General features: G+C 45.9%; 2 protein-coding genes across 2 annotated transcripts; both read right to left on the reverse strand.

Annotated features, from left to right (window-relative positions):
* Positions 1-1542: 1542 nt before the first annotated feature.
* Positions 1543-13625, reverse strand: LOC115083408 (prostate stem cell antigen-like). Its single transcript, XM_029587213.1, has 3 exons — positions 13503-13625; positions 5684-5803; positions 1543-1748 (listed from the first exon to the last, which is right to left on the reverse strand). The coding sequence occupies exons 1-3, from the start codon at positions 13552-13554 to the stop codon at positions 1543-1545; spliced, it is 378 nt and encodes a 125-aa protein (XP_029443073.1). The 5' UTR covers positions 13555-13625.
* An 813-nt stretch (positions 13626-14438) lies between these two features.
* LOC115085769 (lymphocyte antigen 6E-like) lies at positions 14439-22781 on the reverse strand. The gene is made up of 3 exons (XM_029592153.1): positions 22273-22781; positions 21226-21342; positions 14439-16798 (listed from the first exon to the last, which is right to left on the reverse strand). The coding sequence occupies exons 1-3, from the start codon at positions 22322-22324 to the stop codon at positions 16545-16547; spliced, it is 423 nt and encodes a 140-aa protein (XP_029448013.1). The 5' UTR covers positions 22325-22781; the 3' UTR covers positions 14439-16544.
* Positions 22782-71941: the final 49160 nt, after the last annotated feature.

Consider the following 71941-nt stretch of genomic DNA (forward strand, 5'->3'; position numbering starts at 1 on the left):
CTCATTTTGTCTTTTCTGTTATTTTTCCTCCATGCGTACATCTCTTTCCATCCACCACCAGCTGTCTTTCCGCAGCTCTCACCTCCTCCCAGCCTCTCCCTCTCCTGCCACTTCCATCCCTATCCTCATCCCTTCATGTCTCTTCCCTCTACTATGATTCTTTAGTAACTTCTCACAACCTTGCTCTTGATTTACCTCCCCTATCGGACCCCTCCCCTCTCCTTTCCTAGTCCTCTCCCTCTTAAAACTCCCTCTGCCTATCCATACCCCCAACCCCAACCCCTCTTCTTGTCACACCCATAGCCCCTTCTCCCTTCTCTCAGCTTCCTTCCCTTCTCATAGCCCATGTCCTCTCTCCCAGCTCCTCTCCTAGCCTCTCACCTTCACGTACGTGCCTACTCCTCTCCTATGGCTTCCATTATCATCCCCTCTCTCCAGCCTTTCTTCCCCTCACATTTTCCATCTCTCCAGCCAGAATTCCTTCTTTCCTTGCCTTTCTTAGACCCTCACAACACTATTCTCTCTCTCTCCCTGCCCCCTTTACAAACAATCTTCCCATTTACTGGCCGGCTTTCCTTCCACTCCTCCACTCCCCATCTCCCAGCAGGTGTCTTAGACCTTCTCGGAGGAGGTCCTCTACCCTCTCTCAGTCCATCTTATCAGTAACCCTCCCCATCCACCTGGGGGGACCCCCAGCCAGTTGGGTTTTCAGGATACCCACAGTGAATATGCATGAGTGAAAATTTGCATGTTATGCAGGCAGCGCATGCAAATGTTCTCTCATGCATATTCATTGTGGGTATCCTGAAAACCCGACTGGCTGGGGGGGTCCCCAGGACGAGATTGGGAAGCCCTGGGATAGAGTAAAGATAGGAAGCCGGTCTATCTTACCCTGTTGCGGCTCTCTGGTCCCCATGCAGCCCATTGGTCAGACCTTCCAAGGCCAGCCAATAGGCTGTAGGGGAGGCAGGAACAGTAGCAGTGGGGACAGAAAGATTTCTTGTAGGCCCTGCAGCACTGAGCTCTCAGCTCCTGATCCACAGGAGAGTTGGCACCTATGGTATAACTTAGATGTGTAACAGCCCGTAAGTTCATGTACGCTGCTATAAAATTGATGCACACTACATTAGTAGGAGCAATGTGCTTTATTTATGAAATATGTAGTTCCAAAGCTATCATAGAAGAAATGCTAATATTTCCTGAACCTTGAGCTTATCTCTATCAGTTAACGTTTCCCTTTATTTTGCTGTACACAAAGTTGATAAATACTACTGTATATCCTGAGATCATAACGAACGGATCAGGAGACAATTTGGATTCGGCTATTTGAGTATCTGAAATTATACCTCCAAGACAGAGATAAAAAGCTAATGTCAGGCCGGAAGAGAGGTTCAGAGCTCATGCTTGTGGCAGTGAAGGAGATTAAAGAGACTCCTCGTGGATAAATTCAGCGGGGACTTGATTTAGCATGGTTTATCTTCCAGGCAGAGATCGAGAGGAAGCTTGGGGTCAATCCATCCCTCCTCTTCCTCGCAGGCATTGTTAGAGTCCGGCCCGCAGCAGGGAGACGATGAAACCCGCCGAGACGGCCAGGGCCAGGGAGCTGATCCGCGCACTCGTTGCCCCGCTGACATTACACAGGTCCTCGTAGCAACAGGAAGCAACAGTTCTTACTCCATTATAAGAGGTAACCCCTGTGGCACACAATGAGGAACAGCGTTTCCAGATAGTGGTTTCAGTGGTGAACACTAAAGCAACAAAAAAAAAAAAAAGGGAAGAATGACAAGAAATACATTATGGGGGATATCAGTTTTCAGACAGCCTGCCTAGCTGTAAAGTCCGTGGGTAATTTGTATCCGGGAACCTTGGGCCTAATTTCCAAAGGGAACTCACACGTGCACCTTCCTTTTGAAAATTGCTCGTGCTGCAAAGGGCTTTGCGGCTGCACTATCCACGGGCGGATTATTCGTGGGTTGTAGCAGTCCTTAGAATTGAAATGCCAATCTCCACCCGCTGTTTTTCCCCGTCCCTCCCCAGGCACGTCCCCCAGGAACACCTCCCCTCCAGCTGGTTAGAGGTGTGTGCGCTATGGACCGATGCCCATGCTTTTAGCCAGCTGGCGGCATGAAGCCGTTTCTTGCTGCCACGCCATTTCACCCAGGAAAATATCCACAGTCTACTGCCCAGGGGAAGGGCTCTGAACATTGTCCTCTGGGAGGGGTAATTCTCAAAACAGCCCGGAGGGTGGAGTGTATACCGTGTGCAAGGCAATTTATGTGCCTACTTTTTCAAAATAAAAAATATGTAACTAAGTCCCAGCCCTGCCTCCCAGAATGTCTCTCTCTTCTGCAGAGCCGAGTTAGGCACTTTTACCTGAGCTGAGCCTGGGTCTGTTTTTGTAAACAATACATATGTTTATAAGAGCAGAGCTTTCCAAACTTTTCATGTTGGTGACACACTTTTTAGACAAACATAATTTCGGGACACAGTAATTCAGTCTCCTAGCAAACCAGAGGTTAAAGGTTAAACGAACAAAATGTATTTCGACAATTTATGTATGTTTCCTTAAATATATACATAAATAAAATGTTTCACGACACAACCTATCTTGTGAAAACCTCTCATTTATATTAAAAATATATAATATTCCAAGATTAATGTTATTGTTCTAATTTATGAATAACAATAATAAAACAAAGTTATTGTGTTATTCAATTTAACTCTTTAATGAGATATATGAGCTTGATGGGATGAACACAGCTTTTGAATATTTGGTGTTAATAAAAAAGTCCAAAGGGCCTTCTGCGTAATATTAAAAAGCTAACCAGTTTCACACTGTAAAATTATTTGATAGCCTCATTCAACTAATTATATATGGCTATGAGAGTGAAGTCTGGAATTTATAGGAAGGAACAGAATGTCAATATAAATCCTGCACCTCCAGTTCTGTAACTCTGTGCATCCACTGAAATTCCCCCAAACAATGGAGCTTGGATGTTTCCCTTACAGCTCATCATACTAAAAGATATTTTCAGATTCTGGTGTCACCTCACAGTAACAGCAGCACAAACACCTTCCACTGCCAGGCACATTATGAACTAACACAAAGCCTCACAAAAAGGACACTCAAAATCTATACTGCAATCCCATTGTAACACAACAGTAATAACACCAAGGACTCAAACAACAATAACCCAACCTGTGAAAAAGCAAGGGTAAATATTATATTGGGTCCTAGAATACCAATACACCACCTACTGAGGAAACAAAACAAACCCGATTGCTATAGATCCCTATGCTAGCAGAATCTCTCATCATGGTCACACACACAGAGCAGAGACAGACCCTCACCAAATACAGAATACAAAATAAAGGAGCACAAATTAGAAAAAACTGAAATGGAAACCCCAAGAAGCCAGATTCTGTGTATTAACAATGGAAAAACAGAACCACCATTCCTCATAAAACAAATAAAATCAAGAAACATAAAGCATCAGTTATAATAGTAAAACAGTAGTAAAAAAATAGTAAAAGAATATTTTAAAACTACTGATAAATAGAATTTCTATTAATTAAAATCATATACATTTTTTACAAACACCAATAAAATACCATATTTCAAACACCAAACACCAATAAAATATTTCACAATAGCACATATATCAAATAACACCCAATAATTAAAACTAATAAGGATTTAAAAAAGCCCCTGCTGTCCCCTTCTGTGGGAGCTCTTGATTTCCAGTCACCCTGATATTGTCCAGGATTAGGAGGTTATCCTCTCTCTCTCACACAGACTCGCATGTCCATTCTCTCTCACACATACACTGTCACATACATACACATTCATGCTCTTATACCCACCATAACCTCTCACTCTCACAGACACTGACACACTCTCAGGCTCTAAGACACTCTCTCCCCCCTCCACACACACCCCCCACACAAACTCTTACTCCCCTGGATTTTCTCATACACACTCATGCTCTCACTCTCACTGGCTCCTTCACATACACACAAACACACACACCCAGGCAAGCTCCCAGTCATTCTCACATACACAGACACGCAGACCCCAGGCAGGCTCCCATTCATTTTGACACCACTCCCCGCCCCTTCCTCCCCCCCAATGTCCAAATGCTCAGCTCTGCTGCTCCGAGCCTGCAGCATCCCCAAAACCTCCCCTCCATCTGAGATGAAAACATAATCGTTGCAACCGGTCCCAGGCTCCCACCCTCCTGCTGCTCCCAGTTCCCACTGAAATTTACAAAGAATTATAAGGTCCAGGGCCCCCGATCTCCCCCCCCCCCCCCAAACCCCTACCCTTCCGGTATCCAAATGTTCTTTATTCTTCGCCCGGATGGCGGTGGCGGCCTTCCGTGACCCGGGCCCGGTGCTTCGGGGGTTGCTAAGCAACCTATGCTGGAAGAGCAGACTTCTAGCGAGGCCTTTCGAGAGCCAAGCAGGAAGTGTGCCCCTTCCGACATAGACGCACCAGGCCCGGGTCGTGGCAAGCTGCTACCGCCATCCGGGTGAAGAATAAAGTACAATTTAGGTACAGGGAGGGTGGCAGGGTATGGATTTGTGTGGGAGAAAGGTCAGGGGGGCCTGGAGCTTGTAATTCTTTGTAGATTTCGACAGGGACCGCCTGCGGTAAGTATATTTTCACATCAGATGGAGGGGAGATTTTGAGGGTGCTGCAGGCTCGGCCCAGCAGGCCCAAGCATTTGGACATCGCGTGGGAGGGAGGAGCGGGAGAGAGGAGGGCATTCGTGTTACGGCCAGTAGGCTCATAAGCAATTTTTTCCCTTTCCCATACTCACCCCTTAACTGGCTATATTCTTATGACACCTAACACATCCCAATCTTATTCAGCTACATCTAAGTTGGATAAAAACTTATCTGGCTAAATTTTAGCCGAAAACAAAGGGGAATATTCAAAGCTAGCCATTTAGACAGATATCACACCAACTATCCATCTAAATTGCTTTGAATATTGACCTCTTTGTCTCCCTACCCTAACTTTGCCCCTGTAGTCACCCACTTTTTTAAGAACCTAAATTTAGGGTCTCAGCCCTTGTACATTAAAAAATTGGCCAATATAGGAGCCTAACTTCAAAAGTTAGGATGTCACAAAATGATCATTTCTGCTAAAGGCACAGGGCAGCACTGTAGGTAGGAGCATCATTTCACATGTTTGTGAGAGGATTACATCTCGTTGATTCATCAACTGGCGAGCAATCTCTCCGACCTATGCGCCAAATTCATTAAGGCTTTTTCTCCCGTGTTGTGTCTATGGGAAAAACCCTTAAGTGAATCAGGTACTATACCTGGAAGATTTACGGCCATTATTAACAGCACCTCGCCTTTGTTGGTTATCCTTTGGGGGTGCATTCTACCCATGGCCCAGATGGGTTTACTTCAGCAGGCCAGGAGGTGTGCTGAGAACCAGGAAAGCCAGGCCTCAAATCCCACTGCTACTGCCAGTGCTCCTTGTGACCTTGAGCAAGCCTCTTCACCCTCCACTGCCTCAGGTAGATTGCAATCCCTCCAGGGACAGGGGAAACTTAACCTCCCGGTACCCGAAAAGTAACTCTCCCTGAGTCTGGATTTTGCAAGGCGAGTGTAATCAAATCCAAATATGCTGTACCCCTGTCATGAAGGGATGCACAGTGAAACTTACCCTTTGTGGTTGTAGACACGAGGGTCCAACAGGCCCTCTGAGAGGGCAGGCAAGGAGTCTCCACCAAACACTGGCCGTTGTTATGCTGCTTCTCACACGTGTAACACTTCAGCGAGTGAGCTGCAAGAAAACAGGGCACCTTAGTAGCAATATTCACTTGTCTTTTAGAAGAGCATCTGAGAGATCAGGGCGACGTGCCTCGTTCCATGGTCATCCGCACTGACTACGGCGAAGCCATAGGGGAGGAGTTTTAAGATTCCTTACTGAATTTCTCTTGATCATAATAACTTGCATGAAACAAGGACATGCAACACACAAGATTCAGTCTGAAAAACTCTGTAGCCGCTTCAGTTACAGTCTCTGTTTTGAAAGCACCCATTTTCTGCTCTGTTAAGGGGTGGCTCGATTCACCCGATTCAGGAAGGTCAGTAAATATAGGAATATTTGCCAGTCACAGAGCAGAGGCGTGCGGAAGGCCAAACAGTGGCAAACTGGGAGAAGGTGAGCATTTCGAGGTATATTTATCGAGGAGGAGGCTCCCACGGTCGTGGATGTTGGCCTCGGCGCGTTACCGTCCATGGGAATGTGTGGGTCTGCGGTCACCGTGGCTGAGCTGACTGTCAGGGACGAGGGGAAGTCGACCTTCACAACATGGTAAAGTTTGAGATGGCTGCTACCAAGGGGGTGTCCTGTATTCTGGGGATGCATCCGGGATATCCTTTTAGCCTATTTTCTATTACCCTATTCTCATACTTTTGAGAAACTTGAATGTCTCTGGCATATCCCCTCTCTTTCTTCTCTGGGGTACGCATATTTAGCTCCTTAAATCTCATTCCATAGACACACATCCAGGCCAGGTGAGAAACTTAACAGTAGCTGAAACTTCCAGAGGGATAGCAGCCATGTTGGTCTAGAATAGCAAAAAACAAGATCAGGGGCTTCATTCATCCGCAGCGGCTGGCAAACGAGAGAATAGACTTTTAATGATTTCATTAACGCAAGGAGGGTAGTTCTCAAAGGGATTTCTGTGGGTAAAGTAGTGCTTTACCTACAGATATTAGAAAACTGCACGACTGATACGCGCACAAAACTGCTCACGTGCACACTGCATGCGCGCACGTTCATGTGCATAGGAGGGAGAGTGTTCCAGGGGGCGGAGTCTGTTGGGACCTGTGCACCGGGAGGATAACTTTCCAGCAAACGCACACGGCACATCTATGTGCGCCTGTGGCCGCAAGCAGATCTACGCTAGCATTTTATAACCCGCGCGTATGACATAGGCATGTTTTATAAAAATCGCGATTCTCTGCCTTGCAACATACACATGTATGCGGATTTACGCGTGAATACGTGCAATGCATGGAAAGATCGCATAGGGCATTGAATTAGAGAGAATTCAAATCTGTCTCATGTAAATCTAGGAACATGGAATTAACAGTAAGTTATAATTTGCACAACCCTCCAGTGAGTCCTGCCTGGTTTGTAAATGTGCCTGCCCCAAAGAGCTATGGCAACACACACACACACACACGGGAGAACATGTCTGGGCCAAGAAGGTTAGCCTTCACCCCTTGGGAACAGAAGAGCTGGGGAACAGGCAGAGGAGCTAGTCACATCTAATAAATTATTTTATGGCCCTTTAGGATATGTGACATCCACCAAGAAAGGGTTAGAACAGGTAATCTTCCTGTTTGGATCGAATCTTCATGATTTTGTTCCCCTCCACGTGAAAAACAACTGGAAAAAGGAATAAAGCAACCACTTCTACTGTTAGAAGAATGGAAGTAATTTTGCAACAGCAGGCATAAGTTATCGGGCAAATGCCAGAGAACACCGGTGGATCGCCCTCACGTTCTGTCACTTGAGAGGTCATTTTCAGACGCTTGTGACACGAGTGTCGAGCGGTCGGTGCCTTCTAGAGATTCAGAGAAATCCCCAGCCCATTGGATCGGTCAGGGATGAACCAAACCCCTGCCCGATTCGCTCGGTGGTGACGCACCTCCCTGCCCCCCCACTCACCGGCGGCGAGAGTCGCGTATAACAGAACATCATCTCCTGCGGCGGGGCCGGTCTCGCAGCTCCTCCCATGAGATCGACCCCAGAGGCAGCAGGAGAGGATGTTTGCATAAATGCAATTCCTGCTGCCCCCAGCCCCACCACGTGGCCGGATAGAGAGCGAGGACCTGGTGGCTGCCAGCGGATCTTATCCCGCTGGCGGCTAAAGGATAAGAGAGGTTGGGAAGGCCGCCGCAGAGCCCATCCCACAATAGCCTAAAAGAGAGGGAGAAGAAGTGGCCACCGGCGATCTTCATCTCCGCTGGTGGCCGAAGAGAGAGGGATGACCCAGCGGCTGCCAGCAGGCCCCCATCCCGCTGGCGGCTGAATAAAAGCCCAAGTCCTGTATGTGTGTGTGTGTGTGTGTATGAGAGGCTGTGTGTGTGTGTGTGTGTGTGTGTGTATGAGAGGCTGTGTGTGTGTGTGTGTGTATGAGAGGCTGTGTGTGTGTGTGTATGAGAGGCTGTGTGTGTGTGTGTGTGTGTGTGTGTATGAGAGGCTGTGTGTGTGTGTGTGTGTATGAGAGGCTGTATGTGTGTGTGTGTGTGTGTGGGGGGGGGGGGAGACAGCTGGTGTGTCTGTGAGAGAGTGAGAGCCGATGTGTATGTTTGTTTGTGTGTGTGGAGAAGAGCCTACTTGTGAGTGGGTGGGTGTGAGTGGGTGAGAGACAGAATACATTTGGGCAGCCCTCCTCCCTCAATCTACAACAATCTCAATGGCTAGAAATCGAAACATCTCAGATATGGAGAGCTGGAGATTTTTTAATCGTTATTAGTTTCATTATTGGATGTTGTCTGATGTGTCTGCTGTTTTGAAATACTATATTGGTATTTGGAAAATTTTATAAACATTTTTATGAGTTTTTAATTATTGAATGTTCTATATATCATTTGTTTTGAAATATTTATTTTTATTAATATTGTTTTATTTTTATGATTGATATTTATTTATTTATTTATTTTGTTGTTTGTTAGTCTCTTATTCTGTATTTGGTCTGTGTTCTGTATGTGTGATGGAGGCGAGGGATTCTGCTAGTGTATAGTTTCTGTGTAGAGGTCTACAGCAGTCTATCTTATTCTGTTTTCAATAGGAGGTACATTGGTCTTCTAGGGCCTGTTGCAGTACTGCTCTTTCCTGGGTAAGGTTGTAGTTGTTTGAGTCATGGGAATTAATGTTGTTTTCATATGGCAGACTTGTCTCTTGAGATAAAGTGTATTCTTGGTAGGCTGTGATTAGTTTTTATTTGATCTATGTACTATATAAAAATATTGTATATGAGCTATTGAGATAATATAGGACCTGTCTTTAAATGTGAATGTCCTTGATCTGACATCTGAAGAAGGGGCCTATGTAGTTTAAAAAGGTTTTGTACAATATTGGTAGGCATATATATATATATATATATATATATGTTTTTGGGGGTTTTTTTAATTTTAGAGGTATTTTAGGCAGCTTGGCTTGTTTTGTTTTATAAACAGGAGGTTTATTGGTGTTTTAGAGCCTGGTGTAATATTTGCAGTGTTGCCTTTTCATAGGTAGGGTTGTTAGTGCTGCTCTTGGTGTGGGAGGTTTACTACATTGAAATTGTTTATTCATGGTTTTCCGAGGACCAAGCCCACGCCCATTTCATGCCACAACAGTCCTAATGCCATACGGGATCCACGCCTCTATTGCGACTTGAGGAGAGGGCGCAGGTGCGCCGGAGACTGAGGGCAGGAGAGAAGAGAGGACTGAGGCCCGAGGGAGCGAGATTGAGTCCCTCGTTATAAATGTCACCGGGTCACACTTTTCCCGTTCAAACATTTGTCACTCACAATTTTCTGTGAACCACGTCATTTTGTGTGTATTTGACTAAATTCCATTTTTGGCAAGATCTGTGAACAAACTCAACTGAGGGGGCAATCTTCCAGGGGTTTTCCCCTGATTAAATTGGTGCTTACCTGCAGAGAAAGCCCTTTTCAAAATGGCTCCTCCCCCGGAACGAGGGGAAGGGGTTCTGCTGAGGTTCTGCTGCCACACTACGCACAGGGAGTTTATTTTTACCACCCCCCCCCCCCCGCATGTGCTTACCGGCAGGGAGCTGGCACTTGCAAACTCTGCGGGTAGTTAGGTGCCTGCACGGCATTTTCAAAGGGAGAGATTTCTTTTTGAAAATGAACTTGGAAAGCCTTTCAGAATGTGACCCTTTTCTCCCGAGGGCCATCTCTCTCAGAGGGTGCACAAAAGAATTTATTGTCTCTTGGGGGCTTCCTTTCCTTACCATTGACCCCGGGGGGGGAGGGGGGAGGGGGGAGGAGCCTCTGCTATGGCCCAGGTGTGAGGGAAGTGACCTCTCCTCGGGTTGGTGCTTGTGATAGGTATTGGAGACTGAACACAGGATGGGGGGGGGGGTGTTCAAATGAAAAGTTTACTGATTCTGTTAAACGGCAAATCGATTTCCAAGCGCGATAATTGTCTGTGCAAGGATTATCCTTTCGCTCTCCCTGTGTAAGAGATGATTTCCTGGCTCCGAGGGTGGGCCCTGACTCCCTTGAACTGGGGATTGGGGAGGCTCCCCTTCTCCTGGCCGGCACCAAATGGTACCGGTTCCCTGGGAGTTTTCCCCAGTCCTAGCTGGGTCCCGCAGTCCTCACAGGATGCCCCGACCTGCACCTGTCTCCTGCCTGAAGATCCTGGGAAGGGTCTTCCAAAATGCTCCCTTGATTTGTAGTTGGGGGATTTCTCCTTCTTTGTTCTCGCAGAGTATTGTCAGGAAGGGGTGACCTGTCCACTGAACCCGGGGTAACCTTCCTCAGAGCCCAGGCTGAAATATTTCAGACTCAGTCCAAACTCTCTGGAACTGCTTTATTTCCTTTCACGGAGCTCCTAACCTGGCAGGATGTGCATGGGTTTTATTCTCCTAAAAGAATTTGGGAAAGGCTGTAGGCCTCCCCAGTGCGAAAACGACTCTCCACTCTAGGGCTCCTCTCCCATAGAAACTTTCCTCGACGCCACCTGCAAAATTCCCTTTGACCCTCTTACAGCCAGGTCCACCTCTTCAGCTACCTCATAGGGGAGGAGCTGCCAATTCCTAGTCCTATCTATGGGGAATTAGGGACATCTAGTGGCCTACCCATGAGGGTGTCACAAGTACAAAGTACCCCTGGGGCATACAAGTCATGCGGAGGAAACTGGACATGTCCACAAGGTGGAGCAACAGATATTAGTCTATTTGTAGAAATCTGTAGCAGAATTTGTACTGAATCCTAAGCAACTACTGGCAAGATAACCATTTGTACCAGGGGATATAGATTTGCATTTGTTTGTAAATGAAATCAGCAAAGAATTGTAATTGCCATGTTAGTCCACTTGGAAATTTTGAATTAAGGGTCAACAAGCAAACATTTTTATTGGATTGACTTAATACATCTGAGATGAGCTTTTGAGACTCAGACTGACCTGATCAAGACAGGATAACTCTCAAAAAATCATTACAGATGCATTAAAGTAGTCCATTAAAACGTTATCATTGACAACTCTTTCTTCACCCTTAATTCTACAAACAAATGGAAAACACAGTGAAATACCCTCATTTCATTTTATTTTATTTGCAAATGAAACAAAAAAAACCCACCAAAATTCAGATTTTGTTTGTTACTCTTATTTTGAGAAATAGTGAATCCAAAATCCAACTCCCCCCCCCAAATAAAAGGCTTTCCCCCTCAATGAAACAAGATTAGGTCAGAACTCCCTTCCCCTCCAAAAGAAAACAAAACTCTTTGGCCTTGAAACCCTTAAGGGGATATTATACGGATGTTTAAGGTCAAGATAATTCTAGCATCCATCGGAACACAAAAGGAGCAAAGAATTTTGTGAGATGCATTAAGAGACAGAAAGTGAAATATTTCAATAATTATTTCAATTCTAGAAAGAGGAGATGAGAGGAGAAGCAAGGGATAATATGATACAGCCCTTGCAATACCTGAAAGATATAAATCAGGCACAAGAATCAAACCTTTTCTCAGAGCAAAGACTCCTCTAGGAAAAGAGGCCATGGTATGAGTCTCCTGAGGAAGTGCATGTGTGTGTGGTGGGGGTTAGATTCAGAGGCAGCATCGGAAAATACTTCTTTACTGAAACAGTGTGGGATGCATGGAACAGACTTCCAGTGGAGGTAGTGGAGACAAAACAAATTTTTTTAAAAGCATGGGATACACAAAGATTGCCCCTAATGGTGAGGGTTAAGTCGGAGATTGGCTGGGATCTGTGGCAGGGCCAGGGCCGGATTTAAGGTGATGGCACCCACAGACAGAGGACCTGGGGCAAGGGGTTCCTTTCTTCTCCTCCCCCTGGAAATCAGAGAGCAGCGCCCAAGGCACGTGCCTACATTGCCTATGCTTAAATTCGGCCCTGGATACTGCCCCAGGAGTGAAGGTAGACAGACTGTATGGGCAGTGGTCCTTGTCTGCTGTCATGTGATAAGACAATAGTAGGATCCAGGTTGGGAGGTTGCAGTATTGCAAACAACCATCCCTTCACTCTCTCAGGACCGAAAGCAAGGGGAGAGGTGATAAATACCATATTTAAAAATAGGCAGAGGAAAGAAGCACAGCCTAATGATACTGCAGGACATGTGGTAGCTGAGATGGTAACCAGCAGGCTAAACTCCCTAGACATCAATCGGATCCATGCCAGGCAGAGGTGATTTTCTGCCAGGTCATGTCAGATCACCGACCTCCAACCTTTTGTTGTTGACCTGGAACTTTTTTTTCCAGCCTGCTTCCTTTTTTTTTTTTTTTCCATTGCAGCTGGAGTGGAAGGTTGAGCCTTGCCCAACCCCCTACTTTTTTTTTTTTTAAGAAAATGACCATTGGTGCCGGGTACTGTCCAACGAGAGCATGGGGAACCAGAAGGCTGGATGTTTGGGCAACAGCCTCAGTAGTTTTGTTGATAGCTGTTTAGATGTTGCAGAGTTTGGTGCTAAGGGAAGAGGAGAGGAGGGGGAGGCTGGGTGTCGGATGAAGCTGGGGATTTGGGTAGGGCCATCGGAAGTCCTAATAGAAACGCAGGCACTCATGTAGCTGGGTCTTTCTGGCACGCCACATAGGGAGCTGAGGGAGGCTGGATATTAGGGAAACAGCCACAGTTGTCTCTTTAGCTGTGATCCTCCATGGGCTTCTCCTGAAGACTAATTGAAGTGCAGTCTCCCCCATGGTTCTCCCCTAATCTACACGCATACCTTAGCTCGCACAAAAGATCAAATTCACTTATGAGGCCCCCCCCCCTCCTCCCTGGACGTAGCCCCATAGGGTGCCATAATGCACTACCGGTGAAGAGATGCCTAGTGCTCATCCTAGGAAGACTGACTTTGTAACAAAGTTTTAAGGTACAATCATGCCACTTCCGGTCCTACCACAGGTAGAGTGAGGGGCCCATGTGATCTAGCCACGTGATTAGAGGCTACACGCAAACAGCAGGCCTGCTCCCTCTGATATGCGGACGGCATTGGGCTGCAGTGTTTGCCGGACATCTCCCTGATTTTGTATTAGTATATCCGTCTCTGGAGCCCTCAAATTTACTGCAGAGGGCTGATGTCCTCAGGATTACCGTTGCTGTTTTTCAAATAAATGAATGCAATGCGCTTAATAGTTACTAAAGGAGGTTCGCTTTCAACGTGGAAGGCCATGCTTGCTTGCTTCAGTAGAAATGGGAAATTAAACAAATGATCTTGATCTTCACGTTTAAAAAAAAAAAATACAGTCTTCAACTCCTGTATCTCACTTACCGGTGTGCAGGCAGAGAGCTACAGCCAGCAGCGGGAGCAGGAAGGCCCTCATCTTCAGCCGATTCCTTCAGACTACAGGGGGGCAGGGACGGGTCCAGTGGTAGAGCCTCTTGGTAGATGCTTTCTTTGTCTGTTACCTACCAGGAAATGAAGCTGCCCCAGTACCCTTGTACTCCAATATCAGCACTGAGGTTACGCAACAAAACTATGGCCTCATTTATTGCAGCAATTAATATGCACTTATTGCGTTGATGAGTCATTCAGGGAAAAGGTGAAGAGAGGGAACAGTGATAGAGGAGATCGCGCCTACCCATGGGATTGAATCCTTTCTAGATCTCCTTGATATGTTGTTTTGCAGTCTAATATTAAAACCCAACCTTATACCTATCAACTGTCTATCTAGCCTACATTAGGCACCGTAGCTTTTAATTATGTTATTAACCCCATATATCTTAATCCAAGTTATTTCAACCTGTTCATTGTAAGACATTTACTTGTCAATGTTATTGTTTAGAATGTGAACCGAATTGATCAATAATTTTGTTACTGGAAAGTCGGTATATAAAAATGCTAAATAAATAAATAAAATGTTGTCAGATAGTTATTGTATTTGTCGGGCACCAAGAGAAGGGTCAGATGAGTCCAATCCTGGGTGGTTACAGTAATGAATGTAGCTTCGATTTCCCTAAAGGAAGCAGGATTATCTCTCCATGCGTGCAAAGGAGTGAAACCAGGTCTGGCGAAGCCTATTCCAACAGACATGGAGGTATCTGGTCCCCTTGGGGGCAAATTTCAAAGGGATGCCCCGCTGGTAAGCATGGAGGAGGCCCCTTCGTGGGGTAAATATCATGCGCTGTCAACCGAGGGCAAAATGGGTGAGGGAGGTGAGGGGATGGGGGAGCCCACAGAGCAAGGCAACTGAGATACAGGCAGAGGTTTCATGTTTAAATCTTTTTATTTTCTTCAGTAAACACTTCAGCGCACAGCTTCATTGAAAATAAATAGTCCATTTCGTTCATAAACAGAATGTAAAACAGTCAATGCAGTCGTCAAGAGGAAGCTAAGAATCAAATGACCCAATCCAATCCCCCCACACCCTTCCTTCTCATACAAATAAACCGAGGAGAAATAAGCGGGCTGCACAGATCTGAGCAGCAAGGAAATTTCCCGCGTTCACAAGCAGTTAAAGGTGAGTTTTCAGCACGCGGCACGTGTAAAATTAGCAATTAGGCATGGGCTCGTGTACACGCTATTTCCTAAACCCAAACGTACGCGCGTGAGGAAGCAGTCGCGAGCGTTAAACCGTGTGGGCGAAGGAAGGGGGCAGTCCAAGGCCAGTCCCGGGCAGGGCCGTCACGCGCTTTCCCAAAGCGACGCGGGTTCAGTCTGTCGCTCGCGCATATTTAACACCTGCTAAGTATCTGGTGGTGACTGAGAAAAAAAGGTCTTTACTGCCAGATACGGATGGGGTGAGGGTGCGGGTAAACTGGGAGGAGTTCAGGAAAAAGAACCTGGGGGGGAGCTTGATGATCTGCATATGGACTGGGCAAACTGGTGGGGTAATCGGTAAAACTGGTAATTAGCTTGTCGCAGGAAGGTTACAAAATTTCAGGAGTAACCTGCAAGGAAGCTGACTGGGGGAGGGGGAGGGTAATACGTGTGTAATCTAGGCATGTAAAATGTGCTTGGCTCGATTTTTTTAAATTTCACATCAAAATACTCAAATAAAACAATTTCCATCGCTTGTCCGGATAAATGTTGACTTATCCAGCTAAGTAGCAGCTTTGCTGCCATTTATCCGCATAAATCTTACAAAGTGCTACTTATCCGCCTAAATATCATAGGCGGATAAATCTTCAAATGTTACTTATCTGGCTACCTCACTTATAAGACTTAAAAAGCGCTATTTAGGCAGATAAGTAGCACTTTTTGAAACTTATTCGGCTATGTTGAAAATATATTCTGCGTCTCTTTTAAATGGACGTGAATGCTGTAGGGTAGATCTGCGAGTATTTTACATTGTGCGCACGCATTGGCGCACACAATACAACATACGTGAGCACGAGTGCGCATGCCCCCTACACATGCATGTTTGCTCGCGCACGTAGGGTACAAAAATAATCTCAATGGTTATACTGAAGCTGGTGAAGAAGCTGAAGCTTCTTGGCCTTATTATACAGTAAGGAATTAGTATATTGGAGACTGGGGTTTGGAGAAGCTTTTCTGAATTCTCAACCTTTTCTTTGGTTCACAGCTAAGCCATGAGCAATGGCCGATGTGAGTAGGATTTCCCGTAAAGTGATATCCAGACGGGGAAAGCAGGTGCAAACGTCCCAGTGGGGGCTTTCAAAATAAAATCCCTGTGCACGCTCTCTCCCCGCTCCTTACCGAACCCTCCCCTGTTCCTTTTTTTGCCTCTTGAAAAGTGCCCCGTGCTGTGACTGATCCCGGTACTTTGACCAGGGAGGGGAGGGGGGAAGGTTTTTGGGCAATTTTCAAATACCCCATGTCTCTGGGGGAAGCCATTTTGCCAATGACCCCTCCCTGAAGCACCACTGAACATTGACCTCTTCAGCTGCATCACAGAAAGATTTCTGTCCTTGAGAAGCTGGACAATTAATGCACATGACTTTAGTAGGAAAAACCACGTGAGCTCAATTGTGAAATATACAGAGCAAAAACTGTGATTTAATCGGTGCCAAGAGTTGCCGAATCCTGAGCACAGCACCAACACCCATTATTTTACATTCTTTTTCCTTTCATATTTTTTCACAGTACAATATGTGGATAAATGCTATCTACTGAGATGGTCAAGAATGATTTCAGTTTGGCTGTATGAATATCTGATAGTGCAAATGCAAGGTAGCTGCCTGCTGCTACTGCACAGGAAGAGACCTCCAGAGGTCAAGTTTGTTGGAGTGAAGAAGGTGAATACGCGTGGCGTTTGATTTAGCAGAGGTTTATTGGCCGGGCCCAGAATGAGAGGAAACTCGAGGCCCGGTCAGCCCCCTCGGCTTCCTCGCGCATGGTTAAGAGTCCTGCTCAGAGCAGAGTGCCCAGGAAACCCACGGAGATGACCAGGGCCAGGGAGCTGATGTGCAGATTTGTTGCTTCATTTGTCCCTTCGGTCATTGTTCCGTTCGTTCCTCCGCTCATTGTTCCGTTTGTCCCTCCACGGTGGTTACACAGGTCAGCCTGACAGCAGGAAACAGAAGCTTTTGCTCCGTTGAATTCGGTGTCCATAGTTGAGCACGATGGAGCACATTGTTTAGTGATACCACTGGTATTGTTGAATCCTGAACCAAGAAAAAATTAAAAGGAAAAAAAAATGCATTAAGGGGATGAATTTTCACAATGGTGCACAGCAGCAAGATAGGAGGTTATATCGCGGCTGAAAATGTTCCCTTAAATCTAATTGACTAAAACAGAGCCATAGACTAGATTTAAACCTTCTGTTCCTGCACACAGGGACGGTCGCCTAAACTTAGCTCTTCCACCTTGACGCAACCATTTCATTCTGTAGGAGAAGATTTTCAAAGTCTTGGTCTTGGTCCTAACCAGCCTAATTCTAAAAGTTAGCCACTGAGGGTCGGATTCAAGAAAGCTGTGTTTCTCATTCTGTGTCCATGGGAAATGACCTTGAAGAATAATTCCCTCCCTATCACTAGAAACATAGAAGCATGACTGCAGAAAAAGAACATATGGCCTAGCTAGTCGGTCCATCTGCCCAAATAGTTTAGCTTTACAATTCCCATCGCTCCCTCAGAAGTTGCCTGTGTTTATCCCATGCTTTCTTAAATTCAGATACCTTTTGTGTCTCCATCATCTCCACCGGGAGGCCGTTCCATGCACCCCCCACCCTCTCTGTAAAGATATATTTTCTAAGATTTCTCCCAGTCTATCCCCTTTCACCCTCATCCCATGACCTCTCTTTCTATAGCCTCTTTTCCAACGGAAGAGACTCACCTCCAGTGCATGGAAACCTTTTGAGATATTTAAACATTCCCTATCATGATTCCCTATCTCGCCTTTCTTTAGGGTGTAAATGTTTAGGTCTCTCCCCCTATGCTTTAGAATGAAGACCACTGCCCATTTTAGTAGCCACTCTCTGGCCCGACTCCATCCTGTTTATATCCTTTTAAAGGTGCGGTCTCCAGACTTGTACTCAGTATTCCCAGGGAGGTCTCACCAGGGATCTATACAGGGGCAGTATCACCTCCCTTTATCTGCTGACCAATCCTCTCCCTATGCAAACAAGCATCTTTCTGGCTTTTACCGTTATTTTGTCCACCTGTTTGGCCACCTTAAGATCATCAAATACAGTCACCTCCAGATTGTGCTCTTTCATGTTTAGAAGAATTTCACCCTTAATACCGTACCTCTCCCTTGGGGTTTTGCAGCCTACATGCATAACTCTGCACTTTGTAGTATTAAATCATAGCTGTTAGACCCCTAGAAGACCATTCCTCAAGCTTCGCTAGATCCCTTCTCATGATTTCCACATCTTCCTTGCTGTCTACCTTGTGCAGACTTTGGTATCATCAAAAATGTTGAAAAGGATTGATCCAAGGACCGATCCCTGAGGCACACCACTAATAATGCATCTCTCCACAACGTGAACTCCATTTACCACTACCCTCTGTTGCCTCCCACTGAGCCAGTTTCTAACCTAGCCAGTCACATTAGGTCCCATACCAAAGGTGCTCATTTTATTTGTAAGTCACCTATGTGAAGCATAGAAAGACTAAAGACCTGGGGGCACTCCATGAGGTTAGCATGTGGCACATTTAAAACTAATCGGAGAAAGTTCTTTTTCACTCAACGCACAATTAAACTCTGGAATTTGTTGCCAGAAGATGTGGTTAGTGCAGTTAGTGTAGCTGAGTTTAAAAAAGGATTGGATAAGTTCTTGGAGGAGAAGTCCATTACCTGCTATTAATTAAGTTGACTTAGAAAATAGCCACTGCTATTACTAGCAACGGTAACATGGAATAGACTTAGTTTTTTGGGTACTTGCCAGGTTCTTATGGCCTGGATTGGCCACTGTTGGAAACAGGATGCTGGGCTTGATGGACCCTTGGTCTGACCCAGTATGGCATGTTCTTATATTCTTATGTTCCTATGCATGTCAAATGTCTTACTAAAATCCAAGTACACTACATCTAACGCTCAACCTTGATCCAACTCTCTGGTCACCCAATCAAAGAAATTGATCAGATTTGTCTGACAAGATCTACCCTGCCTCAGATCTTGCAATCCATTAGATTCCAGAAATTGCATTAATTTGCTCACTGCAGAGGTCAGATTTGGGAGACTGGCCTAGATTGGCCACTGTTGGAAATAGAATACTGGGCTTGACGGACCCTTGGTCTGACCCAGTATGGCAATTCCTGTGTTCTTATCTTCTTATGACTAACCAGCCTGTAGTTCCTACCTTCCACTTCTATGAATAGGAACCACATTCGCCCAGCTCCAGTCCTCTGGAACTACTCCCAACTAAAGAAGCATTGAAAAAGCCATAGACCTGCCAGGGCTACTGTAAGTACCTTTAATACCCTTGGATATAATAGATCCCATCCATTCCCATCACCTTATCTATAGGTTTAGTGAGCTCCTCACGAACACACTTTTCTGAAAATCGATTGAGGTTTCCCTCACCTCCAATCTTATTTGTGTTTGTTTTATGTGGTCTGCTCCTGGCCCTCCCACAGTGAACAGAAATATTTGTTATATAATTTTGCTTTTTCCTCATCAGCCTCTACTTATTCCTCCCCTTCACCTCTGAGCCTCATAATTCCACTTTTGCACTTCCTTCTATCAGTAACACATCTAAAAGAGTCTTGACACCCTGTTTTATCACATTTACTATTTTTCTTTCATTTGAAGTTTTGCATTCCTGACTAGTTTCTCAGCTTCTCTTAGCTTTTTCAGATACTGTCGCCTGTCTTCCACTTTCTGTGATCTCTTGTGGTTTATCAACACTAACCTTTTCTCCCTTACCTTTTCAGCTACTTCTTTAGAAAACCATAGCAGCCTTTTTCCTTTCTTTACTCTCCTAATAAAAAAGATGAGTTGCCCTTGTGATATCTCCTTTTAGTTTTTCCCCACTGCCCTTCTGCTTCCCCCAGATTTTCCCTTCCAGCTAACGACTCCTTGAGATGCTCCCACATTTTAGCAAAGTTAGGTATCCTGAAATCTAGGACCCTCGCCTATGAATGAATCTTACATAAGAACATAAGAAATTGCCATGCTGGGTCAGACCAAGGGTCCATCAAGCCCAGCATCCTGTTTCCAACAGAGGCCAAAACCAGGCCACAAGAACCTGGCAATTACCCACACATCTTCATCTCCTGCGTTCTAATACTGAACCACACCATCCGGTGATCGCTGGATCCCAGATGATCATCTACAACATCAGAACCACTCTCCCCATTGGTAAGCACCAGGTCCAGTATCATCCTCTCCCATGGATGTTCTGCTATCAATTGACAGAACAGTTCTCCTTGCAGAGAATCCAGGATCTTCCTGCTTCTAAAAGATGTTGCAGTTGGGATGTCCCAGTCAACATCTGGAAGATTGAAATCTCCCAGCACTAGCGCCTCCCGTTTCATAGTAATTTTGTGAATATCCTCCAATAAATCTCTATCTATTTCTTCTGTTTGCAATGGAGGTCTTTGTAGACCAATATAAACAGATGTTCCACACCCTCTTTCCAGAGTAACCTACACTGCCTCCTTAGCTCATAAACCCTCCAATTCTGCTGCTTCAATATTAATTTGTATATGTAATGCCACTCTTCCTCCCATTCTTCCTACCTGAATAGATTGTAGCCCGGTATAACTATATCCCAGTCATGGTTTTCCATGCACCATGTCTCCATGACAGCCACCTCATCCAAATCACCTTCTTCCAAGACTGTCTGTAATATTCTATATGATTTTAATTCTTTCTAGTCCACTGATACAGATTTAGCAAGTCACAGGAGATCTGGAATTGGGTCACGTTATAAGTCCCATTTAGGAAAGCCCGGAATCTCTGCAGGATGTGATCCCTTTCCTTACACCAACAGAAAGAAAAGCTGTTGCAATGCAAGAGGTTTTCGCTCCACCCTGGCTCCTTCTTCCGCCGTGACTCAGGGAAGAGATCCCTATGGTCTCAAAATGCTCAGCCCTATCACCTTTTAGCTGCTGAATCACAGACAAACCTCCGTGTCCTCTCTCCAGGGCACATACAGCTCCAAGAAATGTTCAGATAGGAAGATTCAAGAAGAAGAAAGCAGTTTGTTTAATATAGGCCTGGGAGTGTGCAGAAGTCATGCAGCCTAGGAGTCACAGAGCACATTGCATAAACAGATTCCTAGAACAATTCCACTTAACCTTTGAGAAGTGTATCTGATATCACCCCTGGAGTGCACAGCCTGGCAGCATATTTTTGGTGCCCAAAAGAGCTACCAGGAGATAAAATGACTTTCCAAGCATAACAAGGAGAGTCAGTGAACATTCCTGAGGCACAGAGAGAGGCCTCAGTGCATCAGTGGTAAAGGGCATTTCATTCTGTGTCTCATGGAGTTCTCGTAACGCTTGGCTCTGTGCTTTAAGCAGCTGATCCCATCTCTTGCCTGGGCATCATTAAGTAGTCAGGAATATCCGCATTGCAACTACCGTGTGCAGTAAGTCATGCGCTGTGCCTGTGTCGCGATGCAGCGAGGTGCGGTGGAACTTACCCGGCGGCGGCACAACGGCGGTCAAGCAGTAGACGTCAGACGACGAGCAAACCGCCTCTGTCAAACAGTCGCTGTTGCTTTGCTGCCCCACGCATGTGTAACACTTCAGGGAGTGAGCTGCAAGAACACAGGTAACCTTAGTAACAATGTCCCATATTGATTTCGGCCTTCGGGCCTAGCTCGTGTTCCAGAGCCAAGCCACACTGACTGAGGTAAAGCCGCGGGGAAGATTCTGGAGGGCAGCAGGAGAAGGCAGAAAGGGGAGGAAGATGGGTGAATACGCCAGACCAAATGGGTCCTGGAACACAGGGACATAGACGCAAGGCTGAGTGTGAAACAAGGTTGTACTCTTAATTTGTTATATCTTTATGTCGCCTCAGTTACAAATTTACTGCTCCGTTTGCCTTGCGCGTAGCTGGCGTGGAGGTCGAGGTGAATAGCTTCTTGGGTAGGCTGGCAAATTTAAAAAAAATAAAAAAAAATAAAAATATATATATTGATATTCAAAGCCGGAGCAGAGGCTGAGAGGGAGCCTGAAGCGCGGCAAAGTGCAGAATGACGAGATTCTAATGAAGCATGTTCTAATGAAGCATGTTCTGCATGTTCTAATGAAGCATGTTCTAATGAAGCATGTTCTGCATGTTCTAATGAAGCATGTTCTGCATGTTCTAATGAAGCATGTTCTGGCCCACCTAGCACCACCTGTCTCCTTACCCCAGCCCTGAGCCTCAAGATCCCCCTTCAGCCATGCAGGGTGGAAGACTTCGCTGAAGACTTACAAACGAGACTCGTCATTCTTATTTCGATTTATTTACAACACTGAGAACATTTGCTGGAACAGTTTTGTTTCTATTTCATACTATAGCTGGCGATATTATATCATCGCCGCGTTTCAAAGAATTAATTCAGAGTTAAAAAAAAACAAACCCCACCCCAGAAGCACTGTTTAAATGAAGAAACCCTGTGCCAGCTTCAGAAGCAGTTAAGGGTAAAAGCGAAACCAGAAAAGAGAATTTTTAAAAACTTCAGCCCTGGCGTCCCGCTTACCGGCGTGCAGGCAGAGAGAGGCGGCCAGCAGGGAGAGCAGGACGGTCCTCATCTTCAGCCGATGTCTTCAGCCCGTAATAGAGGCAGGATCCACTAATGGGACTTTATATACTGTCTCAGTAAATGCTCTCAGGTTGTATTTGTCAGAGAGTGATCTAAACCATAAGGAAGCGAAACTTTCCCAAATTTCTGATTAAAATTGCCTTGCATTAGTCATGTTCTTCTGGCTGCCAAGGGTGGAGCCCCTTGATGGTGCCAGGCTCAGCCTGTGCCCCGTTGGAGTGTACTCGCCTGCTAGGCTTTCTTGTATTGCCCTGCTCTCATGTTCAGATGTTAATTATTTATACATATTGGGGTACCTTTTCAAAGGCTTAATCAGGAAGAACGGAGTGACGCGGGTAGGAAGGCTGAACCAAACTGGATTTTTCAGCCAGCTAAAAAGTTCACAAGTACTTTCCTAGGGTGCCAAATTTTCAGTCGACAAATGTGCACAGTAAGAGGGCCCGCAGAGATTTATGCTTGCATTTTAAAACTGTGTTAATAAAATACTGAGTATTTCTACCCCGAAAGTACGTTCATATGTTCCAGTGCACGTGCGTATTTGTAAATCAGAAAAACACATGCTTTCTTTACCCATCATGTGCAGGTGTCTTACACGAATATTAACTGTAAAATGTGCATGCAATAACCCGGAGATAAATGCGGAGGCAGGTAGAGGCAGTTTATAAAGAACGCTGTACTCCGCTTATGATAATATCTACTCGTGTGTGTGTACCTGAAATAGCGAGTTCACCCGAATCTCCACCAGTTAACCCAGACCTCCCACCCAAAACCTGCAGAGAAAAGGCAAGCGCAACGTCACTTCCGTAACTTAAATTAGCAGGCGTCCAAGCGTCTGGACAAGTTTGGTAATGTCTGCGTGAATACTGCTTACAAAATAAAAATGTACGTGTGCACTTCCGAACCTTGCTCCAGGATGACCCGAAATCACCCTTCCCCCCTCCCCCCCTATTATACGAATGCCAGACACTGCGACTATGTGCATGTTTGCTGTTTCCAAAATAGCATCTAGGTGTATCCATGCTACTTCTGTGTATATGTGCTGAGGTTACCTTTTGACCCCAATGCATGTACTTTTCACTGTAGTGACTGTAGGTATTCCCGAGAGACTCTCAGCCGCTCTTAAACCGATGACCATGCATCCACTACCTGGACGCCCAGCTTAAGCCCAGCAGGACTTCTCCTCCTCATGTTCTCGGGGTCCTTTTTTTGCGTAAATACTTTTCTGCCTTGTTCTTCCTTTCCATCCCCCCTTTTTTGTATATAGTTTTTAATGGCTTTTATTCTTTTCAAAATTAAAAATTCTGTTTTTTGAAGTTTACCAAGTATTTTTTGGTTTGTATGTGCATGCTAGGTGCCATCTCACCTTTTACTGCACTCTCCTTCAGGGCCCACTGCTACTCACGCACGCACACACACTCACATGCACAAAGGAGCTTCAGCCTGAACCAGGAGATGTGCACTAAGTTAAGCATTCGTTGGAAGTCTCCTTCCCAAATAATCCTTAGCAACCCATAGCGGTTATAGCAAGGAAGCATGCATTGAGCATTACGCCTCTCCTGATAGCTGATCTGCCCTGCCTTCAACGATGTCCAACGCCCACAGCAACACAGCAGGAAACAAGGGTAACCGAAGCAGTCTTCCTGAACGGGATTCCTACTCCCAGCAAATGGAGTCTGCGCAAGTCACTAGGGAGGGCACAAATGACCAGTTTTATTATGTCAAGTCCACCAACAAAGAGCACTAAACAGGTCCTGGATATCAAAGTCAATACACAAAAGGTACCATCTATAGAACTCAAATAAAGAATTAGCTCAATCCAAAACGACCGTCGGTACAGTGATGAACTTTGTACAGTCGGGACAGTGCTATAATGCTTATAAGCTGAATTACAAGGATTTACAAACATTTGAAGAAACTTACATAAAAAAATGAGCTAAGATAGTTTATTAACATTCTCATACAGGCTGTTCAGCCGAGAATAAGAGCCGCAGATGATGAATAGACCGAACAGTTCAATTGTTGATAGTTGAACACGTTATCAGGCTTGCCTATGCGGCTTCTTATTTAAACCAACTTATTGTTACAGACCTTCGGGTCGATTTGGATTGAGCTAATTCTTTATTTGAATTCTATAGATGGTACCTTTTGTGTATTGACAGTTTTATTATGCAACACGGTGTTTAGTAGATGCTGACAAGATCCCGATTCCCCATGCCATTTAATGCATCTACTGCAGCATCATCGGAATTGCACAAACTATCTCCTCCTGGCCCCAAACCCATCTGCACCCTCACTCGAGCAGCAGGCTGTAAGGATGTGCAGAAATTGGTTGTGCAGAATGTACCCAACTCCCAGATTTAAGGTTTGAATGTTCTCTTGTAATCAACTTAGCAGGGTTTGTGTCCTTTTAAGTGGAATGTAAGAATTTTATAATAAATAAATCAAGCACTTTCAGGAGGTCTCTCCCTGAAGCAAAGCCGAGAGCACCGAGAGGCCTACATAAGTACTAAAAAGTCATAACAAAAACAAAGTGGAAGCACTACACGACAGCATCAAAGGAAAAAGAGGTAGTGCCGGTAGGTGCTACGTTCTAGAAGAGCGCTATTGCATGAGTTACAACCACACCCTCCTATCTCAAAAAATGAAAGTGCAATAGTGCAAAAGAACGTTTCATTTTTGGTACCTGATCCCAGATTTGGAATGTATAGTCCCAACTTTAAATCAGTCAAAAATGTACCGAGCGAAAACAAAACCATAAAAACCTACTAACCTACTAAAAACAACGTATAAAAAAACAAACAGCCGGTTCTTCCATGATCACCTTTGGGACAGAGGAGGGTCTCAGGACTCCGTACCCCCTGGGTAAGTAACCCTGACAGAGGGTTTCCATAGTGCACAGTCCCCTGAAAATGGAAATGGTATTCATTTATTTAAACTTCTTAATTCTGATGCCCAAAGCAATGTGCAAATGAAAGAAATATAAAAGCATCCAATAAAAATACAAAGCATAAGTAAAAAAAAAAATCATACCTAAGACTAAAACAAGATAAATAAAAACAATCATCAAGCATAACAATAAACTGTACAATATGGATATTCTGCATTCCAAACTGGCTCTTATAGTGCACCAGACAAATCGATTAAAAGCCCTCTGGGTTTTTAAAAGGTGCTGAAACTGAAAATAGTCTGAAACCCTTAGGACGCGCTTTCCACAACCCAAAGTGTGTGTTCTGGTTTTTGCTAACATATATTTTGAAAGAAGGGATACACAGTTTGCCATGCTATAGGGAACGAAAGCATTTTACTGGCTCATATTTCCTAATCGTGTTCATTAAATACTGAGGTCCAACTCCATGAATAACTTGAACGTAAGACAAACAATCCTAAAATGGGATGTAAAAGAGACCAGAAACCAATGAAGAGATGCGAATGCTGGTGAAATACGATCCTTAAAGTGTGTACCACTTGAAGTGCATGCTGCAGCATTCTAGATATCTGTTAATAAAGTTATTAAAGTAAAAACTACAAAAAATGAGTATGATTATGTACTACATACAGCACAGTCTATTGGTGAGCCTCAGATAGAAATGGCTTTAATGTGTGAACCTATCTCAATAAAAACCACGCTCACTGACATAATGATGGGATATGTTGCTCGAATGTGAGGCGACTGTCCAGACTTTTAACTTGCACCTTGGAGGAAGGAAGTACTCCATCTAAGTAAACTTGACCTCACTCAGCCTTTGTGCTACTGAACCAGATTAGACATAGCCGGCATTCAAACACTCGTTTCCTTCCTTAACCAATTCAGACAAAGCTTTTTTTTCCCCGTGGTGCAGCGAATCTGTAAACCATCGGCTAAGCACTGAGTTTTAAATCCAAAAGCTTTGATATTTGCAAACTGCCCTCAAGGTTGGGGGTCCCCCTTGCCCTGGTGCCCCGGTCAATCAGGTGAAGATAAGCAGGGGCCCACCAGGTTTTCCCGGAGCAGGTCGCACCTGAAAATCCTCTTTCCTGCCAGGTGTAGTGTAACCAGGCACAAACACTGGGGTAGGGAGGGAAAGCAGGGATAATGCTTGGAACCGCCCTACGTAAGGAGGATGATTGAAGAAGTCTCTGCAACCAATGATCCCGAGGTAATTTATTTAATAATTTTATTATTGCTATGGAAATTACGAACTGGTTGGCAGTACACGATGAAACATGTAATGAAGAGCTTTCGGATGAGTAATTCTAAACATTACCACATGAACTGGCACATAGAAACCAATTAAAAACCTTGTCACATTCAAACCTTTTTTTTCTTTCAGTAATAAAATACCTTAAAATGCTGTTAACACGGACCAAGAAAGAGACTTTGGGTTAATAGTGCCTGGAGATCTGAAGCCAGTAAAATGAGATAAAGTGATAGCTAAAGCCAGAAGGATGCTGGGCTGCACAGAGAGAGGAATAACCAGCAGGAAAAAGGAGGTGATAATCCCCTTGTACAGGTCCTTGGTGAGGCCTCACCTGGAGTACTGTGTTCAGTTCTGGAGCCCGTATCTCAAAAAGGATAGAGACTGACTGGAGGCAGTTCAGAGAAGGGAGATGAAAATGGTGTGAGGTCTGTATCGGAAGATCTATAAGGAGAGGCTGAAGGATCTGAATATGTAGGGGTGATATAATGCAGACCTTCAGATACCTGAAAGGTTTTAACGACGTACAAACTTTAAACATTTTCCATTAGAAAGGAAACAATAGAACTAGGGGGGTCACAAAATGAAACTCCAGGAGGGACGACTCAGAACCAACGTCAGGAAATATTTTTTCACGGAGAGGGTGGTGGATGCCTGGAATGCCCTTCCAGAGGGCTGATCCTTTTCCATAAATGCCTGGTCATCCTCTTAGCTCTTTTCAGCAGGGTTTATTGGTGATCCCACCACCTAATAGAATAAGACTGGAGCTTGCACACAAAACATCTTTTTCAGCTACTTTGTGCCATTCTCATGAAATCAGCAACCATTCTGTATTAAACTTGAAAAAACGTCTTAAATTTTGTAAAAATCTGAAAGCCTGGTTGTTTACACAGGTGTTTAATCTGGATTAATATTTTATGTGGCACATTTTCATTTTAAGATATTGTTTTATATTATAGTTACTGTTTATTTTATGACTGTTTTATTGTTTACTATAGGATTCTATGCTTTTTTGTTTGCTTGATACTTTTCTCTACATTTTACATTTCTCTACATTTACTTTTCTCTACATTTTACATTTTACCATGATGGTGTTTCACTAAATGATGGTATATCAAATAAATAAGTAATAATAATAATAATAGTAATAATAAAATAAAGAATGGGCTCTCCACACACATTCCATCATCTTAAAAGTTGGTTCAGCCTGTTGGTAAGTGGATGTGGAAGCAAAACAAGTGATGATTCATTAATCCAAATGGAAGTTGTATACGTACAAGGAGGAATAATGAATATTGCTTAATATGAGAGGATATATAGGACAGAGTTACTAAGAATAGTATATGATGTCAACCAGATATTAAGTAAGGAAGGATCATACCCGGTGACGTTGCTAATTAAATTAAAAAGTAATGATAATGATAAAAATACTAAGGGGAAGCGATACTGACATAGAACAAGAGACAGTAATAAGGTAGTGCTGATGAAAATTATATATTGGTAAAAGGACAAAGATGTAAATATTTAATAATAATATAGTGAAACAGTGTTATTGAGGAAAGACAATACAAACCAATAGGAGATGATGAAATTAATTAGAATATATAGAAATAGAGAAACATGACAGCAGAAAAAGACCATGCAGACTATCTAATCTGTCCATCCACCAACTATTCATCTTTACAAGCCCTAGCATTCCCTCAGAGATCCTCTGTGTTTATCCCATGCTTTTTTGAATTCAGTTAGACAGATACTGTCCTTGTCTCCCCCCTTCTCATCGGGGAAGCTGTTCCATACATTCTCTGTAAAGAAATCTTTCCTTAGATTACTGCTGACTCCACCCTATTTCACACTTATCCCATGTTATAGAGCCTCCTTTCCACTGAAAGAGACACACCTCCTCTACAGGAAAACCTTGGAGGTATTTAAATGTCTCTCTATCATATTTATTTAATTATTTACTTGGGCATTTTGAATATCGTCATGCCAAATGAAGATCACAACGGTTTACAATATCAGCATTCCTATTCTTGGTCAACAATCACATATTGTGTGTGTTCGCATTCACATTCTAGGCTAAAATCACAATAAATGTATGTTCTGGTTCATATTCATATAAATTCTAGGACATCATAATAGTGATGAGATAATCTACGTCATATTTGTACATTTTAGGTCGACACATCTGAACATATGGATTCTAATTCTACTTACAAGACACTTTACGTTGTGGTTTACTTATTGCTCTCTACACTAACATTATCTTCAGTATTGACGTTGATATTATCAGCACATTGGTATTTTATGTTAAGTTGTATGCTTTTCTAAAGAGTCACATTTTCAGTTCTTTCTTGAAACTCTTTCTTTCTGTTATCTGATGTAGGGATTCTGGTAGAGAGTTCCACAACTCGGGGCCCACTATGGAAAACATAGGGTCTCTTATCTGCGTTAGGTGTGTGTTCTGAGTAGAAGGAACCATTGGAAGTCCTTTGTTTTGTGATCTTAGGGCTTTCTGTGGTGTGTAGAGTTGAAGTGTCACACCTAATAAACATGGGTTAATATTGCTGATGATATTAAAAATTAGTGTTAATACTTTATAATGAAGTCTGAATTGTACAGGAAGCCAGTGCAGTGCTATTAGCAAGGGGGTGATGTGTTTTAATTTCCTTGTTCCTAATAAGAGTCTAATGGAGGCATTTTGAAGTAACTGTAGTGGTTTTAGAACACCTGATGGTAGGCCTAGTAATAGGGAGTTGCAGTAGTCCAGGTTTAAGAATATTAGTGATTGTAAGACAGTGCGGAAATCCTGTGGGGTAGATTTTATAATTTTGTGCAAGCGTGTACTTTTGTTCGCGCACCAGGCGCGAACAAGAGTACGCAGGATTTCAATAGATACGCGCGTAGCCTTGCGTATCCATTAAAATCCGGGATCAGCGCACGCAAGGCTGCCGATTTTGGGCAGCCTGCGCACGCCGAGCCGCGCAGCCTGCCTCCGTTCCCTCTGAAGGAACTTTCTTTCGCCCTCCCCTCACAAGGAACTTTCTTTCGCCCTCCCCTCACCTTCCCCTACCTAACCCCCCCCCCCCTACCTTTATCGCTGGATTTACGCCTGCCGGAGGCAGATGTAAATCTGCGCGCGCCAGCGGGCTGCTGGCACGCCATCACCCGACCCAGGGGCTGTTCCGGAGGGCGCGGCCATGCCCCCGGAACGCCCCGGGCCGAAACCAGGCCCGCGGCGCCACCCCCGAAACGTCGCGTCACCCGCACCACGCCCCCGAAACGCCGCGTCACGATCGCCACGCCCCCTAACACTCCCCCCGGCACACCTCCCCATGCAAGCCCCGGGACTTACACCTGTCCCGGGGCTTGCGCGCGCCGCCGAGCCTGTGCAAAATAGGCTCGGCGCGCACAGGGGGGGTTTGGGGTAGGTTTTCGGGGGGTACGCGCATATCCCTTTGAAAATCTACCCCTGTGTTGTTAGCAATGATGTAATATTCTCAGTTTGGTGTATCCTGTTTTGATTAATTTGCTTATGTGATTTTTCATAGTGAAGTTCTCATCGATCTGCATTCCCAGGTCTTGTATTTGATCCGAGGGAGTAATAATAATAATAATAATGCCTAGGTCTAGGGTTGGTGGTTTGATTATCGTGTTATCTCTTCTTAACCATACAATTTCAATTTTTTTAGGGTTTAGAGTTAGTTTCAGTTGAGAAAGTTATATGTCCTTCATGTATGTTGACAGAGACGACATGTTTTTTCAAATGTTTTGTCGAATTCTCTCACTAATTGTACATTGTCCGCCTATAGGAAGAAGTTGATACCTAGATTTGCTAGTAATGTGCATACAGGTAATTTATTTATTTATTTATTTATTTATTTATTTATTAACTTTTATTTACCGACATTCGTGAAGCACATCATGCCGGTTTACAAAGAACTCAGGTGGGAGATACAATGAAACAATATAACAATATAATATAATATAACAATATAACATTATAACAAAGTGAACAAATAAAACAGTACAGAAAAAAAAATGAAGCCATGGGAGCCGAATTGAGGGGGGGGGGGGGGAAAGGGGGGGAGGGGAGGGGGAGGGTGGGCAAGGGGTAGGAGGGGGAGGGGAAAGCATAGTTAGAAGGAGGTCAGGGGAGAATACAAAAAGAATAGGGTGAGACTATGTACAGGAGAACTGTATAGGTGTCATTTAACTACGTAGAATTACGGAGTAACAAGGTAACAAATAGATGTTGAATAGTATTACGGAGTAACAAGGTAACAAATAGATGTTGAATAGTATTACGGAGTAACAGGTAACAAATAGATGTTGAATAGTATGGCCGAGAGAGCTGAACCTTGGGGGACACTTGTATCGACTGGGAAGGTGTCGGAAATTTGATTACCCAGTTTCATTTGGAATCTCCTGTATTATAGGAAGGAAGAGAACCATTTGTTTACATTTCCATCTATTGCAATTTCTCTTAGCTGTGACATAGCAGGGAATGGTCAACTGTATTAAATGCTGCTGTTAGATCGATTAGTACCAGGATATATGTGTTGCGTCCATCGGTCTCAGACGGCTTCAACCTCTGTGCCTCACCTTGCTCTCTGTTCTCCCCGCTAGCCTTGGGAAGATGGCTACTGCCGCTTCTGCTTGCCGCTCTCTCCGGCGTCCCCGGAACGGCTATGGCAAGGCTGTCCGCCATATTTCTCCTGAGGGCCTCCCAGGGTGCGCGCGCGCACGCCACCCACGTCTTTATCCACGTCATGGCGGGAGCCTTGGGGGCGTCCCCCTCGAGTGATGTCACGACATCCGGGTATTTAGCCTGCCCTTCATTTGCTAACAAACTGAGGGCCTCATTTTCAAAAGTACCGCAGGCCTGCGGTACTTTAGAAAAATGCGGCAATGAGGGGCGGGGGGCCGTAACGGGGGGGCAGTCCTGCGCTAGCTGGCAGCGATCGCACCTCCACGGGTGGTCATTATGAATATCATATTTCCCTAAGCCAATTTTCCTTCAGCTAAAGGAACTTCCGAGTGGAAGTCAAATAGTCTTCTCCACCTATAATTCCTCCAGGTTCTCTTTAGTGACAGAAAAAGCTGCTTGGTTGGAGATCCGTCCCAAAGGAATCAATAATCAGAAAACAGCCAGTTATAACGAGGGACAAATGTGACAGCAAAATGCAGAACAAAACATGACTCCCAAGTACAGAAAGAATGGGAAAAGCTGAAGAAGGACATCAACAGCCACCAACATCTGGGAGTCAGGATGGAGAGATGAGCAGGATCTGACTGGCCAGCTATGTTTCTGCTATCGGATGAATTAAGAGCATGGGGAGGAAAAGAGAATTTTGTCTGTTTCGGGTTCTGAAAGCCATTTTGGTTCTAGAGAGGTCGATATTCAAAAGCCATATAGAGAGATAATATAATTATAATAATAATTATCTGTCTAAATGGCTTACCTGGCTATATTTTGCCCTTAGCCTGCTAAATTGTGATGCATAAATTATGCGGCTAACTCCGCTATTTGGAGTTAGCTGCTTAACTTAGGCGGCTAACTCTGGTTGGGCTGTAGGGTTACCTAAAGTTAGCTGGTTAGAAATAATTGGGTAACTTTAAGACACAGTAGCTGGGTATATTCAGCGGTGCGAACTAAAACTGTGAAGGATTTCAAAGGGGCATGGGATAAACACTGTGGATCCCTAAAAGGCTAGAGGCATGGAGCGGCAGTTGCTACCCTTAAGAGAAACATGGGGGTGACCTGCACGGAGCGGCAGTGACTGCCTTGGGAAGCTTGCTGGGCAGACTAGATGGACCACTTGGTCTTTTTCTGCCATCATTACTATGTCACCACTGAATATACCCTGCTGGTTAGCTGGATATGTTTATTCAGCTAACCAGCCGAGTCGCATAGTGGCTGAAAATGGACCTCAGTGTTTATAGGTACATAGAATAAATATACACATGTAAACTGCCCTCAGGGTAGAAAGGGCCCCCTACCACTCTGATAAACTGGGGCAAGGGATAGTTTTCTTGAGGGGACGCACCTGAAAAGCCCTCTTTCCTGCCATATTTGTGAGGTCAAATATAACTCACATAGTAGGTCTCCTAGGGGTAGGGAGGGAAAACAGAGATAAAAAGAGGATACTGTCCTGTGTGAGGCTGTAAATCCAGAAAAACTTCTGAAATAAATGATTCCATAAGATTAGGTTTAACAATTTTATTGTACTAGAAAAAATAAAAACTAAAACTGGCTAGCAATAAACTATACAACATATACTTATAAGAACATAAGAACTTGCCATGCTGGGTCAGACCAAGGATCCATCAAGCCCAGCATCCTGTTTCCAACAGTGGCCAAACCAGGCCACAAGAACCTGGCAATTATCCAAACACAAAGTATATCCCATGCTACTGATGCAATTAATAGCAGTGGCTATTCCCTAAGTAAACTTGATTAATAGCCGTTAATGGACTTCTCCTCCAAGAACTCATCCAAACCTTTTTTGAACCCAGCTACACTAACTGCACTAACCACATCCTCTGGCAACAAACTCCAGAGCCTTATTGTGCGTCGAGTGAAAAAGAACGTTCTCCGATCTTCTAACAAGCATTTTTTAAACAATTCCTCAAGAAAAGGCTTTTATATACTTACAACAATTTGAAACTTCAGCACATTTAAACCTTTTTTTTTCTTTTAGCATAGAAATACTTAAACACTGGTAACAATTAAATTCTTTTTCTTGTAGGACTTCAAGCCAAAACAACTATAAATCAGATACATATGTCTTTCATTTTATCTTTATTCTAACTGCATTTTATTCACAGTTGACGGTTTTAAGAAATTGATTCTGTGTGTTAAATTCCTTTTTGGACTCTTTTTGTAGAGAGTCCCTTGGGGTAAGTGTCTTTGTTGTTTTTCTGTCCGTGTGTATCTGTTTTCTTTTTAGCATTTCTCTTTTTAGCTCTACTATTTGGTCCACTAGAGTTGCTAGTCTGGCCAGACCTAGTGTGGCATGGCGATGCATGTATGTATGTATGTATGTATTTATTTATTTATATTCTGCTTTTCTTACATCTGATCCTTTTATTTTGTCACAGTTCCTAAGTGATGAGAGTCTCCTGGGCAATGGATCTGAATGCGGTGGGCATCCTTGGGAGATTAATCCAGATGCTCCAGACATTAAATTATTCCTTTGGCATTCTCTCCTCCAGGAATACCTACTGCCTCACTTTACAAAAGCAATAACTTCCCGACACAGAGAATCTTCCACTAGCTAGGAGTTTCCTAATGAGGTGTCATGTGGCTTAATGAACTGATCTACTAACTAGGAAAAAAAAAAGGATAGTCAGAAATTTTCTGTCTTTAGGGGAACAGCAATCTTTCTCACAATCTTCCATGATTCCTTCTATCAAGAACAGGTAAAATAGAACCGTGTTCCTGTTCAATACTGTTACAATTAACTATTCTGTCCCTTTGCCTTAACACAGGGCACAGGAGCAATCTGAATCAAAATCGCTTTTTCTTCTCACTCTTCTCAACACTCAGACAATAATACAGGTGCTCCCAGTCCCTGTGACTTTTCCCCTTAAGTGAAGGCTGGCTCCTCCAAGCATTCATGGGTCCAGCAAAGCTGGTGAATAGCACTTCCACCCTTGTCCAACACCACCTGTCTTCTGTCCAAAATTTCCATGTCAAAAGCCTTCCCCCACCCCACCAAGTATCATCCATAAAATACAGCATTTTAAAAGTTCTCACATACGTTATTCCTGCACCTCTCAGCCTTCTCAGAACCTTGGCACAGGTGCCAACTACCTCTTTTTAATTTCTATATTTCTTTAAAGCAGCAGTGTTGTCCACAAAAGGTCTCAGGGGCTGGCCACTTTATTCCCCTGGTGTCCTTATGCTGGTCATTTTACTCTTATCTACCATGAGGCTATTCCTCATGCTTCTATGGTTGCCACAGTTCAGAGTGCTGCCATCAGTTTCATACGTGAAGCAGGTAGTAAAACCTGGAATGGATTCTCTGCCTGTATGGGATCCCTGGAACAGGGGCTTTCCCTGGCTGTATAAATGGGCCCTCTCACTTTTGATATGTGACGGGGGCTTGTACAGAGCACCCCCATCACTCAATTTGCCTCGATTTATTAATTTAAATATGTTGCTTTTGGATTTCCCCCCCCGTTTCCAAGCACGGCAGGGGGCTTTCCCAGAGCCCCCTGCTGCAGTACTGTCCTGGTGCATGCTGGTACCCCCAGGGGCTGCATGACTGCAGTGGGGGCTGCTCGGTGGCCCCTGCCGCCTATGTGCCCCCACTCATTTTCCTCGCTTTATGTTTATTTCAGCTTTTTTAAAAGAATATTTTTCCCTTTGGTGCTTAACCCCTGCGGTGCCATGACCCAGTCTCCTATGTCATGGCTCTAATGTCACTGCTGGTCCAGACCTGTCTGCATCTGTTTTAATGTAGTAAGAACTTGCTTAATGTTCCTCGCTGCTTTCATTTTGTTTATTTTTTAAAATATTCTTTTATTTTCTTTGTGTTTCTCCTTATTTCTCCCCCGCCACCCTGTCCCTTTAAGGATCTGTGCCCAGGAGCCTGGCCGATGCCTAATTTCAGCGGCAGGAGCTTGGTCAAGGCCTCCCCGTTGCTTTCTCCTGCCTCCTTGCACTGGCACAAGCATCGGCAGCCACGGCAGGAGCTCTTCCTCTTCTGCCAAGGCTGAGACAGGCAGCAGCGGAGCACGGCTGCTTGCTCTGCTCCCCTCCTGCGGCTGCTGGCGACGGCCACCCTGCTGCTGTGTGCGCCATGTGAGGCAGGAAAATGCTCCCGCCACGGCCTCCCTGCTCCTGCAGCATGAGGCAGCCTAGGGCTAGGACGACCCCTCTCCCAGCCAACCTGGGCCGGGGGAGGGGGGGGGTGTGGCATCTTCCGAGGCATGGGTGCCTCCCCAGCATGTTAAAAAAAACCCTTTTATTTATCTGAATTTTATATTCTGCTTTTTGGTACTTCAAAGTGGATTACATTTAGGTAATCTACACATTTCCCTAGCCCCAGAGGGCTCAAAGGTAACAGAGGGTAAAGTGACTTGCTCAAGGTCACAAGGGGAAGTAGTGGGATTTGAATGCTGATCTCCCTGGTTTGTAGCCTGCTGTGCTAACCACTTAGGCTACTCTTCCACTCCACTTCATTTTCCCAAGACTAGGCTGTTATCCCCTCATAAACTCTTCAAAAAGGTATTGCAAAGAGGGGGCTTTTATTGCACGGGAAGCTCCGCATCCCATCTGACCTCAGTTAGCATCATATAGTGTCAAAATCCTAATGATCAAGTAGGAAATAAGAGAGAATTCACTGTGCACATTATTCAGGAATTTGTCCAAGGAAAGATGTAAAGAGACTTATGAGACTGATGCTTAGTAGAGGCAGATTATAACATAATCATTCTCCCAGGCCCCTCAGCCCATAACCCAAGAGTCATCTTCAACTCCTCTCTCTCCACTACTCAAATCCAAAACTCTGCTACAATGCGCCCTTTCTTTCTCTATAACATCGCCAAAATCCATCCCTTCCTTTCTGAATGCACTGCCAGACCCCCATATCTGCTCCCTCATCATCTCCTGCTTTAGACTATTGCACTCTGCTCCCCACAGGTCTCCCGGCGAGCCATCGCTCTCTACTACAATCCACCCTAAATTCAGCTGCGTGACTTATCTTTCGCCAAAGTTGCTACACCCTCTTCTGAGGTCACTGCATCGGCTCCCGCATACAGTTCAAGCTCCTCTTACTCACCTTGAAATGCCTTCACTGTGCAGCACCTCACTATCTCTCCTCTCTTATCTCTCTCTACACCCCTCCTCGTGCACTCTGCGCTTCAGATAAGTCTCTCCTATCTGTGCCCTTCTCCTCTACCACCACTTCCTGACTCTGTGCCTTCCGACCGGCTGCGCCCCGCGTGCTTAGAATGGCCTTCCTGAACTGGTGCGTCAGGCTCCCTCTCTCCAGTTGCTTAAAATACATTTAAAGACCCAGCTCTTTCAGGCTGCTTTTACATTTTAAGCCTAGTTGTCCGCTTTCAGTCTCATGAACTTAACTTTTTTTTTAACCGTTGCCTTTCTTTATGAAATGCTCCAAGCGGAGCCTATCCCGCTCGCGGCAAAGAGCAATAGAGATTCGTCTGGGCCGCGAGCGGCGCCTAACTTGCTCGCGGCCCCGACAAGCACACGGTCGGCGGCGCGAATGAGGTAGGAGTCGGGGGCGAGACCCGGGGGAGGGGGGACGACGGGCGCAAGGCAGAAGGATCGCCGGCCCTGCCCCCCCCAGGCTGTTGCCCTGTACGTTTGTCTTATTAGATTGTAAGCTCTATGGAGCAGGGACTGCCTCTTCTGCGTTAAGTGTTTATACGGCGTTGCGTACATCGTGTACCGAAATACTAGTAATAGTAAGGAGCTCCGTACGGCCGGATTTCCCAGTGGGTTGGACGGGCTGCTCTCTTTCTCCGGGACCACCGGTGGGAGGCCAGGCGCTTCAGCCGGCGGGGGTACGGGCGCCGCCTGCGCTCCGCGGTCCCACGCCTGAGGCCCCCCACCCCCCTCCCCCGGTACGGGCTGCAGGTAAGGCTGTGCGCCGTGCGCCATCCTGCACACGTGGCCGCTGGGCAGCGGGCAACATCAGGAGAACAGACCAGCCTGCTGCTCCTTATTGACAGCTCAGCACCTGCGTTTCTTAAGGTCTGAGAGAAGGGGAAGGCAGGGCAGTGGCCTGAGGTAAAGAAGGGAGCCGAGAGAGAGGACGCTGAAGCTTGTACTGCTCGCTTGAAACGCCTCAAAGACCCAGTGCTTGAAGGGTCCCGGGAGGCTCGGTGGCATTGGTTTCTCTGTTTCAGATCTCTCTTGGCTGCTCGGGCTTTGCAGGTTGCTAAGAGCGTGGAGGTCGCTTGATTCACAATCACAGTTTGCTTGCAGCTGTGCTGCGTTTGTTGTTATTTCGACGCACTGTAGCTTTCAGGATATCTTGGTAGGAAGATGTAATCCCTGTTCAGTTTTGCAACAGACTGAGGGCTGCCCCACGTGATTCTTATTACTGCGCGGCGGCTGGAAATGGGCCTGTGGGCTCTTGGAGCGCGTTGCAGGTTTTCTGTGGTCTGTGCATGTTGGAAAGCCTCAATTACTTGATAATGGTTTCTCTGGAACAGAGGCACTTAAAACGCCTCTCAGTCATTTGAAACTGAGGGATCATTACAGAGTCTGCAATGCAAAGGAAAACTGGTTTTTTAAAAATTTTTCACCCTGCATTGGGATTCCACAACTTTCGATCTAATCCGCAGCAAGCCTTGTTTATTTTGTAATCTGAAACAAAAACAATTAGTCTGCATTCCATTTGTATTCCCTTGGAAAAGGGTGTCTGAGCCATATCATTAATGAGCTACTCATTAACCAGTTAACCGCCATAGGCATCTCAGGCACAGCACTATCTTGGTTCATATCCTTCCTCAGCAACAGAGGATACAAGGTCAAGATCCAGAACAAAGAATCCTCTCTACACCCGTCGTCAGTAGGAGTCCCACAAGGGTCCTCCCTGTCTCCTACTTTATTTAACATTTACCTTATACCATTATGCCAACTACTCACAGACCTCAACCTCAAACACTTCCTTTATGCGGACGATATCCAGGTCCTGATACCCATTAAGGATTCCTTCGCAAAAACTCTGGCTTACTGGGATACATGCCTTCAAAAAATTAAACTCCTCCTCACCAGCCTAAACCTGGTATTAAATTCCGGCAAAACTGAACTACTGCTCATCGCCTCAGAGAACAACCCCATTACCTCTGCACAGCAAGCCACGCCAACAATCACACAAGTGAGAGACCTAGGAGTCCTAGTTGATAATCGCCTGAATTTCAAAGCCACTATTAACAAAACCACCAAAGACTGTTTCTATCAATTACAAGTTCTGAAAAGAATTAGACATCTTTTCTATGCCCAAGATTTCAGAACCATTCTGCAAGCAATCATTTTTTCAAAATTAGACTATTGTAACACCATCCTACTTGGCCTTCCCGCTTCATACACCAAACCGCTTCAGATGGTGCAAAATGCAGCTGCACGAATTCTGACAAATACCAGGAGAAGGGACCACATAACCCCTATTCTAAAGAACCTCCATTGGCTACCGATACACTTTAGAATAATATACAAGGCCATTCTCACCACATACAAAAACATCCACCAACTGGCTCCCATTGACATACAGATCCCTCTCCGACTACACAATTCGTCAAGACCGACAAGAGATGCATACAAGGGTTCGCTACAGGTACCACCGCCCAAATCTACCAGACACAGCACACTAAGAGACCGAGCTTTCTCTACAGCCATCCCACCGTTATGGAACTCCATACCCTCAAATCTCAGAATAGAACCTTGCATCTCAACCTTCAAAAAAAGACTAAAGACCTGGATATTCATACAAGCCTTCCCAGACGTCAATTGATCTAATACTTCCAAGCCACCCCTAATCTCCATCTACACTATGGTCGACCTTATCTCCTATCGTTTACTTGTGTAAATTAATAACCTGTCCTTTCTCTTCCTCTAAGCCAAGTTCTTATCACCTTGTTATATGTAACTGCCTTTTCAGCACCATTGTTATTGTTATGTTTACTTTGCACCCCTGTTTTATGTGAACCAGCATGATGTGACTGCTGTCTCGAATGCCGGTATATAAAAAATCTAAATAAATAAATACATAAATAAATAAAATATCGGGGATTGTCTGAGCCCCTGGATGTGTCCTGTGCGTGAGCTCTATGCACATTTAAGTGAAGCAGTCAAAGATCATGGACCTTTTCGATGTAAAAGAATGATTTAACCCAAAAAGAGAAAGCAAGCTGCACTTCAAAAAATAAATACAGCCAAACAAAAAAACAAACAAACAAAAAAACGCAAAAAACATAGGATACCTTTTTAAAAAAAACCAAAACATTTGAAGTTCTTAAAAAAAACAAAACCAAAAACCACTGAATAAGGTTAGAGAGAAAAGAAGTGGTATGAAATTGAAATTTCACGGGCCGATAACCTTAAACCGGATCACATGCCCGCAGTGGGCTACAGGATCCATTCGTGAGCACAGTAAGATCCGATCGTTCACCACTTCCTCAATATATTGATAGCAAAAGTCTTGTCGTTTCCTCTGATGAAGGCTTAACTTGCCGAAACACTGGCCGTGCTGGGATCGGGATTTTTTTTGGCGGAGCGTCGATGCGGTGATTGTTGCGGCTTTGGAAACATGCGATGAGAGAAGTTGCCACTTGTGATTTTTTTTTTTTCACATTTTGTAACAGCGATGTGACCGGGAAGTTTGAATCAAGTTAGATGGCAAAGTCATTTGTTTACGTGGACTTGAGCTATAAAGATGTTGAGAAGTGGAAAATGATCAGAACTTAACGGTGCTCCTTACGAATGAATCTGTAGCCCACTTGTGGGCATGAGATCCGGATTAACATTTCAATTTGACACCACTTTCTTTTCTCACTAAGTTTATCTGAACATTGATAACAAGTATAGGAGATTTGCTTATAAAATAATTTTGTGAGGAACTTCAAATGCACACCTAGCCGTTAATGTGATGGGGAGGATGCTGGTGCGTTATTTGGACAGGGCCCAGAAACAGGTGCCGTGAAGCACACCTGTGATGGCTGTGCGTTTGTGCATTTTTGGAACAAGTCCAGTGTGCGGTAGCTTTATGTGTCCGTTATTAAGAATTGTGAGTTTATATTGTAGAGCGAGGGCTAATAACAAAAGAGGAGAAAGAGAAGAAACTCATTATGAATAGCACAGCAGCCCCCTAGGCTTTGCCAGACAAATAAGAGTGCTCTGTCCTTCATTGTCGCCTTGTTAGCAAAAGAGCGGAATTTGTCAAAAAAAACTATAACTAAAGATAAGGGCTGGTAAGCTAATGCTGAGCGAGATGATAATTGTAAGCTGTTTTATTAACCTGTAAGCTGTTAACCTGTAAGCTATTAACCTGTAAGCTGTTTTATTAACCCAAAGAAGTGTTTACAGTGCTGCAAGCAAGCCACGACATCTGGTTCTCTTTACTGGAATTCCACAGAAATTAACTGGAGCACGGGAGTGTGCTTCCTTGGGAATCCAGGCAGATCCCGGTGCCTTCTAGGCTGAGTAATGAACAAGAGCTGGGAGCTTTTGTGCTTCTATTTAGGTTATGGAAACTCCCGGTCACCGGGCCCCACCTGTAACTCCGTTATCAGAAGTGCTGTACAGCAGCAGAGTTACTTATATATCTGTTATGCCTTCTCCTTTTTTTCTCCCTTTATTTATAATTTATCAAAATTAAATTACAAGAATGTACTTTTGTTTTAGGTAATTATACAGGTGCATCTCTGATACAATAATCAAGGTATTATTACACAGCAAAGGAATACAAAATATGAAAAATACCTGAACAGTCAGACCGTAATGTGGGAGAGAGTTAACAATGAATTTAACAAAAAGGAAATACTAAAATAACAACGAATGGTACCAGTATTGTCTAGCCCAGTAGTTCTCAGTCTTTTTCCCATCGTGGCAGACCTGACGGAGAACACTCATATGCGTGACACACTGCTTATTACAATCCGCAGCAGAAATAAAGGCCCAGTATTATTTTTATTATTAAGAACGACACAAGAGAAAGATAAGTACTCTGTCTGAACATCCCATACCAAAACAGCATCAACTTCCAGCACTCAAACAGTAACCACCTTACCTAAGAAAAGGCAACACTGAAAATATTGTTGTTGAGTTGTGAATTATTGAAGAAAAAGAAAGGCAGGCACGAGTAGTTCTTGCATTGAAAACCGGCGCTGTTGCCAGCCGCTGCCCATAGTCCGCTCTCACGCCTCCTTAGCCAGCGGTCGTCATGTCAGATTTGGGCTCAGAAGAGTTAGAAGAGGAAGCCGAGAACGATTTGGGCGAATATGAAGGGGACCGGAATGAAGCAGGAGAGCGACATGGGCATGGCAAGGCAAGATTACCAAACAGAGACACCTATGAAGGGCAGTATGCAAATGGCCAAAGGCATGGCATGGGAACCTACAGATTTAAAAATGGTGCTCGCTACATTGGAGAATATTTCCATAATAAGAAGTCTGGACAGGGTACCTTTTTGTATCCAGATGGCTCAAAATATGAAGGTGAATGGGCGGATGATCTAAGACAAGGTCAAGGAACCTACTTTTATTCCAATGGCGATACCTATAATGGAGAGTGGTTGACTCATGAAAGGTTTGCATCATTTGCATCAGATAATATTGTTTCCTGTTTAATCTGAATCCATTACAACTTTTGTGTTTAAGTTATTGCCCTTCTTGGGCCTTTTATTCTTCTTACTTCTAAGCTGTAAAGCCTCCAAGTTTATAGTCCTTGTTTAATGTAACTTACTGCTCTCTTCTGATTATTTTGTACTGTTCCATTTCTGTTACAAGTTTTCTCTATCCCCCGTTCGATGTAAACCGATCTGATATGGTATTTAACCATGAAGTTCGGTATAGAAAAATGCTAAATAAATAAATAAATAAAATAAATATTACACCAGGCCTTAAGACGCCAATACACCTCCTATTAGGAAAACGGACCAAGTCAGGCTGCTATAGAGCCCTACAGAGAAACTACACGCCAGCAGAAAACCTCACCTCAGTCACATGTTCCAGATCCTCACCTAACAAACAATAAAGAGAGCTTAAAGCATAACTAGAAACATGCAGCCAAAAACTGAACTGGAAACCGCAACAAGCCAGAGAGACTGTATGCAGTGTTACAAAGGAAAATTAGAAACTTCAACAGTCCTCAAAAAACAAATCAAGAAATATAAAATCAATGGCAGTAAAACCATACTAACAAAAAGAACAGATTCTTTCAAAACAGCTGATGAATGGAATATCCAATAATTAAAAACTCATATCAAAAATTTCTAGATACCAATAAAATATTTCAAAATAGCAGACACAAAGACCCAGTAATGAAAAATAAGGATACAAAAATGTTTTTGCTCTGTATACCTGGGAGCATTTGATATCCAGGTGTCCTGAGATTGTTTTGAATTAAGGGGGGCGGGTCTTGCTTCCAACTTTCTCTTCTCTCTCAGTCACACACAAGCTCTCTCTCAAACAGGTATATGGTTTCATTTTTTTGGATGTTCAATGATAGCTTATATTGAGATAGCCAATTTTGAATAGTAGTGAAATCATTCGAAAGAACTTGTTCAGTTTATGTCCATTTTGTTTTAATAGGAAAGAGAAATTGTATATCATCTGCATATATTCTATCGCAAAGGTCAAGAATTTGCAAGTATTCAGCACAATGGTGTCATATAGATGTTAAATAACATTGCTGACAACGCAGAGCCTTGGGGTACTCCAGATATAACTGTCTGCCAGGTACCATTCAATTTCAACTTGCAAAGCGCGATTTGACAAGACAGGGTTGAACCAAGCCAATACCTTCCCTGCTAGTCCTAGAGTGCTCAAACGGTTTAGCAATATTCTGTGGTCAGTTGTGTCAAATGCTGCAGAGATGTCTAGGAGCAACATAATGAACCTAGTAGTGTGTTCCAAACCACGTCTTATGATATCATAACTAGAGAGCAATAGTAATTCAGTACTATGAAATTTGTGAAAACTAAATTAATATTGGTCTAGTACATTATTGCAGTCAGCGAAGGAGGTCAACTGGTTGAGGGCGCACATTGGAGGATCTTGGCAATGTATGACAAGCAGGATATTGGCTAGTAATTTGTCGACGCTGAGGGATCGGCGTTGTGTTTTTTTAAGGATAGGCCGAACTACGGCTCTCTTAAGGGAGTCTGGGATATAACCTTCACTAAGTGAGGCATTGATCAATCGCTCCATAAAGTTACAGGTATCAGTTTTTATTGATTTTAAGAGTCTTGTAGAATAGGGGTTTAAGCAGCAGGATGAGGAGTTCATGTTTGAAATACATTCAGTTATGTCTTCCTCTGTGACAGTATTCAATTCAGCCCAAGGAGCGTCATCAGGATGAAATTCATCATCTATTGTGTGAGTAGGAGTTGTAATGGAGCTTCTAATTTTATTCACTTTGTCGATAAAATATTTGGCAAACATGTCTGGAGTATTCAGATTTAGATCTGTTACAGGGAGTGTGGATAAGTTTGAGGCGGGCTTAATAATTTGATTTATCATTTGATATAATTTGGCCGGTTTATTAAAAGATAGACATGTGATTCTGCCGAACCTTTTGGTTTGGCCTTCATTATCGGCCTGCTGTGGGAAATTTCATTTTCCTGCGGTTCGGGACGATTTTTTTCGGCCGCCCCAAATTTCAATGTTAGCGCGCACTAACCCCATTAGTGTGCACTAACCCCGAAAAATGAATTTTCCCAAAATTTCGGGAAAATCTGCTTCGTTTTTCGGGGTGGCCGAACCAGGACGAATGCACATCCCTATTAAAAGATGTTGCTAGTTTCGAATATATGTACTGTTTTTTCATTTTCAGGATTTCGTTTTGGGAAGCTACGAGGTGATTTTTGTATAAGGATAAGTTCTCGGCACATGGATGACGGCGCCATCTCCGCTCCAGCCTCCTTAGTGCTTTCTATCTCCCCAATCTCCTGCCTTTTCTTACCACTCCAGAAGTGAAGTGTCCTGTAACACGGCCAGGAGTCCATGTTACCTCTGAATGCCTTGAAGGTCTGGGGCCCACCTCTGCAGGGTCTGTCTCCTCCTGGACACATCTGTGGCTGGGCTGATTGGATGCCGACATGCCAAAAGTCTGGTCACCTCTGCCTTGTCGTGGAGCTTTATTGTAGTCGGTCTCCTGGTCACATTCAGGCTGGGGCCTGCTTGGGTGGATGCGCTGGTTGTATAGGTTGGGGGCTCAGGCAGAGTGCATGCAAATCTCTCTCTGGTTTGTGGCCCTCGAGAACAGGAATTGCACACCCCTGCTTTACAGTATGACAGGCTGTTTACATTACATTGCAGAGAGGTGGTAAGAACCCTCTGCATATTAGGTCTGGCCTGACTGGAGGCTTCCTCCTACAGAAAACATATATCATGCTTCTTATTAAGGCACAGTTCTGCAGTTTTCATCAGCCGATCAATATCTGGCAATTATTGCAACTCTCGGCTCTTTTCCAACCATGCTCAGTCCACTGCCAAGTTTCATGAATCTTTGGTCAGTACAGAGTCCGCTTGCAGCAAACCTTGCTTTTGCACTTTAACTGTTGTGAAATTTTCCAGTAGGGGACCAAATGCTGGAACAGTCTGGGTTTTCCTTATGGTTTGGTTAATGTATATATTTAAATGTCCATCATTCTTGTAAATGTACATTGTATCCCTATGAGGAGTTCATTGCAGATCCCTAATCCTATTTGAGTTTTAAATGACCATTATTGCGTGCATTCTAAGAGGCTTATGTGATAGCCAGAACATTCTTCAGGTGTTGTGAGTTCTGGCCGCGAGTCCTCCCTACCTCCTCTTCTCGGGCCGTTTGGGATCCCCCTCATGGCGGTCAGCAGCGCACAGGCCGCGGCGCGAAGGCAGGGAGACGTCAGGGAGCAGCGTCGAAGAAGCCGCGGCTGGCCCCGCCTCTTAAAGGGGCCGCGACGCGGAAGCGAGGCCGGCCCCGGAAGATGATGTCATCGGTGAGGGAGATTTAAACTCCCTCAGTAAGGAGCAGGACGCCTTCGCAACAGGTTCCTGTAGTTGGCTGTGTTCTGTGTTTGCCTGTGCCTCCTGGTTCGACTTGGATTTCGTTGTTTGCTACCTGCCCCGACCCCTGCTTGGATTTTTGGACTTCGTTTGGATTGCTGCCTGCTGACCTTGCCTGATTTCTGGACTTTGTTGTTTGCTGCCTGTCCTGACCCTTGCCTGGAATCTGGACTTCGTTGTTTGCTGCCTGCCCTGACCCTTGCCTGGAATCTGGACTTCGTTGTTTGCTGCCTGCCCTGACCCTTGCCTGGAATCTGGACACTGTTTTGCTTGCCGCCTGCCTAGCCCCGTGTTTGGTACTTGGACTGCGTACCAGCCTCCTCACCGAGGACTCCATGTCAAGGCCTTGCAGAACTTCCACCTGCCGGAGACGAGTTCGCCTGAGCACTGCAGGTGGGTGTCATCTTTCGCTCCGGTTCAAGGGTTCACTTGCATAACACCAGGAGCTTATCCTATCTTCCAGTCTTCTAATCTATATGTAATTTCTCCCCACCCCAGCACTAATCCTGACACCGTAACTGGGGTGGGTTGGGGAATAATAAAAAAGGGTGTGTGAGTCAGAGAGAGTCTGGGCATGTGGGAGGTCCCTAGGCATGTGGGGGGTGTGCGACTGGGAGAGTTGGGGGTGATTGGGGGAGGGTCCTGTGGATGGGGGGGGAGTTGGAGCTAGGGGTGTGCATGTAGGGAATTGGGCAGTGGAAGTGTGGGTGCATGCGTGTTTGGGATGGGTGCGAGGGCATGCATGTGGGGTGAGGTATGTGTGTGTGGGGTGGAGGGATGCGTGTGTGTGGTGTGAGTGCACATATGGGATAAGGGGTGTGGGGAGGGGTGCGCATGTGTGTGGTGGGATAGGAGTGTGTGTGAATGTGTTGGGTGGGTTGGTGTAATGTGGTATGGTGGGGTGGGTGTGCGTGTGAGGGTGGAAGTGCATGTCTGGGGATGGGATGCATGTGTGGGGTGAGTATGTATTTGGGGGAGAGGTGGGGGTGTGTGCATTGGGAAGAGTAAGGGATGGAGATGTCACGGGGGCTGGGCAATGTGCACTCTTCTCCCCCCACCCCCCCCCCCCCGCCATTCTTTTTCACTCTCCTACTTCTCCAGCCTTCTCCCCCCTCTCATTACCCTAACCCCCTCCCCTTCACTCTCCCACTCCTCCAACTGCTTTCCACTCCTCCCACAGCCCCCTGTCTTTTCATTTTCCCACTGTTCCCTCCCCCCAGACTCTCTCCTCTTTCACTTAAAGCCCAGTTGGAGAATAGGATGGCGGGCAATGTGTATCTACAACCGTGCAACGCACATTCAATCTGGCCCCTTCCACTCTCTCCTGGCACAAACTGAAAGCCTCTGAGACAACGTATATAATGTAATGTATTGCTGATTTATATAATGTAATTTATTGCTGATTTGTATAGGTAGATATATATATTTTTTTTATATGTTCAATTCCCCGTACTGTATGATATGCAGATAATGCTTTCCTCCCTTTTCTTACCACTCGCAAAGTGAAGTGTCTCTACGTAACATGGCCAGGAGTCCACGAAGCCTCTGCACGGCCTGCCCCCGTCTCCTTCTGGGCAGATGCCCTGGTTGCCTGCGTCGCGGGGGCTGATGCCGAATCCTGGTCTCAGCCTTTACTTCTTTTATGATGCTTTTCTCACGCAACAAAGCAGCAGGACTTGCCTGTCCCTCATCTCATTGTTCGGATCTGAGCATGCAGGTTATTTGGGTCACAGCATCGCAGTGGTGTGGGGTGGTAGAAGGCTCTGGATAGGAGGCCTGGCCCGATTCCCCAGGAGAACACTTATACGATGCTTCTTATTAAAACACAGTTCAGCAGCTTTCAACAGCCGATCTATACTTGGCAATTACTACACCTGCAGGTTTTTTTTGTTTTTTTTTTTACAATCTGGTTCTAAGCTTGCCAAGTTCCACGAAGCTTTTGTCGGAAACAAAACGTCCTGGCTTCTCTGCAACTGAAACCGCCACAGCTCCGAATTGTTACGTATTGCGAAATATTCCTTCCAGCACAAGGCCCAAAATGCTGGCAAAGTCTCCGGGCCTTCCTTGATGTACTTTGGTTAAGGGATATATATTTAAATGTCCACTTTATCCCTAGGAGAAGTTCAGTGTAGAAACTTTAAATCTGTTTTGTGTTTTAAATGTCCATTACCGCGTGCATTCTAAAAGGCTTATAGGATACCCAGAACATTCTTCAGGAGCTTATCTTAGCTTCCTATTTACTGATCTATATGTAATTTTTATCCCCCTCAGGAGCACTAATGACACTCTGGGCTGGAACAGCTCTGCCATTTAAAGGGGCAGTGCACCGTTTTGTTGGGCCTGTCCCCTGTAAGAGATTGAGGCAGCCTGCACGCGAGGAACAGCCCACCAGAAGCTCTGGGCCAGCTCCCTGAATCCAGAGGCAGGGGAGCACCCCAGAGGAATTCTCTCCCCTCCCAACCACTGTTCACCTCTCTGCACTTTAAACAGAGAAAGCAGCTGGCGCAAAGTAAGACCCCCCCCCTCCTGACAAGCTGGCCAGCCTGCAGGGAATATAGCAGCCAGCCCCTGTATTTACCGTTCCCTGCCTCCCCCCTCGGCACAGGGAGCGGCCAGCAGATACCGATTTATACGCCGGAAATATCTCACCCTTTGGGATGGAGAAGCCCTTGGCGTCCCTGCACCCGTGAGCAATGTCTGTGACTCCCATCGCCTCCGCAGAGTCCCCGACCCCCAGCTGACCCTGGGACCTTCCTCAACGGTGGTCCACGCAGCACTTGCCGCCTGATCCACCGGCCTGGCCCAAAGAAAGACCATTTTGAAAGAGATTGCGAAATGGTTGACGTAAGCCCGGATGCATTTGCGTCCTCTTAGCGTGCCTCAGGTTATTTCTCGCAGGCTGGGACCTCTGGTGTGGACTTAGGGCATCAGCGAAACATCCGGCAACTCACGTCCCCTTAGGGGAAGGAGGGAGGTGCTGACATCAGCTCAGGCACAGTGCTTGGGTCTTTTAGAGCAACTGCGTGTAGAGTGACCAGAACACCAAGGATTTAAAAAAAAACAAATTTATGCGGATAAAACTTGTGTGTCAGTGTCCCCGTGCATAATTCTGCCTGCTGGACTGCGAAACCTATGCCGGCATATGTCAGATATGTGCTATGCCGTTTGCTGTCAGGATTGTGGCTAATTGCAACCGCAGCACGTGGGCCCGGGTCAGCAAGGAGTGAAGGCCATCTCGCAGGATGAGATTCAACTACAAAGGAGAACGGAGACCGATAATAGATGATCTTATGTCTTTCTGCAAAGTGTTGCAGGGAGATGGAAAGTTGGACTTGAAGGGAAGAAGGAAAACAGATGTTGGGTGCAGGTGGTTCAGGAAGGGTAAGCCAGGCCAGAATGACGTATTTAGAAATGATCAATAATATTGTAAACCGTTGCGATGGAATACCCAAAACTTAAGAAACTAGAAAACTAGAAACTTGGCAAAGGCAACTAGAAAAAATGTGTATAAGCCTTGTAAGACGGTTACATAGGCAAGGAGGGATCTTTTGCATTCCACCTTCCCAGACACACTAAGGTAGATCTTAAAAACGTATGCCGCGCGTATCTTATAAAATCCGGGGTCGGCGCATGCAAGGCTGCACAAAATAGGCAGCCTGCCTCTGTTCCCCCCACCTTCCCCTATCTAACCCACCCCCCAGCCCTACCTAAATCCCCCCCCCCTACCTTTGTTGTGCACGCCACCTCGGCATCCCCCGGCACAGGCTGCAGTGCCGGGGGACTCGGGACCGCCCCCGAACCGTCACCATGCCCACAGACCGCCCCTGACCCGCCCCTGGACACACCCCCAGCCTGCCAACACGCCCCCCCCCCCCGGATACGCCCCCTCCCGTCCCTTTTACGAAGCCCCGGGACTTACACGCGTCCTGGGGCTTTGCGCGCGCCAGCGGCCTATGCAAAATGGCTTTTAAAATCTACCCCACTGTGAATGGCAATAATTCATTTCCTAGAACAACCATTTTACAAAATTACTAAATCTTCTCCGAGTCTTGTGTCTGGCCTAGGAGGGTTAAAACCTTCCAGCCGAGAATGCATAAGGTTACATCTCCTCTAGCTTACACGCCTCCCTTTTAAAATTTACAAAGCATGCGCATGAGTTCCAAGCCCCCATCCCCCCCCCCCCCCGAACGCCTCTCCCTTATGCGCATGCAAGCCTGCACGCGTGTAATTTTATGCACCCTTGCGAATGCTCATTTTTCTGAAACTACCCCCTGAAAGGGAACTTTTCCAGCTGTCTGCACTGGGACAGAGTGCCGTGGTACCTTTCACCGATTTTCAGCCCGAAAACATGTGCATCCTCTCACTTAGAAACGTACGTCAGGTACAGAGTACACAAGGACGTTTGCACCTGCTTTTTATGCGGGCGCTTTCCTCATGTAAAATAATGCAGGTAGATATGAAAATCCCATCTACGCACATTATTCCTGCCCCCCCCTCAGCCTAAGCATGGCAAAGATCGGAGTGAAGAAAAATATGATCATAAGAAATTGCCATACTGGGTCAGACCAAAGGTCCGTCAAGCCCAGCATCCTGTTTCCAACAGTGGCCAATCCAGGCCACAAGAACCTGGCAGGATCACAAGGGGTAGACGGATTCCAAGCTGCTTATCCCAAGGATAAGCAGTGGATACCTGCAACTCTGCCTTAGTAATGGTTAATAGACTTTTCCTCCAGTAACTTGTCCAAATCTTTTTTAAACACAGCTACACTAACAGCTTTCACCACATCCTCTGGCAACGAATTCCAGAGCTTAATTATAAAATGAGTAAAAAAATATTTTCTCTATAGTCTTTAATGTATTACCTAATAACTTCATTGTGTGTCCACCTAGTCTTTGTACTTTTCGAAAGAGTAAACAACTAATTAACGTTTACTCGTTGCACTCCACTCATTATTTTATAGACCTCTATCATATCTCCCCAAAGCCATCTCTTCAAGCTGAAGAGTCCTAACCTCTTTAGCCTTTCTTCATAGGGGAGCTGTTCCATCTCCTTTATCAATTTGGTCGCCCTTCTCTGTACATTTTCTAATTCTGCTATTTCTTTCTTGAGATGCGGTGACCAGAACTGCACAGTACTCTAGATGATGTCGCATTATGATATTCTCTGTTTTATTCCCCATTCCTTTCCTGATAATCCCCAGCATTCTATTTGTTTTCTTGGTGCTGCTGCACACTGAGCGGAAGATTTCAACGTATTTTCAACGATGACGCCTAGATCCTTTTCCTGAACAGTGTCTCCTAATGTGGAACCTTTCATTGTGTAAATATAATTTGGGTTTCTCTTCCCTAACTCATTCACTTTGCACTTGTCCACATTAAATTTCATTTGCCATTTGCATGCCCAGTCTCCCAGTTTTGCATTGTCCTCTTGCAATTTCTCACAATCCTCTTGTGATTTGACAACTCTGAATAATTTTGTGTCATTGGAAAATCTGATCAACTCACTTGTTGTTCACATTTCCAGGTCATTTTATAAATATATAAAAAGCATCGGTCCCAGAATAGATCCCTGGGGTACTCCACTATTCATCTTTCTCCAGTCCAGTGGTTAGCACAGGGGGCTGACAACAGGAAAACAAGGATCCAAATGCTGCCTCTCCCACTGATGCTCCTTGTGACCTTGAACAAATCACTGTGGAGGGCCCCAGCGCATCCGAGGGCCACTCTGAGATTTTCCCCTGCCTGAGGGTAAGACAAAAGCCACACTCAAGAGTGATGGTAAGGCTTTATTAGCCACGACGGCATGTACTGGTGGAGGTAACGAAAGTTGTCTGAGGCCTGCTACTTAGCACGGTGCTTATATAGAGAAGCTGTACAATGGTGGAATATGGAGATCGCGTGGCCATAGGGGACCTTCAAGGTGTACATGGCTGGACTCGGAAGTGCTAAGCTCATGACCCGAGGTCAGCCCTGAGTTCTGAGCAAACTAGAAACCACAGAGAGGGCCCCCGAGCACTGAAAGTTTCCCCGGTGCAGGGCTAATCTCTAGGCCATGTCAGCCCACAAGGTTTTGTCATAGGCGAGAAGTGGGAGGATCTCATGACCACAGACCTGGTGCTCTTCTAAGAACCACCCCCGGATAGAGACTTTCCATCTTTCGCCCATGGTGGCAGAGGCATCTTCACAGCTCTCTTTTCAAAATATCCTATTTATATCACGCCTGTGTCAGTAACTGAGTCTGTGCCTGTGAGAGAGGTTTTTTTGCAACCTGTTTCTGAGTTAACCCTTGACTAACTCGATGGCTGCAGTGAACAACTGCTGTGAGAGCAAAGCATCCTTATGCAGTTTCTTATATTTTATCACCGATTTTCTAAGACTACTAGATGTAACCATTTTCAGCGCATAGCATTGCACTGAATTGCTAGTCCTGAGGGATAATGCTGTTAGAGCCAGGCTGGCCTCTGACTCTGTTCCACGTCATGTAACCCTCCGCTGCGCACTGAATTGCTAGTCCTGAGGGATAATGCTGTTAGAGCCAGGCTGGCCTCTGACTCTGTTCCACGTCATGTAACCCTCCGCTGCCTCAGGTAAAAATAGGGATCCTGTTTACTAATGCCGTGTTATTTTCCCCGAGAGGGGAAAAATATTGCGGAATTCAATAAGCTGAGATACTGCAGCTTTGTAAATTCTGCAGGATTTTCCCCAGGCAGTCCTGTTGGGAAAAATACCATGTCAAAGTGCCCCCTAGTGACTAGCACTTGGGCCATCAGCTTTTAAATGCTCCACGCAGCCCATAGAGTGGCACTCCCCCATGGTTACATTCAAACCCCTTGGGGGGGTCACATGAGACCACCATCCCACCCACCCTGCCACCCCATGGGGCATCCAAACTAGTGAAAAAAAAAAAGAAATACAAGTGTTCAAGTGCCGTCCCCAGCCCTATCCTCTTCCTTCCAAACCTGCCCCCCTGTAAACATTTTTACCACCACCACACTGGACTTACTCCCTCCCTACCCTAGCCCATCCCTCAACAACCTCTCTATCACCTTGTTATACCTGATGGTGAAGTGAAGCCTGGAGTGCCCTTTACGGCTCCTGGCCTACTGCCACCATTTCAAACAAGGCACTGGTTGGCTGCAGGCAGCCATTTTTGCCCCATCGCATGATGGGGCAAGAGTCTACATGAGGCCCACTGGCACCATTTTTGCAAAATTCGGCCGCTCGCCTGGTGTTGAGAGCCCCTAAATGGGATCGCATGACCCCTTTTTACTGAAGCATTTGCACTGCTTGCCAGTCCAGCAGCGTATCAAATTTAATTTTCTTGTGCTGGTTTATAAATCATTGCAGGAAAATGCTCCCTGTTATCGATCCAGGCTTTTGAATATGTATTATCCAACGAGAACCTTGGGATCTGCGGGTCGCCATTTGCCGGAAGCATCTGGTCTCATTAAATCATCTTATCTACAAGAAACCCGTAATTGGGGATTATCCATTATTGGTCCAATTTTATGGAGCGCGATACTGGAAGAGGTCCAAGCCTTGCAGGAAATTAAATTGTTTAAAAATAAACTCGAGGATTTTTTTTTTTATTTCAAGACTTTTTTTTCATTGGTATTAACTAAGTTGATATTGCTTATGATCTTATTGTACTGGCTTTTTTTTATAGAAACATAGAAATGACGGCAGAAGAAGACCAAATGGCCCATCCAGTCTGCCCAGCAGACTGGATGGGCCATTTGTAATGTTTGCCATTTTATATTGTGTTTTATGTTGATGATTGTAATCTGCTCAGCATAACTTTGTTACTATAGGTGGAATATAAATATTTTAAATGAATTACATAAAAATAGCAGCATTGGGCCCGGAGTGCTTGGTGGCACTCTGGGCTCCACTACACCAGCACAGCTATCAAGGTAATGGACAGGAGGCTGGGGGGGCAGGGGGGCGTGAAATGGGTGCCCACATTGTTTTTTACTACACGATGGTGGGATTTGGGAGGGAAAGGAAACAGGGAGAATGCTTGAATACTTGCACTTCATTGTTTTACTGTCTTCATCACCACCCCATGAGCGATGGAAAAGCAGCCACCCACAGTGACAAGGACACCATAAGGCCCCCAACTGAACGGAAGAGGAAACCAATAAACGTGGTATAAGACCACGGAGCACCTAGAGAGGAGCAAAGAGGCTCCCCTGCCCCCCCATGGCTCTTGCCCGAGCTTCGGCAAAAAGTATTCAAAATGGCTGCATCTTCCAGCTTCCTTAAATCCCGTCTCATTCTCTCTACTCCTCCCGGCGTGTCCACTCTGTTGCAGATCTTAGTATTATCCGCAAATAGACAGACTTTACCTTCTATCCCTTCTGCAAAGTCGCTCACGAAGATGATGAACAGAACCGGTCCCAACACCGATCCCTGTGGCAGTCCACTTAACACCGCTCTCTCTTTTAACAGTAGGTTCCATTTGCCATCACCCGTTGTCTTCTATCCGTCAACCAGTTTGTAATCCACGCCATCACCTTGGAGCTGACTCCTATGCTTCCCATTTTGTTGATGAGTTTTCTATGTGAGACCATATCAAAAGCTTTACTAAAATCCAAGTAAATTACATCGAGCACTCTTCCCTTATCCAGTTCTCTAGCCCCAAATGAAACAGGGGCATGATCGGAGAGAGAGAGATAGTTCCTATTGTGGGCTCCCGAACCCTGGGGAATAATCTTTCAGAAATAAAAAAAATAGTCAAGTATGTTTTGTTTGGATTTGAGAAGAAAGTGTAGTCTTGTACCCCCCCCCCCGCCCCAGGGTGGCTTTCGTGCCTCCTGATCTCCTTTGCAGGTTTGCAATTTCTACTCTGATGAGCCACAATATTGAGTTCTCCTCCAACTATTAATACTCTGGGAAACTTAATAACTTGGCTGCTATTCTTACTAAAATTCATGGGAATATATATTCAGGGTGTGGAGATTACAAAGGGCCATCTTTAGACTGTACAACGTACCTAGCACAATTACATACCTGCCCTCATCATCCTGGAGATGGAGATCAACCTGAAAGTTGCAGTTGCTTATGAATTAACATGGCTACACCTCGTTTTCGGCTAGAATACAAAGAATATAGACATTGGCTGACCCACTCACGCTTGAATTTAGTGTGCTCTACATCCGACGAGGGTGCCTCCTGCAGAAAGACAATCTGAGATTTTATCCCCTTAAATATATTCAGCAGCCTTTTGCGTTTCAGAGACGAATGGACCCCATCAACATCTAGTGTTGTTATCCTAACCCTCCCCATGCCCCTGTGCGGTCAGCATAACACTGTAGCCAGATTCCATCCCGAGGTTTAATCACCTCTGAAAACTTGGTCCCAGTCAGAACATCCAGGGAATAGCATAAAGCCACAACTAGTTATAGCAAAAAAATATTAAGCCTTGGTGTCTGAAAACTAAACAAAATCCCTGTTAATCCCATACACCTCCCGCATAAACCACCCATTCACACCTTCACCAAAAGCCAATATTAAAAATTATCAAAAAATATCCCCCTGACTTACTCCAAGGTACCACAAGGCCCAACCATCACCACTCTCGGCGGGTGCCTGGGCCTAGCAAGTTCCCCTATCATTATCAACGGGAACAAGCACAAACTGATCCTGAAAAACATGCAAGAACCGACATGGGGTGAGCTTGTATTCACATACGCCACATTAACCAGCTCGGGTGTCCAACACGTGCTTTTAGAGACAGGAAGCGTAAAGCTTAATTTATCCAAAGCAACAGAGAGTCTCAAAGTCGTGTGGTGCCACTTGGTTCATTCGCCCGCGCGTTAACCTCGAAGTCCCCCCCTCAGAGCAGCAGAAATGAGAGGGAGCATGAAATCCCGTTTCCAGCCTTCTTCGGCTGTGAGGCAGCCACGCATAAACCCCGAGGAGGTCACAAAGCAGTCAAAATACAACAACAGAAAGGTGCAGTGAACCATTGCTTATTGCCTCTTCGGCCTGAGCCTGCCCCAAAGGAGCAGCAAGGACGAGAAGACAAAGGCCACGTCAGCTCCGGACAGTAAGTTAAAAGAGCAATCAACAGCATGTTGCACGCGGTTCGGATTCAGCTGCGTCTTACACGCGTGCACACTCCCAATTTCATCTCCGGACAACTGCCGTGCCAAAAAAACTTGTACTGCATGCAAGAGGCACGGCCAAAACGGGCACGGCCGTGCTAACGCGGCGGTTTCGCTCAGGGAGCTCGTGAGCTTCTGCGTGAGGGCTAAAAAGACGACCCCTCCCTTCGCGATACCCGTGCAGCGCGCGCACGCGGCTGTGCCAGGGCGAATTTCGCGCCTTTATTACAGAGGGTAGAGCGCACCGGCGCCATTTCTCTTCGGAGCCGAGGAAGTAATAAATAACTGCACCTTTCCACCATAATAAGTCAGCTTTTCGACTTTATTATGTGCACAGAGGATTTTTTTTTTTTAACTTGTGGGACCAGTTCAGTATTCTAGCAAGTTCAGGTCTCGGCAAGCATGCTGCTTGTTCTCGTCAGACATAGGGCGGGCAACTTTTTCATGGACCATAACTGGACACCCCACTAAACTTCGTGCTTGGGGGAGGGGGAAGGTTACAGACTACTGTCAGCTGTCCACCCCCTCAATATTCTTTGTTTTATAAAATGTTATTTCAATTATCATAAACATATGAACACAACCTCTCTCATGCAGTTTTGCCCTCTATCACAACTAAAGCTTTTCTAATACACACCATACTTCCCCATAAACACACATCCTCCTATCTTACACACATGCACACTGTTTATTCAGGACTTCTGACCTGATCAGTGAACACTTCTTTCTGATACGCACATCCTCCTATCTTACACACATGCACACTCCCAAACACACAGCCTCCTCTTACACACATGCACACTCCCAAACACACATCCTTCGATCTCTTACACACATGCACACTCCCAAACGCACATCCTCCTATCTCTTACACACATGCACACTCCCAAACGCACATCCTTCGATCTCTTACACACATGCACACTCCCAAACACACATCCTCCTATCTCTTACACACATGCACACTCCCAAACGCACATCCTCCTATCTCTTACACACATGCACACTCCCAAACGCACATCCTTCGATCTCTTACACACATGCACACTCCCAAACGCACATCCTCCTATCTCTTACACACATGCACACTCCCAAACTCACATCCTTCGATCTCTTACACACATGCACACTCCCAAACGCACATCCTCCTATCTCTTACACACATGCACACTCCCAAATGCACATCCTTCGATCTCTTACACACATGCACACTCCCAAACACACAGCCTTCTTTCTGATACGCACATCCTCCTATCTTACACACATGCACACTCCCAAACACACAGCCTCCTCTTACACACATGCACACTCCCAAACACACATCCTCCTATCTCTTACACACATGCACACTCCCAAACGCACATCCTCCTATCTCTTACACATATGCACACTCCCAAACGCACATCCTCCTATCTCTTACACACATGCACACTCCCAAACGCACATCCTTCGATCTCTTACACACATGCACACTCCCAAACACACAGCCTCCTCTTACACACATGCACACTCCCAAACACACAGCCTTCTTTCTGATATGCACATCCTCCTATCTTACACACATGCACACTCCCAAACACACAGCCTCCTCTTACACACATGCACACTCCCAAACACACATCCTCCTATCTCTTACACACATGCACACTCCCAAACGCACATCCTTCGATCACTTACACACATGCACACTCCCAAACGCACATCCTCCTATCTCTTACACACATGCACACTCCCAAACGCACATCCTCCTATCTCTTACACACATGCACACTCCGAAACAAACATCCTCCTATCTCTTACACACATGCACACTCCCAAACGCACATCCTCCTATCTCTTACACACATGCACACTCCCAAACGCACATCCTCCTATCTCTTACACGCATGCACACTCCCAAACGCACATCCTTCGATCTCTTACACACATGCACACTCCCAAACGCACATCCTCCTATCTCTTACACACATGCACACTCCGAAACAAACATCCTCCTATATCTTACACACATGCACACTCCCAAACGCACATCCTCCTATCTCTTACACACATGCACACTCCCAAACGCACATCCTTCGATCTCTTACACACATGCACACTCCCAAACGCACATCCTCCTATCTCTTACACACATGCACACTCCCAAACGCACATCCTCCTATCTCTTACACACATGCACACTCCCAAACGCATATCCTCCTATCTCTTACACACATGCACACTCCCAAACGCACATCCTTCGATCTCTTACACACATGCACACTCCCAAACGCACATCCTCCTATCTCTTACACACATGCACACTCCCAAACGCACATCCTCCTATCTCTTACACACATGCACACTCCCAAACGCACATCCTTCGATCTCTTACACACATGCACACTCCCAAACGCACATCCTCCTATCTCTTACACACATGCACACTCCGAAACAAACATCCTCCTATCTCTTACACGCAGGCACACTCCCAAACACACATCCTCCCGTCTCTTACACGCATGCACACTCCCAAACACATCCTCCTTTCTCTTACACACATGCACACTCCCAAACACACATCCTCCTATCTCTTACACACATGTTCACTCCCAAACACACAGCCTCCTCTGATCAGGGCCGGTGGAAGCACTAAGCGAACTAGGCCTAGGCCTAGGGCGCCGAGCATTAGGGGGCGCCGAGCCGCTGATGGCCGACATGAAGGCTCATGCGGCCGCCGGTGGACCTCATCCCACTGGCGGTTGAGCAGTGAACTATGCCAGTTACACACAACAAGAAGATTGGCAGGGCCGTGGTGGAGCTCATGTCACCACGACCAGAAGAAAATGGTCGCATCTGAATGTGCAGGTGCTCCTCCTCCTTCCTGCTCACGCGGCCCCGGAAGAAAAATGTTGCCGGAGCCGCACAGGCAGGAAGGAGGAGGAGCATCAGCCGCGTGCAGAAGAGGAGCAGTGCTTATAGGCCGCCGCGAATCCCAAGTTACAGCGGCCTGAGAAGAGGAGGAAGCCCGGTAGCAGGGCCGCCACCGCAGATCTCACATTGAGAGTGGCCCGAGAAGATCAGGGCCGCTGCAGAGCCCATCCTGTAGCAACCCGTGAAGAGGAGGCCCAGAGGTGAGAGAGAGGCTGAGGGCCTGTAGAGTGTGTATGTATATGTGTATGAGATGAGTTGAGAGATTGTGTGTGTGTGTATGAGATGAGTTGAGAGACTATGTGTGGGAGTGAGGACCTGAATGTTTGCAGAGTCAACATGTGAGAGCCCCTGTGTGTGTGTGAGAGAGACAGCATGTGAATGAGAGCCTGTGCTTGAGCAAGACAGCATGTGGGAGTGAGAGAGAGCCTGTGTGTGTGTGAGAGTCAGACGGCATGTGGCAGTGAGACTGTATGAATGATTGTATGAGAGAGAGCATGTGAGTGTTGTGTTCCGCGGTCGTCCGCGGGCGCGCCCCCCCTACCTGAACGTGATAGCAACCCGCCACGGCAAGCACCAGGTAAGGAACCATGGTCTGGTGCCGTTGCCCCCGTGCGTCGGCGCGGGCCCCCAGGGTGACCACCAGCAAATCCCCATTTCAACTAGTTTACGGGAAACCGCTGAGACCTCCGCTCCCGCTGGATGTCCCCAGCGCCTCGCCGGCTGTTCAGGTAACGGCTCGACAACTACAGACATTGTGGCACAGGACTCAGAAACAGCTACACCGCTCGGCCGTGTCCACCAAGCAAGCGGCCGACCGCCACCGACGACCTGCTCCCATCTACCAGCCCGGGGACCGAGTCTGGCTCAGCACCAAGAACATCCATCTCCGACTCCCATCACGGAGATTTGCACCCAAGTTCTGTGGACCATTTCGGGTTGCTGAGCGGGTGGGCCTGGTTTTGTATCGGCTGAGACTGCCTTCTACTCTCCGAATCCACAATGTCTTTCATGTGTCCCTGCTTAAGCCTGTGGTCCTCTCTCGTTATCACCGTACGCCTCCGGATCCTACTGCAACAGCCATCGACGACGACCTCACTTACCAAGTGCGAGAGGTTCTTGACGTCCGCTTCCACAACCGTAGATGGGAGTACCTACTGGCGTGGGAGGGTTGCAGTGATGAAGATAACACCTGGGAACCCAGCCGCAATATCCTTGACAAGAGCTTATTGCAACAGTTCCATCAGGACCATCCAGGGAAACCTGGGCCTCTCAAGAGGGGCCGTAAAGATGGGGGGGTACTGTTGCGGTCTCCGCCGCTTCCCCTTCTCTAGCCCTGAACGGTGCCTACCTCCGCTGCTGGAAACGCAGCGTCCCGCGGTGCCGGGACTCCGACAACTCTGCCAGTTCCACGTGGGGGCCGCCATTGCCTGCCCGTCTCCCCGCTGCCTCGCGCGCGTGAGGACGCCCACTTTGTGCGCACAGCTCCCGGAAGTCTGGCTCTGCCTGTGCTAATGACGCCACGCCCTAAGCCTGATATAACCGGCGTCTGGACTCCTTCTCCTTGCCTTGCAACGAGGTTCACTACTGCCTAGTAGTTCTGAGTTGCGCTTCGTCTGTTCCTCGTTCCTGACTTGACCTTTGGATTACCTTTGATTTCGCTTCAGCCTGCCGCCTGCCTCTGACCTTGGTCCATTCCTGACTTCGCTTCAGCCTGCCGCCTGCCTCAGACCTTGGTCCGTTCCTGACTTCGCTTCAGCCTGCCGCCTGCCTCAGACCTTGGTCCGTTCCTGACTTCGCTTCAGCCTGCCGCCTGCCTCAGACCTTGGTCCGTTCCTGACTTCGCTTCAGCCTGCCGCCTGCCTCAGACCTTGGTCCGTTCCTGACTTCGCTTCAGCCTGCCGCCTGCCTCAGACCTTGGACCGTTCCTGACTTCGCTTCAGCCTGCCGCCTGCCTCAGACCTTGGTCCGTTCCTGACTTCGCTTCAGCCTGCCGCCTGCCTCAGACCTTGGTCCTTTCCTGACTTCGCTTCAGCCTGCCGCCTGCCTCAGACCTTGGTCCGTTCCTGACTTCGCTTCAGCCTGCCGCCTGCCTCAGACCTTGGTCCGTTCCTGACTTCGCTTCAGCCTGCCGCCTGCCTCTGATCTTGGTCCGTTCCCGACTTCGCTACAACCTGCTTCAGCCTACTGCCAGCTACAGACTCCGTTCCAGTCTACAGCCTGCTTCAGTCCACAGCCTGCTTCAGTCCACAGCCAGCGGCAGACTCCGTTCCAGTCTACAGCCTGTTCCAGTCCACAGTCTGCTACCGATTCCATCTAAGTCTTCAGCCTGCTCCAAGCCCAGCATTCTACAGACCCTGCCTTTCTGTCCGGTTTGCTACAGGTTTCGCTGCCGCCCGCTGCCCTGTCATCAGCTGGCCCTCGACCTGTACTGCCGGTACACGGACTATCTTTCACTCTGGACTTTTCCATACTACACTCCCAGCCCAGGCTTTACCTCCTATTGGACTTTGAGCATATACCCCAAGCCCCAAGGTTCCAGGACCCTACGGGCTCCTCCTGGGGGGTTCCTGGTTCCCGGGTGAACACCGCCAGCCTGTGGCTCCGCCTCCCGGCCTACCCTGTCATCCTAGGTGGGCCGGCCCAAGGGTCCACTACCCTGCCTGCAGTACCCAACTGCAACACATAATTTCAAGAATAAGCAAGTAGGAAGGTGGAGAGGAGCCAGCTAGCTAGGGACTGGGCTTGGGGAGGGTAATTTTGTATCGCCGGTAACTAATGCGGGCAGTTGCACGCATAAGTCATTCAGATTTTCGAAATAAACTTATGTAGATAAGTTCAGCTAGGAAAACTGTGCGAACGTGCGCGTACAAAGTCGCCCGCACATCTTGTGCACATACTTGAAAATCCAAAAATTGTACACGTAAATCCAAAGTTTATACTAATAATTTCTCCGCTATCTCTAGCCTTTCCTTCCTTCCAGCAGTCTATGCCTCCAAGTTTAATTTCCCTGTTAAATGTAACTTTGCTTTTTCATGTTCAACCTTTTGTTTTTGGTTACTGTTCTTGGTTCAGTTCCCCTATTCGATGTGAACCGACCTGATATGGTCTCTACCATGAAGGTCGGTATAGAAAAGTGTTAAATAAATAAATAAGTCCGCTGTGGCTCTGCCCCTTGTTGTGCACATAGCTGTATGCATGAAATCGGCCATGCACATCCTTTAATGCTCACAAACCCCACACCATTTTACAACGTGTTGTTTACGTGTATAAACCCGCGTTTTATGCACTCAAACAGCTCGGAAAAGTCAGCCCAAAATGAATGTCTGATGCATCCTGTCTCTTCATCATGTTTTCAGTTCCGTGGTAACTTATTAATCTAGGCAGCTAAGTTTCACCGGAAGAGACTGTGGTCGATAGCAGTGTTTTCTTCAAATTTGGTCGGCCATATCCTGAGACTGGTGGTTAAGAGCAAGGCCGTGGAAGCCGTTTCATTCTTTGCAGAGCAGAGGGCAGACAGACTGAGGGATGATGTAGAATATATTTTAAGTGTTCTCTTCCAGGTTTCTGTGGGTAGTGAACTCTTAGGCTGTTAAAGGTAACGCAGACCTTTGGGTAGTGAAGCCTCAGTCAGCCTGTGAAAGTGAGGCGAGCCTGCGGGCGTGGAATTGGCCAAGACCGTCACCAGAATTGGCCATTTCCCCATGAAGCATGATTGTGGACCGCAGCTGGAATCTGCCGCCCTCTGGTGGGGATGTTAAGGATAAAAAAAAAAATAAAACGAGAGACAAGAAAAGAGAAGCATAGGAGCGCCTTGTATTGGAGTTCCTTGACAAACGCCTTTAGGTTGAATCCTTTCTACCTTTAAAGGTCAGGGATCCAATGCTACCATCACCATCGGACTCAAAGGATGAAGGCCTGACAGGAACCTCTGGCCAAATGCATATCATGCCCCTGGTAAGGGGAAAGCATTATGCAGAACCTTGACCAGGGAAAATGCTCACCTGAGAGAGGAGGGATTAACTAATTTTAGGGAAGGTGAGGTTCTCGCAGATTATTCCTTGTCCGTGCGTGCCTGGCGCTCTAATTTACAGACGGCTGATAAGGATCTGAGGGAAGAGAATGAGGATTTGCAGCAGGACATGAGTCTGGAGGGTGAACCTGAAAAAGCAGCCTCTCCTTGAAGGGAGAGATGAGTTATTTGACTTTCAAGAAAAAAGCTAAAGAGCTGGCTTTTCCCAGTAGCACATCAGCGATTCAGGTGCTCTTGTCAGCAGCTTGTCATGGAATTAGGGGTTTCTGCTCAGTCTGATGCTTTTATGATTTTTTTTTGTTTTGTTTGTTAATTTTGTTTTTTGTGTTTCATTGGATTTAAGGTTTTATTGGGAATCACTTAGGGCAGCCTTCTTTGATCGAGTAGGTGAGTCAGAAATATTTTAAATAAATAGAAAGGTGCTTGGAAACTGAACTCTCTGGCAAGGTCCTGGGATCTATGTAATCTCCGCACTTTTTTTTCTGTAGGAAATAATGTTGCGCTGGAGGCGGACCCTTGGCCTGGTGCAGGATTGGTACGGCCCTCCGGTCAGACCCAGAGAGCACCTGCCACCAGGAGGCGAACCACAGGAGGAGACAGAGGCAAGCTGGGGCTTCACCAATAACAGTCCGGGATTTCCGCAGGTTGAGCCCTTGGGTACCCGGACCGCCTGGACTTAGGTGGGCCTACGAGGATTTCCGGAGAGGTAGCGAAGGGGTGTGCCCACCATGAGCAAAGGTGCGTGGCTGGTTAAGAAATGAGGGACTAGACCTGAACCAGGATCACCGGAGACCTCAGGAAGGCAACAGGAAATGAAAAGCCTCCGGGCGGGATAGGCAGCGCCTACTGGTCTACTCCGATGTAGGCCGCGGGCAGCGTCCAAGCAGGCTGGTCTGGTGGTCACAGGAGTGAACAGAGTATCCGAGTGTAGCGCAAGGGTCAAAGCCAGGGTATCCATCCGAGGGTGGTCAGCCAAAGCAAGGGTCAGTTCCGAGATCAGTCTGTGCGTAGTCAAGATGAGCAAAGGTCAGTTCCAGGAGGTGGTCAATGTGGTCAGGCAGGCAGTGGTCAGTTCCAGGCAGCAGTCAAACGTAGTCAGACAAGCAGAGGTCAGTACCGTGAATCAGTCCGAGAAGGTACGACAGGAGAAGGAACGTGGAGCAGGAATCAGGACAGACGCTGGAACACAGAGAGGACCACGGGAACGCAGGAGCACTGGAACAAGACAGGAGCACTGGAACGCAGGAGCACTGGAACAAGACAGGAACGCAGAACAGCAAACTAGCTACACCGAAGGTGTCGACCCAATTGCCAAGGCGAGGTCGTGGGGACAGGGCCTTGCTACGTATAGTCCTGCTAGGTGACGTCATCGGGAGGCATCCGGGCCGAGGTTCCAACCCCTCTGCCCTTTAAATTTGGAGACGTCGGCCGCACATGCCTAGGGGCGGGGCCGAGGACGCGGAGACCCTACAGGAGCTCTGCTGAGAGGCCTGCGGCGTGGAGGAAGCTGGAGAGGCCAGAGGAGAGCGTCAGGGACTTTGGGAGCTGGCAGCCGCGGCAAGGGAAGAGGAGCCGGAGCTTGTGGAGGACAGTCGAGGTGAGCAGGCCCGGTCGCGGCAGCAACGCGGCTGGGACGCGCAACAATAACCTCTCAAATCGTGGCTAAAAACTCTTTGCAAAATTTCCTGCAGTTTCTTTTGATAGGGCACATTTAAAGGTACAGCCCTAAAACTGATTTTTTTGTACTTTGTCAGTGGAAGAGTACAGGGCTATAGTCCCAAGAGGAATCAAAATGAGCGAAAGAGATCCAGAATCTATTAAAATAATTTGCAAGGGTAGCAGAAAAATACTATGCAGACTAGATGAGGCAAAATGGGTATAACATACATGGAAAAGAAAAAAAAACTTATTTTTCATATTTTGCTTAAAGGAAAAAAAACCTAACACTCCTGGAGACCCCAGGGCTTACGTCTTTAAACATCAACATTTTCTTAATTTAGCCTTTTATCAGAAAACACTTCTGGGGTATAATTTCCTAGGCAGAGTATCGCCGGCCCCCTCTCCCCGCCTCTTTTCTATCAGTCTACCTATCTGCTACGGGTGCACTCCATTTTCATGCACGTGAAATGTCAGTGCATGGACATTGCAAAATGATTTTAGTGCAAGGACAATTGCGGTTCTTGGAAAAAGTAATCAGAATTTCCTTATTTGACAGCATTCAAAAAACCCCACTGACATACCCAAAGGAGAGATTAAGGATTGAGAGAGCAAAGATAATTCTTGGGTCCCTTGCTGATAGTTGTCTGTATCTTGGATATTTGGCTGGGTGGTCTTTCTCTTGTTGGGAATGGGGGGAGGGAGAGACTCTTTTTGCAGTCTCTGTATCTTATTCTTTGCCCCATGTTTGCCTGATGGATGACTAAGGACAGTCTTAGACTGTCTTCTTGGAATGTAGCAGGTCTGGGTTACTCGATCAAGTGTTTTAAGAATTTGAAAGCTTTGGTGAAGCATAAGGCAGATATTGCTATGATCCAAGAAACACATTTGACTGATAAAGAGTACAATAAGCTGGCCAGATCGTTTGTGGAGGAAGCTCATTGGGCTTCAGCCGGCTCTCATAAAGCTGGGGTGGCTATTTTGATTCATAAGGTCCTGACTTTTCAAATTCATGATCTCATTAAAGATCCTGAGGGCAGGTTTTTGATTCTTTGGGGTGATTTGAATGGGGAATCCTTAATATTATGCAATATCTATGCACCTATTGTATATGATCATGACTTCTTTAAAGGTGTTGTTCAAAAAGTGCAAGATCTGGATGGTGTCCCTATTTTATTGGGGAGGGGCGGAGACCTGAATACTGTTTTTGATCCCAGTCTGGACAAATCTCGCTGCCTTCCGGGGGAATGACTGGTGAAGCATAAAGGGTTTCTGTAGCTGTGTGATTTCTTAGACTTTCTAGATGTGTGGAGGGTTTTTCATTCCACCGAGTGAGATTACACACATGTCTCTAGGGTTCACGCCTCTCAATCAAGAACTGACTTTTTGTTGACATCATCATCCCTGTTCTCTCAGATTAATCAGGCGGTAATAGGCCCCTTGAAATCTCTGACCATGCTACCATCTGAATTGATGTTCATTGGAGGTTTCAGAAGAAGAGGGTCGGGGAGGTGGAGATATCCTGCCCAGTTGTATGGAAATGAGGGTTTTCGGACTTTTCTACAGCAGAAATGGAAAGAATTTCATGAGCACAATCAAATTCATATGAATAAGCCTTCCCTTTTTTGGGAGATGGTGAAAGCCATCTTGCGTGGGGATATAAATGGAAATGTGAGTTGGCAAAGGAAGATGATGGACAAGAGAATTCTCTTGTTGGAAAAACAGGTATGACGGGATAGGTTAATATTTGCATCTTTTCCCATGCCTAAAGCCAGATCGGTTTATATTGCTTCACAGTTGGCCTTAAACTCTTTATTGCACCAAAGGGCTGACAAATCTATGTTTTATTACAAATAACAATAATAACAGTTTGGGAATAAAGCAGGAAAGCTTTTGGCATCTTTGGTCAAATACCGGGAGAGGGCTCATCACATAGCAGCAGTTAGAGATGGGCAGGGTAGGATAGTGGATTCTCCTGAAGGGCTCAATAAAGTAGTCTGGGATTTTTTTCAGTCTATTTATGCTAAGGATGAAACTGATGAGGGAAATAGGACTGATTTTTTTTTTTTAAGAAGGTCACCTTACCTCAGCTAACAGCCTCTCAGCTGAAAGCTTTGAATGCGCCCATTACCTCCATGGAGATTCAGGGGCAGATAGACCAGGCTAGTCTTTATAAGGCACCAGGACCAGACGGTTTGGGGAGGGGGGGGGGCAGAATTTTATAAGATATTGAAGGAACCAATTGCACCACCTTTACAATCTTTATTCACCCAGTTGATAGAGGCTAAGCAATTTCTTTTTGACACAAACTGACCCTTAATCACAATTCTCCCAAAGAAAGGGAAGAACTTGCTACTGCCGGGGACTTATTGGCTGATATCATTGCTTAACCACGATCTTAAGCTGTTGGCTAAAATATTTGGCAGTCGTTTAGCTATTCAGCTTCCCACTCTGATTATAGAACATCAGGTGGGTTTTGTTCATGGAAGGCATTCCGTCTTTAATGTTCAAAAGGTGTTAATATCCATCTCACAGAGCCATGCAGGCATCCTAGTCAGTTTCGAAGCTGAGAAAGCATCCGACAGGGTAGACTGGGAGCATCTTCTTTTAGTGTTGGAACAATCTGAGATTTTGGGGTTGTTTTTTTTTTTTTTTTTTGCAATCTAGTGCCTTCTATTCCCAAGGCACAAATTCTAGTGAATGGTCAATTAACAAAAGGAGATTACTTTTCAAAGAGAGACACGTCAGGGCTGTCCTCTATCCCCATTTTTATTCCTTTTAGCTCTGGAGCCCCTTTTGAGATCGGTACAGGCTAATGATAGGATAGTAGGAATTCCCATTAAAGACCAGGTGTTTAAAATTGTGGTCTTTGCAGATGATCTATTGGTTCATCTTTTCAAGCCACATGACTCCTTAGCTGGGTTGCTCGATGAAATTTCTCAATATGGGACCTTTTCTGGTTTTAAGCTTAACATGAGAAAATCTGAAGATGTAGCATCTTCTCAGTCTGGTAAATCTCTGGGGGGGTTCCATTAAGATGGGCGCCTGGGTTCTTTATATATTTAGGTATAGTCCTTTCTATGGATCTGGCTCAATTATATGAGCTACATGTTCTTACTCTACTGAAACGTATGAAGGACAAGTTGTTGCTGTCGAATTCTCTTCCATTATCATTGACGGGCCATATCAGTCTTTTAAAAATGATGCTATGTCCGAAATGGCTTTATTTTTCACAGGTTTTGGCCCATTATTTGCAAAAACAGGATATTAACTTGGGATATGCTATGCTTTCTAAATTTCTCTGGCAGGGCAAGAGGGCTCACATAGCTATTACTCATTTATTGGATGGTTGGAAAGAAGGAGGCTGATACAGTAAAAGTCGCGGGCGAGCGCCCAGGCCACTCTCCTGAGCGTGCGATTTGGTAGTCAAATGAGGGCCCGTGGTAAAAAGAGGCGCTAGGGACACTAGCGCGTCCCTAGCGCCTCTTTTTTGACAGGAGCGGCAGCTGTCAGCGAGTTTTACAGCCGACGCTCAATTTTGCCGGCGTTGGTTTTCAAACCCGCTGACAGCTACGGGTTTGGAAACTGGACACCGGCAAAATTGAGCGTCCTTGATATTAAGACGGAGGGTGTACAGAAAAGCAGTTTTACTGCTTTTCTGTTCACTTTCCCGGTGCTGGCAGAAATTAACGCCTACCTTTGGGTAGGCGCTAATTTCTGAAAGTAAAATGTGCGGCTTGGCTGCACATTTTACTTACTGAATCGTGCGGGAATAACAAATAGGGCCATTAACATGCGTTTGCATGTTGCGGGCGCTATTAGTTTTGGGGGGGTTGGCCATGCGTTTTCGACGTGCTATTACCCCTTACTGAATAAGGGGTAAAGCTAGCGCATCGAAAACGCGCGTCCAAACGCGGGTTAACAGTGCGCTCCACACTGTATCGGCCCGATTGAGAGATACAATATAGCCTGTATGCTTTGACACTTAAAAGTTTGGCTTTTTCACATGTTGTTCTATTCTCCCCGAATTTGGGAGGCGGAATGGGCATCGCCACTGGTACTCTGTTTTGTTGTACATGCTGATAACTCTTCGCTAACAGTAACTCTGAGAACATATTGGATTATTTTACCTCTCAGAAGGGTGTGGTGATTTCTTTGTGGCGGGCTTCAGCATAGTTATCAGGAGTCTATTTATTTACCCCGTAGGGTAATGGAGATTTTCTACCTGGGACACAATCCAAATCTTTTATTGCTTTGGCACGGAGAGGGTTATACCATGTAGCTCATCTTATTTCTTTTCAAGAAATGGAAACCCAATTTGAGATAACTATGAGACAATGATTCCCGTATGTTCAATTACAACACTACTGGCAGTCACTGTTAAGTGATAATTTTAAGGAAGACTTTAAGGTAAAAATGGAAGAATTCTTTCAAATTGGGGAGTGGAGAATGAGTGAGTGCCTCTCGCCTATATAAGGTGTTGTTAGATCTTCAAGCTGCATCTGTGGTAGACTTATTGTTGGGAAAATGGAAAGCTGAGCAACCCATTTCAGTTGGTAGGCTGACAGTTACTGTCCTCCTTTGCAAGGATTCCAGAGTTGGTTGGAAATGCCAATTTGAGAGAATTACAATATAAATTCCTATGAGGCTATATTTGCCTCCAACTAGGCTGTTTCAAGCAAGAGAGTTGCAATCTGCTGTGTGCCCTAAATGCTCTTCTGCTAGGGGAAACTTGGGTCATTATTTTTGGTCTTGCCCAGTTGTTCAAGTTTTTTGGGAAAAATGAAATGATATTTGCAATGTATTTGAAACAGCTAACTCTCTTTCATCCTAGAAGGAATGCTGTTTGATTGTACAGAGTTGTTGGATATCACCGACGGGTGACTGTCTTTGTCTTAGGAAGACGTGGCTGCTGGGGGAAAAGGCTGTGCTCTCTGTACGGTGTGATTCAGTTGTTCTGGTGTGCATCAGAGTCCAATGTGCACCAGTGATGGTTGTAATTTTGTTGACTTTCTTGTAATTTGTTTGTCTACAGGTGATTTCTTTACAGAGAGAGTGTTTCACTGCGGGTAGGTGTCCTTTCCTTTCAGCACACTGGTTGAGTTTCCCATGGTGGTATAAATTGTACACTCAAAGCTCCTCAGTGGCATAGCTGGGATTCCTAGGTCAGGGGTCCCCTTCTGGCATAGAAAAATCCTACCTTACAGTCCAGCATCTTCCCGAACACCCAGGCCTGTGTCCTGGTCCCAAATTAGTGGAAATCCAGATGGGGTCTCCTCGCTCTTCCTTGACTCCATTAAGCTTCTCTGAAAGGGTGATTTCTCATGTTGAAAAGTCTTTGGGTGGGAACCTGCTGATCCGGCCATGTTCCCAGTGAAGAGGGGGTAGCTCTAGCTAAAGCCAGAAGGATGCTGGGCTGCACAGAGAGAGGAATATTGAGTAAGAAAAAGGAGGTGATAATCCCCTTGTACAGGTCCGGCTTATTGGGCCTGGAGAAACAGTTTAAATGTTTTAATGCAAATGGAAAATATGAAAACTGTTAATTATTTTAAAAGTAAATTGAGATTTATCTCAATATGGGACAAACATATCCGATCGCTTTCTTCTAAAGCTAGAAGTCTGGCGCAGAATTATCCTTGACCAGTAATTGGTTAACCACCTGTTTTTTTAGGGTAGTTTCTTCAATATGAATGGGACCTCATCTTCAATAAGAAACTATTTGATTTCTCTTTCTTCACTTTGTGGTTCTGGGGGCCTACCCGGGGGAGGTGGGAGGGGGAAATTATGTAAGCGATTGTTCCTTGATTCAGTTGTCCTGGTGTGCATCAGAGTCCAATGTGCACCAGTGATGGTTGTAATTTTGATGATTTCAAATAAATACATGTGCAGTTACAGGTGATTTCTTTACAGATAGAGTGTTTCACTGTGGGTAGGTGTCCTTTCCTTTCAGCAGACTGGTTGAGCTTCCCATGGTGGTGATAATCCCCTTGTACAGATCCTTGGTGAGGTCTCACCTGGAGTACTGTGTTCAGTTCTGCAGACCGTATCTCAAAAGGGACAGAGACAGGATGGAGGCGGTCCAGAGAAGGGCGACCCAAATGGTGAGGGGTCTCCATCAAATGACATATGAGGAGAGGTTGAAGGACCTAAATACGTATACCCTGGAGGAGAGGAAGTGCAGGGGAGATATGATACAGACCTTCAGATACCTGAAAGGTTTTAATGAAACATGATCAACAACAGACCTTTTTCGCTGGAATGAATCCAATAGAAGTAGGGGTCACGAAATGAAACTCTGGGGAGGACAACTCAGAAACAATGTCAGGAAATATTTCTTCACAGAGAAGGTGGTGGACGCTTGGAATGCTCTGCCGGAGGAGGTGGTGAAGACAAAAACGGTGCAAGATTTCAAAAGGGCTTGGGATAAACACTGTGGATCCCTAAAGGCAAGGGGGAGGGGAATGAAGTAAGAGGCATGGGGGTAACTTGCTGGTGTGGCAGATAATACCCTTAACAGATAGCCTTCAAAATGGGATGCAACTCCATCATTGCTTGCTGCTTCAACGGCAGGGGGAAAAGAGGAAAGGAGGAATTCGATTCAGACAACAACCAACAAAGACATTGAACTGTAGGGTCTGGGAAAACAAATAAGCATGGGGGTAACTTGCTTGATGTGGCGGTTACTACCCTTAACCAAAAGCCTGATACTACACTTCTGATGCAACTCCAACATTGCTCTCTGCTTCAATGACAGGGGGTGGAGGGAAAATGAACTCAAACAGTAACCAACAAGAGCCCTGACCTTTGCAGTTTGAGTAACTGATAAGAATGGGAAACGGATAATTATGGGATCTTGTTTGGCAGACTGGATGGGCCGTAGGGTCCTTTTCTGCCATCACTTTCTGTGTTTCTATGTTAAAACCTCTTCACAATAAAAAAGGGTTTTTTTTCCTTTTTGAAAAAACAGGATACATTTCGGCCATCAAAAATCTCACTCACAAAGATCTGTCACCGGTTTTGCCCACCTAGGGAGTAGAATGGTACTCACAGATCTTCAGTCCTCTGGATTGAGAACCCTTTTGCCCCGAAGGGAAATCCGGCAAAAATCTCTCTCACTGAACTAAATACTCGGAGATCCTCTGGCAGGTTGTGCACAGAGGCCAATCCCCTACAAAAAAGGGGAAACTTGATGAGGCAGGAGGCCTCAGCAGGGAGGAAACATTTCTACATCTTGCTTCTCTGGTGTTTGCTCTAAAATGAAACTCGCCTCACCTTAAACCATAAAATGAGTGGTTAGAAAGGGCCTGAGTATCCAATCCCTACTGTCCCAGGTGAGAGGAGGGTAAGGGGGGATGGATAGTTCAAGCTGTTATATTTCTGGAAATAGAACTAGGGCTATTTAGTGGTGGACTGGAGGGTCCGGCCACACTCTTCCCCCACCCACCCCCACCCCCGCGACAAAACATTTGTGCTAAGAGAAAGAACACTTAGGGGTAGATTTTCAAAGGGGTACGCGCGTAAGATTTATTTATTTATTTGTTTGTTTATTTATTTATTTAGAGCTTTTTTATACCGACATTCATGATCCCAATCATATCATATCGGTTTACAAGAAACAATGGTGCAATAACTTTAACATCAACCTGAACAATAGGCGAAAAGTGATAAAAGTTACAATAAAACAGGGGCACTCGAACTGGGAGGAGGAAGAGCCAAAGGCATGGGTAACTCAGAGATAAATAATATCTGGTAAGATACACGTGTACCCCCGAAAACCTACCCCAAACCCCCCCTGCGCGCGCCGAGCCTATTTTGCATAGGCTCGGCGGCGTGTGCAAGCCCCGGGACGCGCGTAAGTCCCGGGGCTTGCAAAAAGGGGCGGTCGGGGGTGTGGCCAGGGGGTGCGGTTTGGAATCGGGGGCGTGTCCGGGATGTGTGGGTTTTCCGGGGGCGTGGCTGAGTGCCCCGACACAGCGGCC

Source organism: Rhinatrema bivittatum, chromosome 2 (genome assembly GCF_901001135.1).
Source record: "Rhinatrema bivittatum chromosome 2, aRhiBiv1.1, whole genome shotgun sequence".
NCBI classification, from domain to species: domain Eukaryota; kingdom Metazoa; phylum Chordata; class Amphibia; order Gymnophiona; family Rhinatrematidae; genus Rhinatrema; species Rhinatrema bivittatum.

What these genes read in the sequence shown, in the direction of transcription:
- LOC115083408 (XM_029587213.1), bottom strand. Translation starts at nt 13,554, where the DNA reads ATGAGGGCCTTCCTGCTCCCGCTGCTGGCTGTAGCTCTCTGCCTGCAC. An exon ending in AGCTCTCTGCCTGCACACCG is followed by an intron (nt 5,804 to 13,502) that starts GTAAGTGAGATA and finishes GTTTTCTTGCAG; the next exon opens with CTCACTCGCTGAAGTGTTAC. An exon ending in CGTGTCTACAACCACAAAGG is followed by an intron (nt 1,749 to 5,683) that starts GTAAGTTTCACT and finishes TTGTTGCTTTAG; the next exon opens with TGTTCACCACTGAAACCACT.
- LOC115085769 (XM_029592153.1), bottom strand. Translation starts at nt 22,324, where the DNA reads ATGAGGACCGTCCTGCTCTCCCTGCTGGCCGCCTCTCTCTGCCTGCAC. An exon ending in CTCTCTCTGCCTGCACGCCG is followed by an intron (nt 21,343 to 22,272) that starts GTAAGCGGGACG and finishes GTGTTCTTGCAG; the next exon opens with CTCACTCCCTGAAGTGTTAC. An exon ending in CGCCGTTGTGCCGCCGCCGG is followed by an intron (nt 16,799 to 21,225) that starts GTAAGTTCCACC and finishes TTCTTGGTTCAG; the next exon opens with GATTCAACAATACCAGTGGT.